At 45.5% G+C, this 61,041-nt stretch overlaps 3 protein-coding genes across 8 annotated transcripts; all 3 read left to right on the plus strand.

Moving 5' to 3' along the window:
- The first annotated feature begins 2,638 nt into the window (after positions 1–2,638).
- Positions 2,639–7,839, plus strand: RPL11 (ribosomal protein L11). 4 transcript variants are annotated; one of them, XM_006094046.3, is made up of 6 exons: positions 2,639–2,778; positions 3,525–3,675; positions 4,449–4,555; positions 6,055–6,186; positions 7,211–7,321; positions 7,761–7,839. In XM_006094046.3, the coding sequence occupies exons 1-6, from the start codon at positions 2,773–2,775 to the stop codon at positions 7,788–7,790; spliced, it is 537 nt and encodes a 178-aa protein (XP_006094108.1). In that variant the 5' UTR covers positions 2,639–2,772; the 3' UTR covers positions 7,791–7,839. The 4 variants fall into 4 exon arrangements, with proteins under 4 accessions (XP_006094108.1, XP_006094109.1, XP_023614085.1 ...); XM_006094047.1 differs by having other exon boundaries at positions 2,733–2,778; positions 3,528–3,675; XM_014460306.1 differs by lacking the exon at positions 2,639–2,778 and adding an exon at positions 2,859–3,047.
- A 20,085-nt stretch (positions 7,840–27,924) lies between these two features.
- Positions 27,925–44,995, plus strand: ELOA (elongin A). 3 transcript variants are annotated; one of them, XR_002830559.1, is made up of 12 exons: positions 27,949–28,116; positions 33,698–33,754; positions 34,833–34,939; positions 35,806–36,991; positions 37,339–37,453; positions 38,451–38,606; positions 38,717–38,814; positions 39,626–39,806; positions 40,119–40,230; positions 41,894–42,075; positions 43,013–43,315; positions 44,139–44,995. XR_002830559.1 is itself a non-coding variant. In XM_006094049.2 (11 exons), exons 1-11 carry the CDS (start codon positions 27,964–27,966, stop codon positions 43,072–43,074), a joined length of 2,409 nt encoding a protein of 802 aa, XP_006094111.1. In that variant the 5' UTR covers positions 27,925–27,963; the 3' UTR covers positions 43,075–43,406. The 3 variants fall into 3 exon arrangements, 2 of the variants coding, with proteins under 2 accessions (XP_006094111.1, XP_023614084.1); XM_006094049.2 differs by lacking the exon at positions 44,139–44,995 and having other exon boundaries at positions 27,925–28,116; positions 43,013–43,406; XM_023758316.1 differs by lacking the exons at positions 33,698–33,754; positions 44,139–44,995 and having other exon boundaries at positions 27,952–28,116; positions 43,013–43,406.
- A 7,941-nt stretch (positions 44,996–52,936) lies between these two features.
- PITHD1 (PITH domain containing 1) lies at positions 52,937–58,827 on the plus strand. The gene is made up of 6 exons (XM_006094048.2): positions 52,937–53,236; positions 53,882–53,925; positions 54,270–54,347; positions 56,302–56,406; positions 57,182–57,290; positions 57,888–58,827. Exons 1-6 carry the CDS (start codon positions 53,039–53,041, stop codon positions 57,987–57,989), a joined length of 636 nt encoding a protein of 211 aa, XP_006094110.1. The 5' UTR covers positions 52,937–53,038; the 3' UTR covers positions 57,990–58,827.
- Positions 58,828–61,041: the final 2,214 nt, after the last annotated feature.

A 61,041-nucleotide genomic window follows, 5' to 3' on the forward strand; every position in this document is an offset into this window, starting at 1 on the left:
GAGAGATTTGCTCAAGGACCTATGGCTGAAAGGAGAAACTCCATCGGGATCCTGATCGTCTGCCCGACCTAAGGCCCAGGTGCTGACCAGTCCTGCTGCTCTGATGGTCTGGCCTCCCACTTGGCCCTTAACTTCAAGCACCTTGATTCTTTCTGTACCTCTTCTGTCCGGTATGTCCAGTGAACTGATGTGTCACCTTTTAGGGTGAAGATGATGTCTCTGATGGGCTTTGGCTGGGGTTTTTAGAGGGATAAATACAATGACTGCTTAAAAAGCATGCATATTCTGCATCGTCATACTAAGTCATTTCCCTAGAACAGCGGTTCTCAACCTGTGGGTCGCGACCCCTTTGGTGGTCGCACGACCCTTTCACAGGGGTCGCCTAAGACCATCTTGCATATCAGATATTTACATGACGATTCATAACAGTAGCAACATTACAGTTATGAAGTAGCAACGAAAATAATTTTATGGTTGGGTCACAACATGAGGAACTGTATTTAAAGGGCCAGGAGGTTGAGAACCACTGCCCTAGAAGGTCTTATACTCAATGATGCCCTTGTTTACAAGTCTGCTTGTCCAAGGGCATATGGCCATTAGCTAGCCAAGCCAGGGCCACCGCTGCCTTGAGGAAGTCTTTAGTAGCCCCCACGGCTCAAGGGGAAGCCTTGGAGTTGCTCTCGTGTTGCCTGAGTGTCCTAAACCTGCCCTTAATAATGCGCTTTTCTTTTTGCTGATGCATTTGTGTCCCGAGAGTAAAGCACAGCAAGTCTTTTTGCCTCTGCCTCTCCTGACCTGGATGTCTCTCAAGCAAGGAAGGAGTGGGAGATGCTGGGCTAATTCCGTCCCCTCTGCTTCCTTTCGGGGACCTGACTGGTTCAAGAACCACAGAGCTGGGCTCCTGGGGAGGAAAAGGTGCAAAGGGGGAACCCTGGGGTGGCTTTTGGCCCTAACCTGGTTCATCCGCTCTTAGAACCAGATTGGACTCTGGCATTGGACTATAGACTTAAATAGCGTCTATAAAACTTAGTAAACTTCTTGTGCCTTGTTTGTTCATCTGTAAAATGGGAAAACAATAGTATCTGACTCCCAGGGATGTTAAAGGTCAAGTGAGTTGGTACCTGCTGGCCATGGTAAATCAGCAATTAATTAGCTATTCTCATCAACACAGTGTGGGTACTGGGTCAAGTGAGAGCTATTTGAGGGAAGTTCAGTGGAAAAAGTTGGGGGGGGCGCAGAGAGAATAAGACTGAACTTTGGAGGATGAACTCTCTTTTATCTTCCTAGGGGACATGTTTCCCTCAAATTATTTTCTTAACTTCACTTTGACAATTTGAGAGTCACAGAGAAGTTGCACCAACTCCCATGTATACTTCGCTTAGATTCCCTAAATCTTAAATCGACCACATTTGCTTTATCCTTTTCTCTGCAAGTACAATATTTTTTTCGGAACCATTTGAGAGTAAGCCACAGTTATGATGCTCCTTTACCCCCAAATGGAATGTGTATTTTTTTAAACCCAAGGACATTCTCCTATGGAACCAAGGTTAAGTAATCAGAACGAGGGCTTTAAATTAACATGGATACATTGTGAAGTCTACAGACGTCATTCAGATTTTGTCAGTTACCCCAAAAATATGCTTCACAGCAAAAGAAAACCAGGATCATGTGTTGTGTTCAGTGGTTGAAGCAGCCCCTCCTTCGGCGCTGCCCTCTCCTGGAGGTCTGGCTGAGGCCCCAGCTCTGGGTGAGCCAGTGGCTGCTTGAAGGAGGAGGCTCAAAGGGAGGCCTTCTCCCTCCGCCCTCAGACCAGCTTCCCAGAGTGCCCTTTTGTCCCAACGGATGGAACAGAGACATCTAGGGGCCTCTATCTCCCCTCTAACGAGGAGAGAAGGGGATTATGGCAGCATAAGAAAGCAGCTTGGCTCCTTTCCCACCGAAGTCCTCTAAGTTCTTCTTTCCCCATTGGTTCCTGTTAAAGGAACTGGCTGACTCAAGGTCAGCTCCTGCCTGGGATATGGATCCTGGTAACCTCTTGGGTCCTCTGCTAAGGATTTAGTGTAAGTCAGGGAGCCCTCTTACAGTCAGGATTGGAGACCTCGTCTGTCAGAGACTGACCTATAAGCAGTCTTGGTGTCTGCAGGTGACCCTCTCTTAATTGTATACCATGTCTAATACTTTTTGGGGGGTTGCTTGGGTACAGTAGGGTTATGTTAATAACAAGAGTAACCACTTATTGTGGACTTACTATATGCTCTACACAGTTACCTCATTTAATGTTCACAATATCATGTGCCCATTTTAAAAATAAGGAAAACTGAGGTTGAAGGAGGTCTAATTAGTCAGCTGTCCAAGAGCATATAGCTATTGGCTAGCCAAGACAGGACCACATCTGCCTGTCTTCACAGCTCAGGACTCAAGCCACTCTGTTCTAACTGTATAAATGTCATTTTTTGCAGAATAAATTATCTACTTTGTAATTTGTGTGATTGATTTAATGCAGTTCTGGCTGTCTCTTCACGCAAGACCCACCAGGTCCTGAGACTGGACCAGGGGAGGAGGAGGGCCGGGAAGCCCAAGTAAAACCCAGTCTGGAAGCTGGTGGTCCGCCAGCGTTGCCTGCAGTTGCTAGCAGTGCCCACGAGGGGGCAGCCGGCGCTACGCCGCGCCTCTCTCTCCCCCTCTTCTCTCTGGTTAGCGTGGGAAAGAGCCCGCCTCCTGTCCCATAAGGCCCTGCGCCGGAAACTTCACTCTCTCTTCCTGTCTCTCATCATGGCGGTGAGTATCCCAGGCCCGGGTTAGCTTCCCTTCATCCGCTTCCATCCACGGCCGGCCGAGCCCCCGAGGGCTGCCTCGCCCGCAGCCCGAGGAGGATGGAGCCGTCGCTGCTGGCCGTCCCGAAACTTCGGAGCCCCGCGGGCCGAGAGCGCGGAGCCGGCCCCCGGCGCCTCCCTCACGTCCTCCTCAGAGCGAGCTGGGGCAGCCGCCCGGAGGCCCCGAAGCACGGGCCGTGGGCTGCAGCGAGAGCGAGCGGCTCGAACGAAGGGGTCCGCACCTGTTTCCGGTCCCGGGGACCTGGGGCTTGGCCAGTGCTGGGGAACCTCGGCCGGGACCTCCGCACGGGAAGGGCCGCCGGCCTTTTGCCGCGGTCTTGGCGCTGCTTCCGAGTGGGATGGGGGACGCGGCACTAGCACGTGCTTCCCGTTTCCTCAGCAGCTAAATTCTGTATTTCCTTTCCCCTCATCGGCCTTAAAATGGGGCGCTCCCCGTCACCCTGCATGTTGAGCCCCTGAGGGTTCCTCCTCGGTGTCTGTAACCTCGGGACCTGCCCGACGTTTCCGTTCCCCTCTTCCGCGCGTGGAGGAATGAACAAGGCCCCGAGCTGTCTGCCCCGACAGTTGCTCAGTCCTTAGGGCTTCCGGTGGGAGGTGGGCTGAGCAGAGAGAAACGTGCAATGTATGGAAAGCGCGCTCGCAGCCGGGGCGGGCCGCGCGTGTGGTGACCGCCGCGCCCGCTGTTCACAGCAGGATCAAGGGGAAAAGGAGAACCCCATGCGGGAGCTGCGCATCCGCAAGCTCTGCCTCAACATCTGCGTCGGGGAGAGCGGGGACCGACTGACGCGGGCAGCCAAGGTCCTGGAGCAGCTCACGGGCCAGACCCCGGTCTTCTCCAAAGGTGAGTGAGTGGCGGCTCGCGGGGGGCTGGAGGCCGGTCTCCGCCAAGCCTTTTGAGCGCCCCATTTTGAAAGTGACGGATGACATCCCTTAAAAGCATTAACTTTTTGGCCTAACCCAAGAAATACCTTCCTTTTAGGGTTGGTTGTGGCGTTTGGACCACAAGGTTTTACTCTGAGCGGAGATTAGGACTGGCCCAAGCAAAGGTTTTCCAAGAAAGGGAGCGGGCGGAGGGGAAGTGCTGGGGAAGCAGTGAATGGCACTAGGCCTGATTAGCAAGTAGGTTATATAGGCGACACTGAACAGGGTCAGGTTGTGTTGCTTTCAGATAGTGGAATATGGCAAGTCCTTGGGTTCACATCCCGCCGCTTATTGCCAACTGCGATCTTAGACAAGTTAGTCTCTCAGAACCTCATCTGTGAAATGGGGATGACAGTCCAATAAGGTTTTGGCAAACATTAGCTATTGTTGCCCTAAAATTTTTTTTTTTTTTTTTTTTTTTTTTTGTAGAACACAATGGTCACCTTCCTTTCTAGGGGCCTTTCTAGGGGCCTGTTCTGGTTGTGAACTTACCTCCCCTAAGTGTGGCTGAGTGACTTGGGGTGGGAAAAGTCTTTCTGTGTTTGAAAAGATGTAGGTGGCACTGGTTAGAAGACCACCACTCAGAGTGTGGATAGATCCTTAGTATCTCTTTGGAGTCGGGGTGGTTATGTTCTGGGGAATAGGCAGTGGGAGTATGACAACCCCTGACTCCCTGTTCCCCCCACCCTGCAGCCAGATACACCGTCAGGTCCTTTGGCATCAGGAGAAATGAAAAGATTGCTGTCCACTGCACAGTCCGTGGGGCCAAGGCAGAAGAAATCTTGGAGAAAGGTCTAAAGGTGAGGCCCATCCTGGCATGGGGTGATGCTAACGAGCACCAGTTTAACACATGTACCTTTTTTTTTTAGTGTCATTAACATATAACTTTATTAGTTTCACGTGTACAGTATGCTATTTATTGAAATTATCACAATAAACCTGATTGTCACTGTACAACATTAAAAAATAATTTTTTCTTGTGATGAGAACTTTTAAGATTTATTGTTAGCAACTTTCAAAAATGCAGCACAGTATTATTAACTATAGTCACCATGCTGTATGTTACATCCCCATGACTTTTTTATAACTGGAAGTTTGTTCCTCTTGACCCTCTTAACACATTTCTCTCTCTCTCTCTCTCTCTCTCTCTCTCTCTCTCACACACACACCAATCTTTTTTTTGGCATCTAGGAGTTTTGTTTTTTAGATCCCATCTGTAAGTGAAATGATGGTGTTTCTTTCTCTGTCTGATTTATTTCATTAGCATAATACCCTCAAAGTCCTTGGCATTATTGCAGATGTCAAGATTTTTTTTTTATGGCTGAGTAGTAGTCCATTGTATGTGTATATATACCACATATTTATCCATTCATCCCCTATTGAGCAACTTAGGTTGTTTTCATGTCTTGGCTATTGTAGATAATGCTATAGTGAACATAGGATTGGGTGTGTCTTAATTTTTTGGGAAACCTCCATACTGATTTTCATAGTGACTGCACCAATTTACATTCCCACCAACAGTGCACAAGAGTTCCCTTTTCTCCACATCCTGACAACACATCTTTTTTTTTTTTTTTTTAATATATTTTATTGATTTTTTACAGAGAGGTAGGGAGAGAGATAGAGAGTTAGAAACATCGATGAGAGAGAAACATCGACCAGCTGCCTCCTGCACATCTCCCACTGGGGATGTGCCCGCAACCCAGGTACATGCCCTTGACCGGAATCGAACCTGGGACCTTTCAGTCCGCAGGCCGATGCTCTATCCACTGAGCCAAACCGGTTTCGGCACATATCTTTTTTTATAATAGCCATTCTGCCTGGTGTGAGATGTTATTCCATTGTGGTTTTGATTTGCTTTTCCCTAAAAAGAGGAAGGGAGAGAGAGAGAAAAAAAAAACACATCAATTTGTTGTTCCACCTATTCACGCACTCATTGATTCTTGTATGTGTCCTTACTGAGGATCGAACCCGCAACCTTTGTGTAAGGGGTTGACACTATGACCAACTGAGGTGCCCAGCCAGAGTCATCTGTATGTCTGAACTTCTAAAGGATTATTCCTGCATTTGGCAGAGTTGAACTATACTCTGATGTTTCCTGGGGGTTTTCCCTGCCCTTGGAAAGTTGGGAAAGTTCTGTGAAATCCATAGTTGGGATGTGATTTGGTGTAGTGGGGAAACCAGATTTTGTTTCTGATCAAATTGTATTTCTGCGGTGCTGAGTGTTACAAGCCAAGTTCGTTATTTTGGGGGGATTTGAGTTGACAAGGAGTGTGATTGGCTACATTTATCTCCTCAGGTGCGAGAGTATGAATTACGAAAAAATAACTTCTCAGATACTGGAAACTTTGGTTTTGGGATCCAGGAACACATCGATCTGGGGATCAAATATGACCCAAGCATTGGTATCTACGGCCTGGACTTCTATGTGGTATGAATATTTGGTCTTTTCCACTCCTTCTCTGGGAGGGAGCATGGAATCAGCTACTCCTTCATTTCATGTGTGCTATTTTGATGTTCAGGTGTTGGATTGAAACTTTGAGTGTTGTCTGCCTTTATCTTCTTTCCTTTTGGAAGATGTGCCTCATCTGTGCCCTGTTTAGGGATGCAGCACTGAAGTAGACAGACAAGGTCATTGCTCTTGTGAAGCTTAAAGTCTAGGATCTAGCAACCACCAATATGGCTGTAAGATGGAGGAAGAGACAGTGTTGTCCAGACACTGAATTGAAAATTTGAGAGCGAGTGTTGGGCGCCTCATTTGGCATTTGGGTTGGCTGCACTGAGGCTGCTCTTTCCAGCTCCTTCCCTTAGCCCCTGCGGGAGGGTGGCTTCCATCCAGAGGGCAGGTTTGGTGATGTGGTTGGTTTGTCTCAGGTGGGGATTTCAATGTAGGAATGACCATTTGTGTTACTGTTATGCTTTGGTCCAACCATCAAACTAAATAGCAAAACCAGAAGTCCTGACTGGCGTGGAACCTGAGTGATGGCAGCACCCTTGTCGGAGTTAGATATCCAAACAGTAATGGGAGTCAGGAAACAGCAAACCTAATTTAAGAAAGACTTTTTGCTCTGAAGTGGAAGGAGAGAAATAAAACTATTTCTTTGTCACTTCTCAGAATTTTAAATTCTCTACAATACATATGTAGTAAGGTTGTTCTTAATATTGCTTTTAAAAATTAAAAGTGCTTTGGAAATTGGGAAGCAGTGGTGGAGAATCCTTAGCTGCCACTGGAAGTGAGGTAGGGAGGAGGGAAGGTGCAGCCAAGTTCCACCCTCCAAAGCAAACCTACAGTGTGTGGTGGTGTGTTGTCCAGGGTGCTGGTACCAGTTCCATCAGTTCCAGGATGACTGGGCCACCAGATGACTCTTGAAGATCGATCTCTCCAATGTGTGAGTCTTGTCTGTCTGCTGTTGACTCTGAGCTGGCGAGGTGACTGTTGGTTATTCCTGGGACAGGTGCTGGGTAGGCCAGGTTTCAGCATCGCAGACAAGAAACGCAGGACAGGCTGCATTGGGGCCAAACACAGAATCAGCAAAGAGGAGGCCATGCGCTGGTTCCAGCAGAAGGTAAAGCTGATTTATCTCAGGTGAAATGGCGGAATGTGGTGAGTGGAGTTGGGATTTGGGGATGCAAAATCTACCACCAATTGGTTGGTAGCTTCTTTGAGATAGAATATTTGAGCAACTTGGTAAGTGGGGGCTTCCAGGGTTAATGGTTTAAAAGAACACCCAGAATTGGGGCTTTTCTCCACCTCCATGAATGCTGATAGCTCGGAGGGTGGGAAAACGGCTCTCCTAAGAGCCCCCTTTTTCTTGGGGGATGTAGTGCAGTTGAGCACAGTGTAGCAGTTGTTAAAACTGGCCCGTTTCTGTTTAGTTCAGAATGGGTATGGGATTCAGAGCCAAATCCATGTATCAGATTTGACTTCTCAAATGAAACATTAGCCATTGCTGCAATCTTTGCTGTTGCCTCCTGTTCTGAAAAAATAAATCTCTTCTCTTTCAGTATGATGGCATCATCCTTCCTGGCAAATAAATTCCCGTTTCTATCCAAAAGGCCAATAAAATGTTTTCAGTGAAATGTACGTTACTGTGTGTGTTCTGTGAAAGGAGCCTGGCCATATTCAAGTCCTTGGACCTCAAGCCATTAAAGCTTCGATGGGAATAGCTGGTAACAACCCTGTCTTCCCGAGTGGATGCCAGTGTTTCCTGGCAGGTCTAAGCCTGAGCTGTACAGCATTGCCTGTGCTCGCCACAGCCTTGTTGATAAGCTGTGGTGCAGTCGTCACAGGAGACTGATTTTAGCGGGGAAGGTACGATTGGGGCTGGGGTTAGAGCCTTGATTAAAGGTAGGGTGCAGTGTTTCCATGTTTCACTCAGTGATTCTGTTCTTCCCTAGAGATTTTACTAACACTGATGCCTGGTGAAGGGATTATAGGCTTCTGTATGATGCTTGGGATTAAATTTTGGTTTAACTGTTCAGACTCAGTTTTCCTTTAAAATGAGAGTCTATAAGGTTGTTAAGAGGCAATATAAGTAGAGAAGAGGGTGGTCTTTGAAGCAAGTTTCCTGGATTGATTCCCACCGTCTTCTAGGTGTGTTAACCTTAAGCAAGTTAATCTCTGCCTCAGTTTTCTCATCTGTATCATGGAGGCAATAATAGTAATGCCCTCAGAGGCTACAAGGGGTTAGTACTTGTAGGGTGTCTAGACTTGTACCAGGCACGTGGTGCTCAAAAAGGGATAATTTTGTGTTAATGTATGAGAAATGTTTCTCATAATCAGTTTGCTCCCCTTTTAGTGTGAAAGTGGAACTTCCTTGCCTGCATATTTCCAGGTCACTGAAGTGACATTCAAAAGCCACCATTTCTAACTTACTCTCTTGTGACTAACAAGTTCAGTTGTCCTTGGACCACCTTTCATTGCTGTTCATGGTGCTGTAATGTTAGCTGTCTTCATAGGTATTTTAAAACCCAGAGATTATTTAGTGTGTCCAGTTTTTTATGAAAATGTGACATTTTGTCTTCCTGATAATAAAGTCTTCTTACCCAATAAGACCAGATCCAGTTGGCTACAGGGAAGAATCATGAAATGTGTTGCCATATACATTTTATTTCATTTAAAATATAAATGTGCAACCACTTTTCAATCTTTTACTGTAGGGCCAGGGCTATCACCTTGTAAACAGAAAGAACTTATGAAGGGGTCTTGATTCTTGGAATTCAGCTTCATTTTTATAGGGGGAGCCTCATTCATTTTAACTTCTGTAATTATAGTAACAACTACTGGAATGAATATTTTTTAGAACAAATTTCTTGGTGAATAGCTACGGTGTTGGGTGCTAGCTGCTATGGGAAGTTGCATGTTGTACAGAGGAGATGGAGAGCATTTGCTAGTTTCATCTAAAAGCACTTCAGAAATATGGACAGTGGAAGTCCCTCTACTGCTGTCCTTGTGCATGTTACTGATAGTACTTTGCTGTTTGCTGTGTATCTATATTTTTATGTTTGTATTACTATTTAATTTTAACAGTATAAACCTGCCTACCCTTCATTTGGTCCTGCTGTATTCTCAGTTGAGTTAATTTCTCTGTTTTAAAATTAAACTTCCTGGGCTCCTGGCTCATTGAAAAAATAACTCTTGGGAGTTCAGAGATCTAACTGGGTTTTAGTGCTAGCTCTAGCTATATTTTAAGTGAGTCATGGAACATCTTGGGGACTGGAGCAAGTGGGGGTACTTCCCTATCCAGTTTAGAGCAGATAGTACCAGGAAAGCTTACCCTGTTTTGGTTAGAAGCTTGGTTCCAAAAGGATATAACACTGGGCTCTAAAGCATTGATATTTTGGGTTGAGCTGCTAGAAGGTGGATGGGATCACCTGGGGAATTGTTGAAACCCTTGGGCCCTGCCTCAGACCTCTACTGCATTAGGAACTGCCTTTAACAAGATCTGCAGGTGACTTGCATGCCCACACTAATGTATAGAAACACTCCCCGCATCCTAATGCCAGAACAAAGGGGGAGGACATAATATCTCAGGAGAGTTCTTAAATAAATTTAGTTTTGTGAAGTTCCTGCTCTGTGGTTATTTTTCTCATTTCTTCAGCTGCTACCCATGAGGACTTGGATCAGTGTTAGGTGATCCTTTGCCCCCATGTCCTATTGTAGTTGTCTTCCGAATAACGTAGTGTCCTTTGTGGGCATCTGCCTGTGTGCTGCACTAGGCCCAGAAATACTGGGTGCTACTTTGGTGATTGAATGTTCTAACTCTGTAGTTACCCTCTAGGGCAGAGTTCTCAAGCTGGGGCAATAATACCTATCCCTGTCCTGGGGGTGGCCTTCTGGTTATCACTGTTAGAGTTGCTATTTGCATTAGTTCCTAGAGGTCAGATACGTCAAACAGCCCGCCACATGGGGATAATATCACAAACACAGAAAGTGCTATAGAAATAGGTACAAGTGATCACTGGTACTTCAGCAGCAGATAGGTGATGCCGCCAGCCTGCTGTGTGAATGCTAGGAGGTCCCAGTCAATTTGATTGAGATAAGGGAGACCACATAACTAGACAGAGCAAGGGTAGAGGAGAGTAGTAGATGATAGCGGCCTAGTGAAGGGCCAGATAACATAACCCACCAACGGAGGCTTCGGTAGGTGCAGCGAGACACTAGAAAGGGGAAATTTGGACACAAATGAGGAAACCACTAAGTTATTGTGCCAGAGTGCTTGGTCTTTTCATCCACATAGAATGGCTAAAGGGGAGAGGTTAAAATCCAGGTGAGAATAGTCTAGGGTTCTTTTTATTTATTTATTTATTTTTTTAAATATATTTTATTGATTTTTTACAGAGAGGAAGGGAGAGGGATAGAGAGTCAGAAACATTGATGAGAGAGAAACATCGATGAGCTGCCTCCTGCACACCCCTCACTGGGGATGTGCCCGCAACCAAGGTACATGCCCTTGACCGGAATCGAACCTGGGACCCTTCAGTCCACTGAGCCAAACCGGTTATGGCCTAGGGTTCTTTTTAATGTCATCAAAACTTGAAAAATTGTGTGACCATGCATATGTTGTTTTGAACTGTTAGGTAGAAAATATCACAAGAACTTTATGCCAGATTACTATTTTAATTTATAGATTTTTCAAGCAAGGGGAAAGGAGAGAGAAAAACATCTATTTTTTGTTTCACTTATTTATGCATTCATTGCTAGATTCTTGTATATGCCCTGACCAAGGATTGAACCCGCAACCTTGGTGTATTGAGATGACACTAACTCACCGAGCTACCTGGCCAGGGTGCCAAATAACTTTAATCGAATGTCATACATGATAGGACTAAGGACAATAGGTTCTCTCCCCCATTGGAAACACTAGTTAGCAAACAGCTAATTTATCTTCTAGGCTTTTTTTTCTTTTACATAATTAAGGAAACTATAATTTTAATTTGCTTTTTTTCCTTTTATGTTATGGTACAGTAGCTTCATAATATGCCATCTAGATGTGTAGGACATAGAGCCTTATCTATGTGACCAGCACTGAAGGTCAGGAATGTCCAATCCATAGAACTGCCCCAGGAGAGACCTGTGTGTGTGTAAAATATATTTTTGAAAAATACATTTTTTTTTTAAAAATATATTTTTTATTGATTTTTCACAGAGAGGAAGGGAGAGAGAGAGAGAGAGAGTTAGAAACATCAATGAGAGAGAAACATCGATCAGCTGCCTCCTGCACATCTCCTACCGGGGATGTGCCTGCAACCCAGGTACATGCCCTTGACCGGAATCGAACCTGGGACCCTTCAGTCCGCAGGCCGACGCTCTATCCACTGCGCCAAACCGGTTTCGGCGAAAAATACATTTTTATTGATTTCATAAAGGGAGCGAGAGATAGGAACATGAGTGACCTGAGCCCCCAACCCAGGCATGTGCCCTTGACTGGAATCGAACCTGGGACCCTTCAGGCTGCAGGCTGATGCTCTATCCATGGAGCCAAACCAGCTAGGGCAAGGCTCTCTTTTTGTCCTGTTGTCCTGGCCCTCTCCAGTATCTGTAAAATCCTTGCATAGTATCTTCAAGCTGTAAGGTGGTGTGGTATAGCTGAAAAAATGCTAAGCTGGAACCGCCACAATTGTTCTCACTTCTGTGCTTCCTCTGTTAGAATGGTGACAAGGAAGTTAACAAAGCCAATTGCAGCTTTCCTGGTCTCCAGAGCAGGCTGGACTGTTGGATTTTGTATATAACCCTTTTTCCTGCAGTTTAACCACCTGCTGGTCCCAATCTGTCAAACTCCACACATGCTGAGGTGCTTCAGCCAACGGTGGGGAAAGACCACAACGTGTAGGCTGCCAGAGAGGTCTGAGTCCTGAAGGGTTAAGGCCTAGGCTTCCTAGGTGAATGGTGAGGTTGGGGCCCAGAAACTACTCACAAATAGTTTAAGCTGCCAGCCACTAGGGACCTAACTGGTGCCTGGGGGTACAGAACCACTTTCAGAGCAGCTTGTTATGGAAACCACAGTTTGTGGTTGTCAAAGGGGAATCCAACCTAAGGCACCTGGGGGCACCGGGAGGACTTGAACTTGACTATGTTCAAGACGCAGGTACGGGAAAGCTTAGGACACAAGTACAGATGGTTCTTTTTCACAGGTCTGAACGAAAAGGAGTTGTGATTGTACCAATTGAGGAACTTAAGTAACTTGCTTTTAAGATGTTGTGTAATTATATTTGTCACTTGATTTTATTTGCTCTGTTATAAATGTCCCTTAACTAGTCTGAAAGTAGCTGGAAAGGCAAAAGCATTCAGCAACTTAAGGAGAAATGATGTTCTAGACTCCCTCAGTGACCTGTGAACATATGCTTTGACAAGTCTTTCAAACCTTTTAACACCATGTTGGCAGTCTAGAAGTATTTTCCTATAGTGTATTTCTGTTTTTTTGCTTTTAAAGATTGGTTCTGCTCAAACATATGGTATATCATAGTGGAAAAGATTGCAGCGTTTGAAATTTAGGCTTCTCAAATCCCTTACAGGTCCCTGGCAGGTAGGATTGGCTTATATTTTATGAAGACTTCCACTAGCGGCCATCTGGCCCTTCTTCCAACTCTGATTTTAGGAAATAGTTGCACAATGGTGGTTACTCCCAGGGGACAAGTATACTCTCCTAGGTGTTGTTTGGAACTCTTTCCTGGCATACAGTTTTTATGGCTATGACGTGTTAAAATGATGACACTGAAAGGCATAGAGAAGGAAATGAATTGCCCAAAGTCACAGTAGTGGTGGTGGAGCCAGTCTTCAAACCGAGCTAGTCAGATTATAGAATCTCCAGACCTGCTGACTTCTTTAGGTTTGTAGCTCTTAAGTAATGAGACTAAACCACACATCTGTTCTTGAAATAAGTTACCAATCTACAAAATGCTGTTCTATCATTTTAACTGATACTCCCCAAGTCCCGAAGGAGGACTGGCAATCATAGAAATGGAGTTGGTCTTGTCAATAATTGAGTCTATACCGCCTGTTCTGGAATGTGACTGTCCCTCTTTAGCAGATGACACCAGGTGTGGGGGTGAAGGAGACACTATTCCACCTATCCCTGACAACCCCCAACCACACCCCATGCCTTCCCTCTTTTGCATCACCATTTCTAAAACCCCATTTCCTTATTTTTGAGAGCTTTTTTTTTTTTAACAAAACAGAAAACATGAAAAAATAATAATTAAGTCTATAGGGACAAACACCCAAGTAGCCCCCAAATTATAATTAAAGACAGTACCTCAAAATGGAGGTGTGTGCATTTTTTTAAAAATATTTTTTTTATTGATTTCGGAGAGGAAGGGAGAGGGAGAGAGAAAAACATCAATGATGACAGCAGATCTGCGCTGCTCCCTGCATGCCCCCTACTTGGGATTGAGCCCACAAGCTGGGCATGTGCCCTTGACTGGAATTGAACCCTGGACCCATCAGTCTGCAGGCCCAGGCTCTGTCCACTGAGCCAAACCAGCTAGGGCAGAGCTGTGTGCATTTTGTAATTGATGTCCTGTAATCTCAGTCACAAGGCTGCCTCTATATGTTCCAGTGGCTGACCCCCCAGACCAGCTTGTTGCTCAGATTGGGCATAGATAGCAAAACTGCCATTTACTACCTGGGTGAGACCTTAGACAAGTCAGCCAATCTCCCTGGACTTGTGTAAAATAGGTCACAAGAATTAATGGTATATATGTAAATCACTTGGCACATAGTAGGACCTCGAGATAGAGATTATCCTGGATTATCTGGGTGTGCCCAACGTAATCACAAGGGTCCTTATAAGTGAAAGAGAGGCAGAAGCATTAGAGCTGTGACTCAATGCGAGGTTGGAGTGATATGATTACTGGCTTTGAAGATGGAGGAAGGGGACCAGGAGCTAAGGAACATGGGTGTCTTCTAGAAACTGGAAAAGGCAAATAATCTCCAAAGCCTCCAGAAAGGAGTGCAGCCCTGTGACATGTGGATTTATAGCCCACTGAGACCCATTCTGGACTTCTGAACCTCAGAAATGTAAAATAAGTTTGTGATACAAATCCAAAGTCATACTCCAACAAACATCTGTCCCTTTGCCACCCCTAGAGGTGCACACAGCAGTGTTCTCAGGAGGGACCAGGGAAGAGGCTCTGCTCTGGAAGAGAGGCTGGCACCATTTGAGCAAGAAAATGTGGGGTTTAGCACTTCCGGTATGGTCTGAAAGGGGATATGGGCTCTGGTTAGCATAATTACTGGGCCAGGTGGCCTCACCCTGGTGGGGAGGGATGCACAGCAACTAGAGGAGGTCCAGGGAAAGGCCTTAAAGTGCAGAGCCCAGGATCCCACATGCAGCACTATCTTGGGTTAAATGGCTTTACAATGGGCGTACCTAGATAAGCTAGGATAACCTCTTTATCAGTGGTTTTAATTCCTGCTTGCCATATGTAAAACATAATCACAGGCTCTAGGGATAAGGCTGTGGACATCTTGGGCGGAAAGGGATATTCTGCCTTCCGCAGGTGGGAAGAAAAGGGGGTTGGTCAGAAGCTAGTTTTCCTTATACCACCCTATATCCAAGAACTCAGAATTCTAAATTCAGTGTGGCCTTCCAGGTCATCACCTATACTAATAAAAGCCTATGATGTCCTCATGCTGTAACAATCATCAGGAGGCTGTGCGCAGCAGGCGCACATGAGTGGGCAGGGCTGTGTGCGCAGTGAGGCGTGGGTGGGGACTTGATGCTGGGTGCGTGGAGGCAGGTCCTGCAGCTCTGCATGGCACGGAGGTGAGACCCCCAGCTCTGGCCTACCTCTTTGGGGCAATCCATCGAGGAGCCCCGGATGGGTGGGCGGGGCCTACCTCTTTGGGAAGATCGATTTCGGAACTTCCGCACTGTGAGGGCACAGGCCAGGCTGGGATACGCACACGCACACGCACACACTGCACGGATTTCATGCACCAGGCCTCTAGTGAAGATATATTTGTCAAGGTAGGAGAATAGGATAGAAACTATACTTAATGGTTTATTTTAATTTATAACATTTATTTTCACCCAGTCACCCAACTGCCCTCTCCTCTGGCAACTATCTGTATCCATGAGTCTGTTTCTGTTTTGTTTGTTCATTTATATTTTTCTTTTAATTTTTAGATATTTAGACACATGGGCCTCCATTTGCATTCCTCCCACCAGCCCTGCAAATATTAGGGGTAAGCCTAACCCAAAGTCACATACCACAAGCCAGTTCCCAACTTAGAACATGGATCCTCTGTTTCCACCACACAAGGCCACGTCTTCAGAGAAGGAAGACAACAGGCTGCTACCACTGACTGTTGTACTCGGGTTTTGATGCTGTATTTATCCATCTGCCTCCCTGGTGGTTACAGTATGAGTTTTTGAACCTCCTATCCAGCACCTGGCTTCATGAAGCTTCTAAAGCTGTGATTCTCCTCTAACTAGTTTCCAATCTGGTCATACCTTGCTAATCTCTATATATGAAAGCCTAAGTGACCGTTCGACTGGTAGCTATGACATGCACTGACCACCAGGGGGCAGACACTTAACACATAGGCATGGAAACATGGAACAGACGGATGAATCTCAGGGGGGAGGGGGGAGGGCGGGAAGAGATTAACCAAAGATCTTATATGCATACTAGAGGCCTGGTGCATGGATTTGTGCATTGGTGGGGTCCCTCGTCCTGGCCTGCAGGGATTGGGCCAAATCCATGCACCTGCACCGGGCCTCCGACATGCCCCAAGGGACCTGGATTGTGAGGGCGCAGGCCAGGCCGAGGGACCCCACCAGTGCACAGGTTCGTGCACCGGCCTCTAGTGCTAAGTATTGTCCTATGTGAATACTTCTTATCCAGACCTTCCTTTGTTTCACTCAAATTCATTCAAGTTCACCCCTGTTGATTGTGTCTTCCTAAATCTCTCAAAATCCACTTGCTTCTCCACTTCCTTAGCTGGGGCTCTCCTCTCACCTGGATCACTAAAACCACCACCCCCTCTGCACCCAGCCCCACCCACTTGTTTCCCATGGAGCTGCCAGTTCAGAGTGCTTCTAGCATGCAGATCTGATTTTGGGTAAAACCCTCCCATGTTTTCCTGTGGCCTGCAGCCCTGGCTGCAAATTAGAATCAGCTAGAAAAAGAAAAAAAAGAATCCGTTAGACCAGCGGTTCTCAACCTTCCTTATGCTGCGATCCTTTAATACAGTTCCTCATGTTGTGGTGACCCCCAACCATAAAATTATTTTCGTTGCTACTTCGTAACTGTAATTTTGCTACTGTTATGAATCGTAATGTAAATATCTGATATGCAGGATGTATTTTCATTGTTACAAATTGAACATAATTAAAGCATAGTGATTAATCACAAAAACAATATGTAATTATATATGTGTTTTCCGATGGTCTTAGGTGACCCCTGTGAAAGGTTTGTTCGACCCCCCAAAGGGAAATATATTTTATTGATTTTTTTACAGAGAGGAAGGGAGAGGGATAGAAAGTTAGAAACATCAATGAGAGAAACATCGATCAGCTGCCTCCTGCACACTCCCTACTGGGGATGTGCCCACAACCAAGGTACATGCCCTTGACCGGAATCGAACCTGGGACCCTTGAGTCCGCAGGCTGACACTCTATTCACTGAGCCAAACCGGTTAGGGCACTGCACTAGGGAGGCTTTTAAAGATGATCCCAAACAACGCCTCCATGGGCATACAGAAATGGTTTAGTCACTGTTCCTGCCCTCAGGAGCTCACAGTCTAGTGGACGTGCCAGACAATGAAGTGGACAGTGATCGCAATAGGTAGAGGGATGGGTATGAGGATAATCTGGGCAGATCCCGGGTTGGGTTAAATAGAGACTTTGCAGAGGAAGTGGTTCTCAAGCTGAGTCTTAACTAGGCCAGGAGGCTGAGGACTAGATTTTTGGGCTGAGAGAGCGGCATATTTATAGACCTTGATGTTATAGCAGTGCATGTTTGGGGGAATCCCAGATGGGTCATAATGACTACAACAGAGTGGGAGGAGGCAGAAGTAAGGCTTAAAGTACTATGACCCTATTATTCCATACACTTCATGAGGGGCCTAAATGTTATTTATTCTTCACTCAGCCTCCATGCCAGCAAGGTGTCTGGTACATAGCAGGTGTTCAGTAAATATTTGCTGGAAGATTGAATGATATGGAGTTCCTGAATACCATACAGAAGAACCTGCACTCTATATCCTGGAGACCAGTGGTTCTCAACTCTGGCTGCACATTAGAATCACTTGGGGGAACCTTAAAAACTAGAAATCTGGGCCATACCCCAAACCAGTTTCTTCTGAATCTCACAGGCTGTGGGGACTTGGTGCATTGGGATCATTTTTTTAAAAAATATATTTTATTGATTTTTTACCGAGAGGAAGGGAAAGAGATAGTTAGAAACATTGATGAGAGAGAAACAACAATCAGTTGCCTCCTACACACCTCCCACTGGGGATGTGCCCGCAACCAAGGTACATGCCCTTGACTGGAATTGAACCTGGGACCCTCCAGTCTGCAGGCTGCTGCTCTATCCACTGAGCCAAGCCGGTCAAGGCTGGGGTCATCTTTAAAAACTCCCAGGTTGATTCTAATTTGTAGCCAGGGCTGCAGGCCACAGGAGAACATGGGAGGATTTTACCCAAAATCAGATCTGCATGCTAGAAGCACTCTGAACTGGCAGCTCCATGGGAAACAAGTGGGGCTGGGTGCAGAGGGGGTGGTGGTTTTAGTGATCCAGGGGAGAGAAGGAGAGCCCCAGCTAAGGAAGTGGAGAAGTAAGTGGATTTTGAGAGATTTAGGAAAACATTATCTGAAATGAATTAAAAAATACTTTAAAACTGTACAAATTTAGGTGAACGAAGATGTTTGATCCATCAATTTTTTAATAAAACAAAGACAAACTGGAGACAATTTTTAAAAAAATATATTTTATTGATTTTTTACAGAGAGGAAGGGAGAGGGATAGAGAGTCAGAAACATCGATGAGAGAGAAACATCATCAGCTGCCTCCTGCACACCCCCTACTGGGGATGTGCCCGCAACCAAGGTACATGCCCTTGACTGGAATCGAACCTGGGACTCTTCAGTCCCCAGGCCGACGCTCTATCCAGTGAGCCAAACCGGCTAGGGCTGGAGACAAATGTTTTTAAGGAGATAACTAAATTACAGTATGTCATAGAACGAGAGTACCATGCTGATATGGAAAGTGCTCCATGGTGTGTTGTTAAATGGGGTGGAAGACACACTGCAAGGTGGTATGTGGTATCCCACTTTGGTGTTACAGGCAAACAAAATGTTCATGACTTGTAAGAGTGGCACTGAATTGTGAACTGGTGACGACAGAATTATTGAGTCCAGGAGTTGGGGACATGCTCTGCAGAAGCTCCAGAGGCCTGCCAACGTTGCACTGAGATTGAGGCTCGACAATGAACTACAGGGTTCAAATCCCAGTTCTGCTTTTTACTAGCTGTGTGACCTTTGACAAGCCATGAACTTCTGTGCCTTCATTTTTTCACAAGTAAAATGGAAATAATTGTTCTTTATCTCATAGGTTGAAGTGAGAAATTATTTAGTTTATGTACAGCACCAGTGCTTAAGCTTATGAATGTGCTTAATATTAGCTAAATCCAAGATTTGTGAGTTGCATTCCAACCTTGCCACTCATTGGGCAAATTTCTTAACTTCTCTGAGCCTCGGTCTCCTGCAGGGTTGTAAGGATTGGGAGAGTAGTATGTAAATATCTTGCTGAAGAAATTGTGTCTGGCTGTAGTTCCTGGCCTCATACCAGTCTCTGGATTTTATCCCTGAGAGTAGATCCCATTAATCTCCAATTGGGGGAGGGGCGGGGGAAGGAGGGGAAGCACACTTCAGTGCTCCCAGCCTACAGAGAGAATGGAAGTCCCAGCACGGAGGGTGGGCCAGTGGTGCGGATATGGTAAAAGGCTGGGTTCAACTGCCACTGCCACTCAGCTCCAGCCACGTGTTGCCCCATGGAGACTGGGTCAAGAACTGCCAGATTTTACTGTTTTCCAAGTTGTGAAATCTCTTGATTTTAAACTTTTGGCAATTAGTTCAATTTTGTAAACACTGAGGGCAAACAAAATGTGGCAGCAGGCCATATGTAGCCCCTGAGCTGCCAGTTTGCTATCTCTGCTCTAGCCTTTCTATGCTTGGGTTAGCAAAATATTTACTAAGTGCATGTTGCACCTGTCTGTACTCCTTCCGTGCTTGGTCAGGTTTATTGTTCGGCAACTTTGGGCCTGCTGGCCCAGTATTCCTGTCAGGTACTAATTCAGTCTGGTGGGCTTGAAATGCTATTTCATTGCGGTTTTAATTTTCACTTCCCTGATTACTACTGAGATTGAATGTCTTTTTATGTATCTATAGAAGTTTCCTCTTCCTCAGTAAAATTTTTGTTCCAAGTCATCCTCTAATTGCTGATAGATTTTGGGCTTTTCTAATGGAATTTTTCTTTTGAATAACATCACACTCACTGGACTAGACTTCTTGCCTGCACATCTTAGGAGGCTCAGCAACAAGCACAGTGCCTGGCACAGAGTAGGGGCTTGATAAATATTTTGAATCAAGTGCTGTTTCAAGAGCATGATATTTATTTAGGCAGTTCTTGGCACAAGTATTATTGGTTTAGCTATGAACTTACTTAACAAGCACAACTCCCCTACTTTGACGAGAAAACAGACTAAGAGAGATTTGTCTGTGTCTTGCCCATTGAAACCAGGAAGTAAAAAGAGGAACTGGCTGGCTGTAAGGAACAGTGATTCTTTTAGGTGATTAGGGGAGTATCTACGGAAAGGGCTATTGGAGCTTGAGAGAGGGCAAGATTGGAATTCTGATAACCAAATACACAGAGATTATCCTAACAGGAGGCTGAAGAGGATAAGGCCAAGCTGTGAGTGCCCTCTTGCTAGTTTGTGCATTTCATATTAATATTGGAATTGAACGTGCCTCTTTTCCCATGACAGAGTCATCCCTCCTTCAGTAATCAGTCACAAAATGAAGCCTCTCTTGTGGTGAAGTGGGAAGAGGCATTGTTTTTACAGCCAGAGACCTGGGGTCCAGTCCCAGTGGTTCCATTACATCAGCAAATCTGTTTCTTTTTCTGTAGTGTGAGGACAATAATACCCACCTCATAAGGCTCTCCTTTAAATGAGAAAATGTTTACAGCGCCTACTTCAGCTAACAGTACTGAGTATCCCATTTTATGTTTGTTGTTGTTGCTACCATAACTACCCTACCTTCATACTGGGTTAGAGGAGCCTCTTACCTCGTGGGGAGGGATCTAACACATATTAGTCCATGAGTCAATCTGCCTGTCTTAGGCAGTTGTGCTCCCATGAGTGGTCTTCCTGTGGGTTTGCTGATCAAGCCTGGTCTTTATCAGTGATTGACAGTTTCTCTGATTCTTGGTTACACAGCAACTTCTCTAGAGAGTAAGTTCCTTGAGGGAGGTCACGGTGCTTAACCATGGTGGTTCTGTGCAGGTGAAGGTCACGCTGGTTTGCACACAGTGGTATGGCTGGTTTTGCATCTGTGTTCAGATAGAGTACCTGCTTTTTGTCTTCAAAATAGAAGACTATGCCATCTTCACAACTTACTGAAATATTTGTGGATGTGTTTATGTTTCAGGGTGCCTTGAACATGATTGGGGAGGGGGTACACTGTGAGCATTGCCTTTTCCCTCAGCTCACCTTCATCTACCCTGCACTCAAGCCATGCTTCCATGTCCTCCAGTACTGCAGACTCAGACCTCCACTCCTTTACACCTCCTGCTGCCTCATCTGGAGTGTCTTTCCACTCACTTCTCACCTGGAAAATTCTAATTCCTTCCTTTTCACCCTTCAAGATCTCTAGGACAAATGATCATTTTCCGAAGCTGCCTCTGACCCTCGCATCTGAATTAGGCCTTCCTTCTTTGTAGATCTTCATTCTCGCTCACTTGGTTAGGTAAGCTTGAGCGTTCTACTCTGTGCCAGGCAGAGGCTACTGACATTTATTTTTTTTTAAGTGGTCCTGCCTTGCCCGGTGTGGCTCAATTGGCTGAGCATAGTCCCATACACCAAAAGGTCACCAGTTTGGTTCCTGGTCAGGCCTCATCCTGGCTTGCAGGCTCTATCCCCAGTAGGGGATGTGCAGGAGGCAGCCAATCAATGTTTCTCTCTGACATTGCTATTTCTCTCTCTCCCTCTCCCTTCCTCTCTCTCTCTCTCATAGGCGTGTAGAAGGGACAGACCCAAGCGTGCAGACAGACATGCTGACTATGTAGGGAAGCTGTGAGGAGGAGCACCTCACTTGTTTTGGGAGGTAGATGACGAGGAAGGTTCTTGAAGGTGGTGACACTTACATTCTAAGAATGTGTGGGTATCCAAGTAGAGGGATTGGCTTTGGCAAAGGCACAGAGGAGAGAAATAATGTGGTATGTGCAGGACAAAGGCAAGCAGTTGGTTTTGCTAGAACGTAGGCAGGGGCCAGAAAATGTAGGACTTTCTAGTAGGTTGAACCATATGAAATTGTCATTTTTGTATGTTAAAGCAAAAATGATCAGGTATCATCCATTTCTTTTGGTTCAAGCTAATGTGTTACTCTAAGGTTCTTGGATCATAGTGTTTCCCAAACTTCTGTCATTCCTGAACCACTTTTATGATTTTTACCTCATATGAGTTTCTACCTACTAAGCATCCACTTATTTTTATTTAAAAAGACTCACTTGCCCTACCCAGTTTGGCTCAGTAGTTAGAGTGTCGGCGTGTGGACTGAAGCGTCTTAGGTTTGATTCTGATCAAGGGCAGGTACCTCTGTTGCCGGTTTGATTCCCCGCCTGGGGTAGGGCGTATGCCGGAGGCAGCTGATTGTTTTGTCTCTCTCACATCGATGTTTCTTTTTCTGTCTGTCTCTCATCCTTCCACTCTCTCTAAAAATCAATGGGGAAAAAAAATATCCTCAGGATTAACAACAACAAAAGAAAGACTCACTTTTTTTACTGAAGTAAATTTATTTTAAAAGGAAACTTTATGTCATTGTTATTATTGTTACTTTGACTCATCAATCCTCCAGTTAACAAGTGAGGTACCGGATGCCTCTTTTTTTTTTTTTAAATCCTCACCTGAAAAGAGTTTCTCATTGATTTTTAGGGAGAGTGGAAGAGAGAGGGAAAGACAGAGAGAAACATTGATGTGAGAGAAACACATTGATTGTTTGCTTCCTGCATGCGCCCTGACCAGGACCCAGGTCGGGGAGGAGCCTGCAACGAAGGTACATGCCCTTGACAGGAATCAAACCCGGGGACCCTTTGGTTCACAGGCTGACGCTCTATCCACTGAGCCAAACCGGCTAGGGCAGGTTCCTCATTTTTGGTTTGTCATTTACCATATTTGAGCTAGTAGCTCAATCTCCCTGAGCCGTGGGCTCTCATTCTTAAAAGGCCCCACAACGTTGTTGGGAGGTGACCTACAGAAGCTGAGCATTCTAGAAGGCACTGGGCAAGTGGCTGTCACTCTCACCCCCCTGTGGTACTTTCTTATTCTCTTAATCTTCTCTACTTAACCCAGTGGTTTTTAATCTTTTTTTTTTCCCAATGAGAGGAGAGAGATGTGTTAATTATGTTCAATTTGTTACAATGAAATTGGGGGTCACCACAACACGAAGAACTGTATTAAAGGCTCGCGGCATTAGGAAGGTTGAGAACCACTGTCTTAGAGGTTCATAGACCTCTTTAGAATGAGAACTCTAAAGAGGTTCATAGACCTCTTTAAGAATGAGAACCCAAGACTCAGAGAAGCTGAGCTACTAACTCAAATGTGGTAAATGAGCATCGACCCATGAAAACTTATTCCAGGATTAATTGAATCAGTCCTTCTCTCCTCCCTACCCCTCCTCCTCTTACCGTCTAGCCCCATCACCTCCCAGCTAGCTGCCTTTAGTTTACTGCTTCCTTCCAAGGGCACTCTCAGCAAAGACCACACTACATGGTAGGTTTCTGGAGCTGAGGACATGCTATCACTTAGGCTTCCTAAGCATCAACTTCCTCTCTATAAAATGGATAGTGAGGATTAAGTTAACATCATTGGTTGATAGCACTTTGCTGTCAACACACATAATCTCATTTAATCCACACAATAATGCTGTGAGGTAGATCTTTCATTCAACTCAGTATTTGTTGAGCGCCTACTATGTTGTAGGCAGTTTTAGCCACAGTGATGCCTCATGGAGCTTACATAATGAAAAGAGAAGTTTAAAAACATGAGCACTAAATAAGGTCATTTCAAATTGTGATAGATGGTATAATAAAAATAAAATAGCCTTGGCTGGGTAGTTCAGTTGGTTGGAGTGTCATCCCAATACACCAAGGTTGTGGATTCAATCCCTGGTGAGGGCACATACAAGAATCAACCAGCCCTAGCCGGTATGGCTCAGCCTGCTGACTGAAGAGTCCTGGGTTCGATTCTGGTCAAGGCACATGCCTGGGTTGAGGGCTCAATCCACACTAAGGGGCATGCAGGAGGCAGCCAATCTATGATTCTCTCTCATCATTGATGTTTCTATCTCGCTCTCCCTTTTCCTTCTCTCTGAAATCAATAAAGATATATAAAAAAAAAAATCAACCAGTGAATGCATAAATACGTGGAACAACAAATTGATGTTTCTCCCTCTCTCAAAAAAACAAAAATAAAGAGCTAAGGAAAATCGGTTAGGTCAGCGATTTTCAAACTTTTTCATCTCCTGTTTCACATAAATTCATTACTAAAGTTCTGCAGTGTCCGGCCAGTGTGACTCTGATTGAGCATTGACCCATGCACCAGGAGGTTGCAGGTTCAATTCCAGGTCAGGGCATATGCCTGGGTTGAAGGCTCACTTCCCAGCAGGGGGTGTGCAGGAGGCAGCCAATGGATAGTGATGTTTTTCATCCATGTTTCTCCCTCTCCCTTCCTCTGTCTCTAACATTTAATAAAAACATATTTTAAAAAAATTAAATTATGTGGCACACCAAAAAATACATTTTTTGCTAATCTGACAAAAAAATAGGTATAATTTTGATTCATTCACACTGGATGGCTATTGTCATGATTTTATTTGACAATCTAAGACAGTGGTTCTCAACCTTCCTAATGCCGCGAGCCTTTAATACAGTTCTTCGTGTTGTGGTGACCCCCAATTTCATTGTAACAAATTGAACATAATTAAAGCATAGTGATTAATCACAAAAACAATATGTAATTATATATGTGTTTTCCGATGTTCTTAGGCAGGGGTCCTCAAAGTTTTTAAACGGGGCCAGTTCACTGTCCCTCGGGCCATAGTTTGAGGACCCCTGGTCTTAGGTGACCCCTGTGAAAGGGTCGTTCGATTGGGGGTCGAGCGACCCACAGGTTGAGAACTGCTGATCTAAGAGAAAAAAGGTTAGTGCCCCTGACTAAATTGCATGTTTAAAAAGTATTGCATGTTTAAAAAGTCTTGCTTGCGGCATACCAGCATGCCACTGCTGATTTAGGTTATTACCTGGATACAGTTTATATAAATTCACGATATAAAAGTATCAAAGTATTACTATTCTCTGATTTTTATGATAGCATTTTTCCTGGTAAGAGATTCTTCAGGGGCTGCTTCTCCATGGGCATTGTAGAATGCTGCTATCTGCCCTCTTTAGATAAAGGACCTCAGAGGATTTCTAGGCCTGATAGATATCCTTAAATTGTTAGTGGGGATTTCATCCAACTTCGAGGCAGTCTGTGAAAGATGTGGATTTTGAACCTCAGACCATTTCCCTGGAGCTGGCAGTCTCCACTTGTATAACTATATTTAAGGAAGGCAGACCCAGAAAGATGCCATCCCTGAGTAAATAACCACTGCACATGTTTGAAGGATGTGAAACAAAGATGAGTACAGTCAATTCAGAAAAATGAGCCCATTGAGCGAACAGTGGCTACAGCTGTGCAGAACAAACTGCTCAGATGGAGGTTCCATAGTCTCCTCACAGCAGAACACAAGATTCCCTTTACCAAGGCAATGAATCTTCCCTGATAACTGCTACTTAAAAACACACACAAGCACCTACTGAATGCTAGTAAATTAATATGACATGAATAAGCCTCGCAAGAAGTCTGTAAAGTAGGAGGAAACAATGTCAGCGAATTTAACGACCTGGAGCCACGGTTAGCACTGGTAGAAGTGGGTGTTGGAGCTCAGGTTGTTACTGATTCCCCAACCCTGTGTCCTTTATACCCATCATCCAACCAATCTCCGATGCAGCCTACTTGGTAAGATAGAGGAGTGGCAGAGCCAGACCAGGCGAGGCCCACAGGGAAGCCCTCCACCCACCAGTATTCCTCACTCAACATGGTGTCCAGCCCACAGAATCTCACCTGATAGTGTTGTGAAAGGTGAGGGCTCCGTTTTCTGTTGAGGACAAGGTGGTTGGTGGCTTTGTTTTTCTCAATTATCTCAGTTTTTTAAATGACGCTAGCACCAGCCAACCTGGGATTGCTCTTCTCCAACATTAAAATAAGTAGCCCATATTTGTTGCAGACACTCAGAAGTGTGTATAGCGGAAGGTAAGAGCTTCCTGCCCATCTTCCCCCTCTAGTGTAGCCTCGAACATGCCTTCCCAGCTGAATGAGATGGGTCTTTTAATTCCTCTCGCAGGGGCCCTATATAGTGCTGGCAAAAGAGCTAGGGAGTCCTCAGGTTTTCAGATAATACTCTGGGCTAGCCTGAAATGTAATAATTAGTTCAGTTTTCAACAAACCATCACAGAATGTCATCTATGTGCTAGGTGTTGATCCAAGATGGACAAAACAGCCTCTGACCTAGGCATTGAACACCCTTGTGTAAACTAAGGATTATAGGGGTAATCCCCTAATGAACACATACAAAGTACCATTTTAAGAAGTGGTTAAAATTGTCTTTTTAATCAGAAAGACAGACATATTAACTGATCAGAGAAGTTGGAGTTCTTTGCAGTTAAGCCTAACTCAGGCTGACAGATACAGTGGACCCTCTCCAGAAGCCCCTAGCAGCATGAATTGTTTCTTTTCATTTTGGTGGTTGAGATCTCCCTGGGTACCATGCGCAAAATGTTCCACAGCTTCCCAAGTATATGCCCAGTCAGTTAGTCAGCAATTCTGCTTCAAGAATCTGCTCATTTTCCATTGCATAAATGCTACATTCTCAACATGGGGGGGGGATTTAAAATGTAAAAGTATTTTTTGTGTGAAGGAGCAAGACTCTAGGGACTACAATCTGCTCCCTCACACCCAATTTGATGCCTTTTCCATTACACCCCATGATTGAGTCTTACAGCACCAGTGAGCGGTCATTAATCTTGGATGGACGTATCCAAGACTGATGATCTCAACTGAATTGTGCCAGCAGCAGAGATTTAATGTTAGGTCAGTCACTGCATTTGATAAGCAAATAGCCCAGTGATAAGACAGAAAAATAAATTGATAATTTATCTACACCTTGCAAAGGGTCAATTTCAGAGTCAGAAGCACTAAGCAGAGGGCGAGAGCACAGATGGGAGGGCTTCTCAGCATAGTGAGTGTATGAAAGTGCATTTGATGAAACATACTAAGTTTCCTTTTCCAGATTAAGGAACTAGAAGTCTGCTTTCCCGCATTGAGTGAGAGGCCAGGTACATTCCCAAGTTACAGCTGGAGATCTGACTAGGATCTGACCTTATCTAATCAAATAAGATGTGATCATTGCTGGTATTTTTTTAGTTGAATTTATTGGGGTGACATTGGTTAACAAAACCCTACAGGTTTCAATAAAACATCTGCACACTGCACTGTGCCCAGAGTAGGCTTTTCTGTCCCCATGTAGCCCCCTTTGCCCTCTTCCACATCCCCCCACCCCTCAATGTTGGTATTTCAAGTCTGTTTTCAACTGTTTAGTTCTTTTTAGTATTAATAACAGTAACAATAAAATTTAGTGTTAGGATAAGAGTAAGTGCCCTCAAGGATGGTGTCTTGGGTTGGTCTGATTCACAACCCCATTCATTCATTCATTCATTCATTCATTATTTGGTGCCTATGTACCAGACAGGGTTTGGGAGGAAATGGAGACACAGGCTATTACCTCAGGTAACTAAGCTGTTTGACTTTTCACAAATCCCTTTCTCTCTGGGCCTCAATTCCTCGACCTATTCAGAGATGTGTGTTCACAGTGGACCTAGACTATTTAGATTCAAATCCCAGCTTCACCTCTTTCCTGTTAGGTCTCCGTGTCCTCATTGGAAAAGTGGGGATGATATAACTCAAGTTTCATCGTGTTGTATTGAAGGTGAAATTAAGGTAGCACTCAGCCTAGGGTGGTCGCAATCGTTAATCCCCGCGCGGCGGGGCGTGGCTCACAGCCCCCCACCCCGGATTAGGATTAGGATTAATAAAACCAGAGTCTGGGGCTGTGGACTCATTCCGCCGTAACCAGGCACCAGGCACGCCTGCCAGGCCGTGGCTCTGTGCACCGCGAGCTGGAGCGGGGTGCCCGAACCGCCGACATGGAGACGGCGCGCCGGCCCCAGCTGCCCAGCTCTCGGTGCGCGCGGCCGTGGAGCGCGCACTGGGGACCGGCCCGCGGGGCCTGGGGCGGGGCCTGCGGCCGCCCAGCTCCCCGCGCCCCGCGCCTCCCCCGCTCGCCGAGGCCCGGAAGGGGCAGTAGCGCTTCCGTCTCCGCCGGGGATGCACGGAGGGCGGAGCTGCGGCCCGAGGACGCGACGCGAGCCCAGTTCCGGCGAGGAGGCCGCGCCAGTGACAGCGATGGCGGCGGAGTCGGCGCTCCAAGTTGTGGAGAAGCTGCAGGCGCGGCTGGCCGCGAACCCGGACCCGAAGAAGGTGAGCGAGTGGGTGGCGTGGAGCGGGCGGGCGTTGAGCGGACGCGGCCCCGTAACGGTCGTGGGCCCGAGCGCGGCCCCTCCAGGTCAGCCGGGGCCGTGGGGCTCGGACCCGGAGCCAGGCCCCGCCGCGCTCGCAGCCCGGAGTCGGGAAGTTCCGGCCCTTGGCCGCGGCCCACGCGGAGACACCCGCACGTCAGGCGGCGGGTCTCGGCGGCCGGGCCTCCCTACCTCCGGGCCGGGCCGGGGCGCCGGCGGCGGCGGAGGCGCGCACCGTGCGGGCACCGCGTGTCCGCGGGCTCCCGAGCCTCCGGGCGTCCCGGGCCAGCTGTTTCCTGTCGGGAGCGCTCGCCCGGAGTTCACTCCTGCCCGCCCGGTCCCGTCCCGTCCCTCCCTGCGAAGGTTTCTCGTCTCTGATGTTTGTTGGGAGGAGGAGGTGAGTCTGCCTGCGAACGAGGAGTCTAGGCTTGGCGTGTGGTCCTGCGTCTCCAAGAGACGTTTTGATACCAGAACTTGGACCTTTTCACTTTCCGAGTAAATCCCTTAAAAAACGAAGCAAAATAAACCTCACGTCTCCTATCTGTACAGAGCCTAAAAACTTAGGTTGTGATTGGAAAAAGAAAAAGGTTAGAAGTTGAGGGTAGATTTCCTGCTGGCCTCACTTCATAGAAAGGTAAGAGCTAACGTTTCTCGTTTTGCAGCGAGTGATGGGCAACCATTTTTAATTGTATTCAGCTAATTTTGTTTTATTTTTTAAGCTTTTCTAAGTTAAATGCATTCATCTCCCTCTCCGACTTTCTGTTATCCATCTTATCCGTGTCTGGGAGAGGTGGGTGTTAGAATTTTTTAAATTTAAACACACGGATGAAAAGACCTCGGTTTGACATTCTCTGTCGGCATTCTAGCGAGTGTGCAGTTCTGAGAGTTGGGTCTCAGCCCCAGAGTGCCTGTTGAGAAGGCGGGGGAGATGAAGGGGTGGTGAGATTCTGGTTCTAGCCCGTTTACCAGCCACGGACGGTGGGAACATCCTTTGCTCAGCCTGCTTCCTCACCTGCTGCTTCCTAAGATAGACTAAAAGGCAGAAGTGCCAGGTTCATGGGAAGTGCCCAGTAGATACTAATCACCACCCTTCACCATTTTTTTGAAGGGGCCCTTTCTCTTCACCTTGCTCCCAGCTTGTCATAGACGAGGGGTTTTTCTCCATTTGTAAAGGCTGCATACAGCATCTCACCATCAGGCCACTTTTTAACTCTTCGAATTCATACCTAGCTCAAAGATCCACTTATTTAGGAAGCCATTTTAGTTTTAAATCTGTGAAAATGTAAATGCTTATTATTGTGTTATTTTCTATTGTGGCTTCAGTACTTAGTGGCCAGGCATCTTTACAAGTTTCTTTTTATAATAACCCTTTTTGGACTTCTAATGTTCATTATTTTTTAGTACCAGTTTGTTTTCCTAAACTCTGTAGGTTTGTGACTGATCTTTAAAACCTAAAGCAATATTATGTAAATCCATCTCCCAACCCTAATTTTGATCTATCAGGTTAAAAATATGCACCAGGTAGTGTCTATAGTCATTCTTCCACTAGAATTTAAATTTTGAAGTAGCTTTTCTAGTAGTAGATGTGAACGAAATTCCAAATTAGGGAAAGGTTTGACTTCTCATCCTATTTGAACTATTAGAGATTATTGCCAGTATTTGGGCTTTCTCTTCCCAGATAGGAAATCACCCTGAACTTCTGGCTTTGTGTTCTGAAGTGAACATTAAGAAGACGAGAAAAGCCCTGGCCAGTTTGGCTCAGTTGGTTGTCCTATACACCAGAAGGTGACAGGTTCAATTCCTGATCAGGGCACATACTTAGGTTGCTGTTTGATCCCTAGTTGGGTTGTATGTGGGAGGCAACCTGTGGATATGAGGTTGTTTCTCTCACATGGATGTTTCTCTCTGTGTGTCTCCTTCTCCCTCTCTTCCCCTTTCCCCCTCCATCTCTCTAAGATCAATTTTTAAAAATTAAAAGAAGATGAGAAAATGTTGGGAGATCATTTTTGCAAAGGGCACATTAGCTAGCGTTCAGAAGTGAGCTAACTGCAGGGGGGAAACTGCAAGCTGGCACAATGGCCTTTTCCTCAACCTTCTGTTAACCCAACAAGCTCCCACAGGTTGTTCTTGAAATTGCAAGATGATTATATAGCAGTACCGAATTGCAACTAAATCCTGATTTCAAACCATTATTAGCCAAAGGGTGGATTCCATGCATATGTTTGTGGATTTTCTGGTATTAATATTGGTGTTTAACTATTTTCACTTTTAAGTCCATCTATGGTCAAGGTTTACTTGGTGCAAAGGTGTCAGGCAGAGACCAGGATCACTTGATCGCTACTATGTTACGGGAAATAATTTTTATGGCTGGTAAAGTTACCTGTCCATTGTTACATTTTGAATGTGAAACTACCCAGAACACAGTTTGATGGCAAGTGGAGACTAAGGAGTCAACCTTATGAACATCTTCTGCTCTTTGGATTCGAAGGCGTGTGCAGAGGACAGCTGAATTCCTAAGCATGTACAGTGGGGCCTTGACTTACGAGTGTCCCGACTAACAGTTTTTTGAGATCCCAGCTGTCTCTCCGCGATTTTTTGCATTGAGTTGACAGAGTAATTTGAGTTAACGAGCTCCTTAACGAGCTCGGTCTCCGAACGAATTAAACTTGTAAGTCAAGGCCCCACTGTACTGTGCAAATGTTTGACATTTCTCAGTGACCTGTTATCAGTTCTTGCAAACTCTACAATGGTCTTTTGGCTTAATAACAAGTTTCCATCTACCTGAGGATGCCCAAAGTGCTTTTACCTTGTTACTGCTTTGTGTGTTTTTTCTCGAACCTCATTGAAAATAGAGGGCTCTGAAGTCCCTTTCCTCTCACTTATGGGGCTAAATCGTTTTGAAAATCTCCAGGGCTTTACCTTTGTCTCCTCTTAAGTCGCCCTTACGAACCCAAAGCAAACCAGGAAGGTAGCATCTGCTCCTCCAGTTAGTGCTAGGCTTTGAGACGGAACACCTCTCAGTGACTTCTGACCCATCCTTAACATTGGCTTCCTAGAGCTCCTGAGGATCCTTTGTCCCCAGGGCGACCTTTACGCTGTGGACTCTAAACTGTCTGACAATATGATACTATAAGGAGGAGCTTTTTGCTTTGGGGTAAACTACAGCTCTGTTTCCTAAGGACAGTATTGTTTTGGATGTTTCTTCTGGCTTTGTAGCACATACTGTGGTAGGTATACTTGATTACTAGCTCATTAGGTAAGTTACCTAGCCTCACTGAGCTCAGTCTCCATATCTATAAAATGGGGAGAATAATATCCACTTTATAGAGGTGGTTAATGAAGATGAAATAAATGAGGTGACACATGTAAGAACTTAACATAGTCATCGACACACAGAAGTTAGCATATAAATACCTTCCCGGGAATGGTATTAGGGGAGACAACCTATTTCTAACCTTTTCAGTGATTCTCAGTGTTCCTTTAAGGAGAGGAATTGTCATTAATCTTTGTACCCATAGCTTTGATGGCAAGAAATACACATAAACTTTTTCCTAAGTTGGATATTGGAAGTTTTTCATCTTCTTAATGTTCACTTCAGAACACAAAGCCAGATTTGAAGTGGAGTATAATTTTACTCAACTATGAAGGTGAAACTCCCTAGATCCACCACTTGCTTCTCATTTGTTCCTGGTCACACAGTGTTATTACTTGTGATCCAGTTGCTCTGCCTAGTGACCATATTCAGTAATTATTGAAGTAGAGTGACCAGAAAAACATACTTGCTACTCCACCTATAGCTTGTGACATACTTATATGTCCTGGGCTACACATGGAAAAAGAACAGATCGTGTTCTCTAATATGTAAATGTAAAGGTTAGTCACAATTCTCTCTTTTGAACTAGTTGTAACTTGCAACTTCTTGAATGGTAGTGTGTTTACATGTACATACATGACTTCTGGTGGAAATGGAGCAAGTAGAACTTTGAATTGGCTGGGGACTATCTGGTTGAGGATCAAGGGTAGGCATGTAAAGGTCTGTTTGAGCCCTGGCCGGTTTGCTCAGTGGTTAGAGCAGGGGTGGGCAAACTGGACCGGAGGGCCGGAACAAAAGCATGGATGGAGTGTTTGTGTGAACTAATATAAATTCAAAGTAAACATCATTACATAAAAGGGTACGGTCTTTTTTTTTTTAGTTTTATTCATTTCAAACAGGCCGGATCCGGCCCAAGGGCCGTAATTTGCCCACGGCTGGGTTAGAGTGTTGGCCCTCAGACTGTAGGGTTATAGGTTCGATTCTACTCAAGGATATGTACCTCGGTTGCAGCCCTCAGTTGATGTATGTCTCTCACATTGATGTTTCTCTGTCTCTACCCCTCTCTAGAAATGAATGGAAAAAATATCCTTGGGTGAGGATTAACAAAACAAAAAAATAAATAAAGATCTGTTCCTTGATGAATGAAATGATTAATTATAAACATTTATTGAGCTTTATAGGACTCGATGGCTAAGGACTACTCATGGTTGTTTCTGTGAATCCTCACACTTGTGAGGTAGAAACAGGATCCAGTTCCTATTTTGCAGATGGAGTAAATGAGGTGCAGAGAGGTTACTGACTTGTACAAGATCGCCTGGCAAGGAGGTGTCAGGGAAAAACAAGCCTGTCTCTGACTCTGGAACTGTCTTAACAGCAGTGCTGTCCTGATTTTGACCTAGCTTTAGGGACAGGAAATGTGACCAAACCCAGATCACTTTTCTAATATACCCAGACATTGTGTGTTTACCGTTAATGGCAATGCTCTAATTCTGGCAACTTGAAATTGGTCTTGCCTTCCCATTGTTTCCAAAAAACAGTTCTGTTAAACACTGCTGACTCTGCCTGGAAACATGATACCCTTTTCTTATGGAGACTTCTCCTTTTTCTTTTCCTCTGTGCCAAGTCCATGGGTAATTTCCCTAAGATCAGTACCTTTCTTAGAAATTCTCTCAAAATGATAGTTGATAACTTTTCTTAGAGTTGGTAGGTTTGATTCTCTTTAAGTCTCATTTCCTGTTGGTGTAGCACAGTGGTTAAAAGCCGGGAATCTAGCCCTAACCGGTTTGGCTCAGTGGACAGAGCATCGGCCTGCAGACTGAAGGGTCCTGGGTTCGATTCCGGCCAAGGGCATGTACCTTGGTTGTGGGCACATCCCCAGTAGGGGGTGTGCAGGAGGCAGCTGATCCATGTTTCTCTCTCATCGATGTTTCTAACTCTATTGCTCTTCCTTCCTCTCTGTAAAAAAAATCAATAAAATGTATTTAAAAAAAAAAAAAAGCCGGGAATCTAAGCCACAGACCTGAATGAATCTCGCCCTACTTGCATCCTAGGGCAAGTAACTTACCTTTTCTGAGCCTGTTTTCACACTTGTAAAATTGGGATAATAACCATACTTGTTACTGTATAATACTTAGACTGAGTAAGTATTTAACTGTCAGATATTATTCTTATTTGTTCCAGTGAATGTTTATGTTTATAGGAATTAATGTTTATTTTATTCTCTCTATAGCTATTAAAATATTTGAAGAAGCTCTCCGCCTTGCCTATAACAGTAGACATTCTTGTGGTAAGAACTGTATAACTTCAGATATATAAAACTATATCCACCCTAAAAATAAAACAAAACTATATCCTATCCCCTTCCTAATGGGAGAGATTGTACCGTAAGACAGAGAGCATGGGCTTTGGAAGTGAAGGAAAGGAAACACAAGGTCATGTATTGTATGATTCCATGTATATGAAATGTCCAGAATAGGCAGGTCATAGGCCAGTGATGGCGAACCTATGACACCTCACAAGTTCATGTGTCAGAGGTGACACGCGAACTCATTTTTTTGGTTGATTTTTCTTTGTTAAATGGCATTTAAATATATAAAATAAATATCAAAAATATAAGTCTTTGTTTTACTATGGCTGCAAATAACAAAAAATTTCTATATGTGACATGGCACCAGAGTTAAGTTAGGGTTTTTCAAAATGCTGACACACCGAGCTCAAAAGGTTCGCCATCACTGTCATAGGCAGAAAGTAGGTTAGTGGTTGCCAGGGGGTGGGGGCGATGGGGAGCAGCAGGGTTTCTTTCTAGGGTGACAAATGTTCTAGAATTAGACAGTGGTGGTGGCTGCAAAGTATTGTAAATATTCTGTAAACCACTGAGCTATACACTTTAAAATGGTTAAAATGGTGGATTTTATGTTACATGAATTTTATCTCAAAAATATTTTTCTAAAAATTGAAAGAATGTTGGCTTTGTCATCAACTAGTCCTGGGTTCAAATCCAAGTTCTGTGACTTTAGCCTGTTCTATGTAAAATTGGGTAGATTCCTGTCTCACAGAGTTGTTACTGTGAGGATTGACTGGGATACTGTATGCAAAGCTGTTAGCTCAGTGTCTGGCACCTGCCAGAATCACTGGTTATTGTATAAGTGTTTTAATTCAGTATCTCCTCTTCTGATCTGATATGCCTTGTTTGCTACTGTGTGTCAGAGGTTTGGGGTATAGAAACAAACTAATTTTGTACTGAGGCTTGCTAGATACATTTTAAGAAGGAAGTTATTAGTTTGTTAAAAAGCAAGAGGCCTGATTTCTTTGAAAATCGTGAGCCTATTTCCACAACTCTAAAAATTCATGTGTTCAATTTGCAGGAGACAGGTGTTGGGAAGACGGTAAATAGCTTACGAAAACACGAGCACGTGGGAAGCTTTGCCAGGGACCTCGTGGCCCAGTGGAAGAAGCTGGTTCCTGTGGAGCGGTAAGAACATTACGCTAGGTCTGTTCAGTTTCATGGTTAAAGCTGGCATTTGGCATGTTTACAGACAGAAATGATTGTCTATTATTCCTCTCTGCCTTCTTATTTAAAATATTTTGCCTCAAATATTAAAATAATCCACGATTATAGTATTAAAGAGTATTTAAAAATAGAAATAAAAATCGAAATTTCTTAAGTCTACCATCCAAAGATAAATATTATTAACATTTTGATGTTTCTAATGTTTTCTTAAAAGGCTTTTTATGTAGTTGTGAACAAACTATATATAACAGCCCCTTTGTTTTTATGTAACAAATATTTCCCTGTATTAAGCATTTTCATGCCTATAAGATATTTGGTCTTTGTGTCCTATAGTTAAACTCATCATTTTCCATTTATTAAATATTTGAGTTCCCAGGTTTTGTGTTTTTAGTTTGTTTGTTAATCCTCACAGAAGGATATTTTTCCCATTGCTTTTTTTTTTTTAGAGGGTGGGGCAGGGGAGAGAGAGGCAGAGACATTGGTGTGGGAGAGATCGATTGGTTGCCTCCCACATGAGCCCCGACTATGGTCGGGGATCAAACCGGCAACCCAGGTACATGCCCTTGACCAAGAATCGAACCCAAGACTCTTCAGTGCATGGGCCAATGTTCTAACCACTGAGCATGCCGCCCAGGGCATAAGTTCCCAGTTTTAAAACTTTGTTAAGTGTCTTTGAGCAGAACACATTTACTTTCTTCCCAAGACCTTCTTTCTAACGCTTGCCTTCTCTGTGGCTCTTTTGTGAGTTCAGGGTCCGTGACTGTGTCCTCTGAACAAGGATAACACTGAGATTTATAACTGCTTTATCTGTATATTCTTCTATTTAGAAACACTGACCCTGATGAACAGGACTTTGAGAAGAATGATTCCCGAAAGCGCCCCAGGGATGTTCTTCAGAAGGAGGAGGAGGAGATAGAGGGGGACTATCAAGAAAACTGGAAAGCCTCCAGTAGCCAACCATATAGTCCTGATCACAGACAGAAAAAACACAGAAAACTCTCAGAGTTCGAAAGACCTCACAAAGTGTCTCACAGTCAGGAGAGACGAGATGAGCGAAAGAGGGGCCACAGGGTTTCACCAGTTTACTCTTCAGATCATGAATCTTCCGATTACGGCCATGTGCAGTCCCCTCCGTCATCCAGCAGTCCTCATCAGATGTCCGTGGACCATTACAGGTCCCCAGATGAGGACCATGAGCCCTTTGTTCCACACCAGAAGCCTGGAAAGGGCCACAGTAATGCCTTTCAGGACAGACTCGGGGCCAGCCAGGAAAGACACCTGGGTGAGCCCCGGGGGAAAGGGGTTGTGAGTCAGAACAAGGAGCACAAATCATCCCATAAAGAAAAACGTCCAGTGGATGCCAGGGGAGATGAGAAGTCGCCTTTGAGCAGAGAGAAATCCCACAAGGCCATCGCCAAAGAGGAAAACCGGAGGCCCCTCTCAGGGGATGGCACAAAGGAGAAAGCGCCCTCTAGTGGTATCAAGAAAGAGAAGGACAGAGAGGGCAACTCCAAGAAGTTTTCATCCCCCTTGGAGACTGCTTCAGACAACCATCGTAAAAAGCAAAAGCACAAAGACTCAGAGAAAACTAAATCAGACAAAAACAAGCAAAGTCTAGACAGCTTAGACAGAGGAAAGGGGGCCGGAGACCTGCTGCCCAAAGCAAAAGAGAAGGTTTCTAACAACCTAAAGACTCAAGAAGGGAAAGTGAAAACTCATTCAGATAGAAAGTCAGCGGGCTCCCTCCCTAGAGTTGAGGAGACGGATATGGATGATGAATTTGAGCAGCCCACCATGTCTTTTGAGTCATATCTCAGCTATGACCAGCCCCGGAAGAAAAAGAAAAAGATTGTGAAAACCTCAACTGCGACCGCTGGAGAAAAAGCACTTAAAAAAAATGATTCGAAAAGCACTAGTAAAAGCTCGGACACAGTTCAGAAATCGCCTAAGGTGAACGAAAACAAGTCAGAGAAGCATCAGGCAGCTGGAGCCGATGCAGCCAAGCCGAGAAAGGTAACCCCTTCAGCCCCTTGGTGCTTCCCGTTCAGAGCATCTGGCTCTGCAGAGCTCCCAGGACCCACCCTGCTGCTCTTTGCGTGGCTGGCTTTTGTATGGCTGGTTGAATTTCAGTTTCCTCCAGGCCTCTACCTGCCAGGGTGGAGAATACCCAAGAAAAGTGTTTGCTGAGGTGCCCTGGGTGCTGGGCCCATCTGTCTGTATTTCCTGACGTAGGTGTCAGACATGCCTGTTGCCCTCCTCCAGCCTGGTACTGCCTGGCCCACTCTGTTGGGTATGGACAGGAGGAAGGGAAGCTGTGCCTGTAGAAAAGGGCACTCCAGTCACTGGTCTCTGCTCTGCAGGTCCCCATCGATGTCCTGCCAGTGTTGCCAGACATCCCATTACCTGTGATACAGGCCAATTACCGGCCACTTCCTTCCCTCGAATTGATATCCTCCTTCCAACCAAAGCGAAAAGGTAATTTTCTGTATCTTTTTTTAAATGGAAGAAAGATTTTAAAAATCATGATCTGTCATCAGATTTTGGTGAGTTTCTTAATTGAACAGGCTCTGGAGTTTGATGTCTTGAGTTTGAATCCATCTCTGCCTTCTACAAGTTACATGAACTTGTGTAGTAACTTAATTTCCTTGGACTTCAGTTTCATATTCTATAGATGAGAATAATAATGGTTTCTGTTTCTTAGGGCTGTGTAGTGGATTAAAAGCTGATAAAGCTCTTAGCTACCATGTTTTTTTCTTTTTCTTTTTTTTATTGATTTCAGAGAGGAAGGGAGAGGGAGATAGAAACATCAATGATGAGAGAGAATCATTGATCAGCTGTCTCCTGCACCCCCCCTTCTGGGGATTGAGCCCACAATCCAGGCATGTGTCCTTGACGGGAATCGAACCTGGGACCCTTCAGTCCACAGGCCGACGCTGTGTCCACTGAGTCAAACTGCCAATTTAAAAATCTTTTTAAAAATGTGGAAAGTCTATGTACTGACATGGAATGATTTCTAAAATGTGGTAAATGAGAAAAACGATGATAGTAGTGAGCATGTTACTAATCGGTTAAAAAGGAACACAATTCATATTTGCTTACTTTTGCATAGACTCTGGAAGGACACAAGAATCTGGTGACATTGGTTGCCTCTGAGAAAGGGAAGGGAGGCTGAGGAATGGGGTGGGAAGGAGGGTTTTCACTCGATAGCTTAAAGCAGGGGTGGGCATACTTTTTGACTCGAGGGCCACAATGGGTTCTTAAACTGGACCAGAGGGCCGGAACAAAAGCATGGATGGAGTGTTTGTGTGAACTAATATAAATTCAAAGTAAACATCATTACATAAAAGGGTACGGTCTTTTTTTTTTAAGTTTTATTCATTTCAAACGGGCCGGATCTGGCCCGAGGGCCGTAGTTTGCCCATGGCTGGCTTAGAGCCTTTGTAACTTATGTTCTGTGTTTCTTGTGTTACAGCACACTCTTCTTCCCAGGAGGAGGAGGAAGTTGGATTCACTGGACGGAGAATGAATTCTAAGATGCAGGTGTACTCTGGTTCCAAGTGTGCCTATCTCCCCAAAATGATGACCTTGCACCAGCAGTGCATCCGGGTACTTAAAAACAACATTGATTGTAAGTCACATGCTTCTCTCTAGCTCTCAAGCACGTTGTGGCGCTCGCTAGGGCAGTATCACTGGGTGGCTTGGCTACTACTCAGCGCTTTCACCTTTGATTCTCTGCAGCAATCTTTGAAGTGGGAGGCGTCCCGTATTCTGTTCTTGAACCCGTTTTGGAGAGGTGCACGCCTGATCAGCTGTATCGCATAGAGGAATACAATCATGTGAGTATCCTGTTTGGGTGGGAAGAGGGCAGTTTTCTGGCTTGTGTGTCCAAAAATAGCATTGTCTCTGAATTGGCTGCAGCTGAAGGGTAGCCCACAGGTTGGATCACTGTTCTGGGCGTGTTTGTTTTGCCAGTGGACCTTTAAACAAAAATATTTTTAGCATCTGTCTCTGGCATCTTAAGTGGGCCTCTTGGGCTAGAATCTTAGGTGGGATTCAAAGGGAGCAGGAAAGCACTTCCCACACCTCCTTTGAGCTTACCTGGTTACAGAGGCAAAGGGAGAATTCTGGCAGCACCACCCCTGCGATCCAGGCCGGGGATAGAGCTTTGTGTTGACACTCAGGTGTCTGGTGAATTTTTTAAAGAGCACAAGGGGCTGGGTGTGTCCTAGGCACATTGAGATCGATCCAGATATCCTTTTCCTAATGCTGGGAAACACTTATCTGATTGAATCCTGACATATCCTCCTTAGATGGCCCCTCGCCAATACAGTTCAGTATAGCACTTGGAAAATGCCTGGATTTGACTTCATTCTGGTTGACCCTTCATTGATGTTTATAAAGGAAAAGAATGATCTTAAACCAATGTTGTGTTGTCTTATTTCCTAGCCACACAATCCCCCCAAAAGCAGCTAGTATGGTGCATCACATTTAACTTTAATTTCGTGATTTGATTTTTTTCTAGAACCATGGTATTTTAATATATTTCTATGTAGACCAAAAAATCATTAGGAAACCTAGGTGATTAAAGGTGGAAAAGAGATACATAAGAGTGCTTGCATATAAATGACGTCCTGGTTCTGGTTTTAGGTATTAATTGAAGAAACAGATCAATTATGGAAAGTTCATTGTCACCGAGACTTTAAGGAAGAAAGGCCAGAAGAGTATGAGTCATGGCGGGAGATGTACTTGAGGCTTCAGGATGCCCGAGAGCAGCGGCTACAATTATTGACAAAGAATATCCGATCTGCACATGCCAATAAGCCCAAAGGTAGGCAGGGAAGGACCGGCAGGACGGGGCCTGGCAAAATAGTGAGCCCTGTGCTCTGGTCTGCAGCAGGGTCTTGGTAGGCCCCGCTGATGTAGGGCCTCTGGCCCCTAAATCTCTTGTATTTGCACAAGTGGGGCAGAGGGGGCTTTTCTACCACTGCTTATGCTACCCTACAAAGCGTTTTTCAGGCTTGGTGAACCCTCAGCTTTGGGGGCACTTGATAAGCTTTTATCTGGCAATAGTGTAGATCATTGAAATAACAGTAGCATCTCTGTTCCAGAGGCAGGTATTAATCTTCGTATTTCTCCACAGGCCGACAGGCAAAGATGGCCTTTGTCCACTCTGTAGCCAAACCACCTCGTGATGTTCGAAGGAGGCAGGAGAAGTTTGGAACAGGAGGAGCAGCTGTGCCCGAGAAAATCAGGTACCATCTCTACTGCTCTGGTTTCTGCAAGCTCAGGGAAGAGGGTCCATGAGCTTTCACTCACCCTGAGAAGGCAGCCCAGGCAATTCATTTTGGAGGGAAAGCATGGCAGTGCAGAGTGGGTTCTGGAGCCCCAGCTTCCTTGACTGCAGTGCAGGCTGGATAATTATTGCTGACTCTCAGAGAGGTCAAGGTTAAGTAGAGAACGGGGCCTGGCTTCTGGAAACACTTATGCTTTCCCTTCCCCCATTTAAGCAAAAATGGTGTTTAATGTATGACTAACTTATTTAATACTAGTGCTTGCATATAAATGATGTCCTGGTTCTGGTTTTAGGTATTAATTGAAGAAACAGATCAATTATGGAAAGTTCATTCCAGAAAACCTGGGGGTAATATAAGTACGGATTCGTGCACATTAAAAGGAAATTAATTAGCCGGTGGCCGGCGGGGTGGGACTCGGCTAGACAGCCGGATATGCCCTAGAGCCAATCTTCTGCGGTCCTTCCCTGGATGCCCAAGGTGCAGTGGCTCGAAGGGTGTCTGTGGTCACTGGTCAGCTCGGCAGTAAACCAGATTTGGGGCCAACAGTGCCCCAGCAACAACATAACCCACAGCCAAAGGTGGAATCGCACGGCCCCATGAGGAATCGGGCTCCCCCCTCTCTGGTTCTGGGGTGCGTCACCCAAGAACCGCTACTGCCAAGTCACCGCAGCTCAGCAGCTCCTGCATTGAGCGTCTGCCCCCTGGTGGTCAGTGCGCATCATAGCTACCGGTCAGATGGTCGAACAGCCGGCCGGTTGCTTAGGCTTTTATATATATAGATTTTAGAGAGGAGGGGAGAGGGAGAGATAGAAACATCAATGATGAGAGAGAATCATTGGCTACCTCCTGCACGCCCTCCACTGGGGATCGAGCCCACAACCCGGGCATGTGCCCTGACTGGGAATTGAACCATGACTTGGTTCATAGGTCAATGCTCAACCACTGAGCCACACTGGCCTGGCTGAACTTTTAATTTTTACCTCTAAACCTGATCCTCTCTTGGTTTTCCCATCTGGGCAAATGGCAACTCCATCCTTCCTGTTTCTCACACCACTACTCAGATTGTCCTTGACTTCTCTTACGCCCATATCTGATCCAGCACAAATACCACCAGCCCTGCCTTCTAAAGATGCCCATAATCTGACCCTCACCACCTCCATGGCTGTTAGCTGTGTCTGGGACCATCAGTTCTTGCCTGGATTTGTGTAACAGCCTCCCCACAGAGCACCCTGCTTCTGCCCTTGCCCTGCAGATTTACACCTAAACAGTGAAAAGTTAGTTGAGGCTATCATTCCTTCTGAAGGGCTGACGCTGTCATCTCAGAGCTACTTCTAGAAAACCCTGGGGGTAATATAAGTACAATCTGGGGCCATATTTATTAATTAAAACTATCTTACAGTTTACAAAGAAGCTAAATAACAACAAAAGTATAATTGACCTTAAAATGCTCAGTGAAACTGAGGCTTCACATCTTCAGAGTTCTGAAGTGTTCTCAGGCAGGAGGCAGTGGTCAAAGCCAGGAAACTGAGTCTTCCTCAGAAAGGCCAGCCAGCTTCAAGGTGTTGGTGCTGAGGGTGGATTTCTCATGCTCATGACTAACCAGCTTTGTTCTGTGTTGCAGGATTAAGCCAGCCCCCTACCCCATAGGAAGCAGCCAAGCTCCCTCCAACAGTGGCAACAGCAATAGCTTTACCGCCAGCCCGGAAGAGCCCGCCTACGACGGCCCCAGCACCAGCAGTGCCCACTTGGCGCCTGTGGTCAGCAGCACTGTTTGCTATGATCCTAGGAAACCGACTGTGAAGAGTGAGTGACTTGGGGTTTCTGCTCAGATATTTCAAAACTAGTGTTTGAACCCCTTTAATGTCATTACCCTGCATCATTTTTTGTGCTGGATGTAGCATATGTATGATGCCTTGCACATAGCTGGTCTACATGTCAGGGCCTCTTTTCCCCCGCTTTGTTCATAATGCACGTGTATCTTTCAAATAATGATCATAATGAATGTTCATTTTCACACTCTGCCCTTTTTTTTAAAATCTAAATGTAAAACGTTCTCCAGGCAATAACAGGTTCATAACCATTATTGACAGCTACATGACAGTTCATCTTATTGAGGTTTTTACAACCTTAAAACCCCAGCTTCCAAGTATTTATTTTTTATATCTAGTTGGGTCTGTTTGTATTTTATTAACTTGATTACCATAGACAATGCCCAGTATTCTAAGGAGGTGTCCTAACTTAAAAGCATTATTCTGTCTTCAGAGCCCATGGGAGAGTAGGAATCCTGGCTTAAGCTTTGACTGAGCGCAGATTTATCAGTCCTGAGGCGGTATTTGCATTTAGCTCGTGTTAGGCCTGTTGCTACACTGGGCAGACGGGTGGGAAGGGAGTGCTTTTTGCTGGTTTCGGTGTTATGAGACAAAGTTAAATTATGGCTCACCATGGCCTTTACAGTCCGGATAGAATTAGTTCTGCCACTTACGGGGGCAGGTTAGCCAGTGTCTGAGTCTTGGTGAGGTTGTTAGAAATAGTGATTGTTTCAGGTCTGGCAGGTGCTCAGCAGGTGGTAGCTCTGTGCTGCTGCTTCTGTTGTGATGTTAGCCAACAGCTACTACTCGCATCCATTTTCCTGGTGGTGCAGAACCAAGAGTGGCGAGACTTTGGCTGATGGTAAACCGCTGGTGTTGTATGTCTAAACTGCCACGGATCTGAAACAATGGCCTTATTTCTCTTTCCACAGAAATTGCCCCCATGATGGCTAAGACAATTAAAGCTTTCAAGAACAGATTCTCCCGACGATAAACTGAGGACTTGCCTTGGAGATGGAATTTGGGGGTGAGGAAGACAAGGACAGTGGGGGTTGGGGAATGGAACTTCCAAAGGAGACCCGAGTCTTCTGCTTTGTGGCAGCGTTGGTCTCCGAGTCCTGCACAGTCCGCCGGTGTCGCATCTGTGAGCCTGTGCCGCGCCACTGCCTCCTGCCTGAGAACACTTCAGAACTCTGAAGAAGATGTGAAGCCTCAGTCTCACTGAGCATTTTAAGGTCAATTATACTTCTGTTGTTATTTAGCTTCTTTGTAAACTATAAGATAGTTTTAATTAATAAATATTGCCCCAGATTGTATTTATATTACCCCCAGGTTTTCTTTGGTTTTTGTCCTCTACCACATACTTAGCCTTTATGTTCAGGTCCTTTATTAAAGTTAAAGGCCTAATGAAAGCCATTCCCCTGTCCCAGTTCAGCTCTCCTGAATGGACTCTGGTACAGAGGGCGGACTGGGCATCCCCAGAGCCTGTGGTGCCCGCTCCACGTAGGGTGAGGGGTGGGTCCTGGCTGCCTGTCCTAGAGGCGTCTCAGCAAGCAGACAGGAGCATCCAGGTTAGACCCCTCACCTCAGACCCTGCTCAGTGTTGCTTTGAGTTCCTCTGCAGGTACAACTCTTTATTATTCATTAAATAGTATTTATTAAGGGAGGCTATTTGTAAAGGTCTAGAGTCTTTTCCCCCATCCTATTTTGCAGTTCCAGATTATTTTTATTTTTCATTTTTGAGGCTCACTAGATGACACAGACCCTTGGGAGAGCGATTTGCACAGAATCCCAGCATTTTTACAATTTCCAGTGTCTGATTCAAAACTTTAGGGGTTTTTTTTTCCTTCCCTGTTTTTCCTTCTCCCACTAGCATGGGAGAAAAACACAAATACATGGCAGGGCTTTCGGTAGGGCCCCCCACCCCCAGATACAGCGTCAGAATTTTAAGAGCCAGCACTTTAATCTCAATCTCTATGAATTACTATTAGAAGTGAATGGTTTTAAAAGTTGTAATGCTATGTTGGAAATTGATTTTGTTTTCGCTTTCTTTAAAAGGTAAGATCATGTGACTGAAAGAGCACAACAATTTGCTGTTTTGTAGAGAACTTTGCAGCTGAAGCTCTCTCTACTTTCCGAGTGTGTAAGCCAGAATTTGGAGCGAAGGGCCAACTTAGCAAAAGTGTCCAAGCTATAGCATCAGGATGGGAGAGAACCACAGGGGCATCCAGCTGGTTTGGGAAGGGAGGGCCTCCCTTTTGAGTTTACTTAGGAGCAAGATCAGTGCATTGCTGTGCAGGTGCCTGTTGTGATGTGACATAAGTATTGCTCTGTTTTAATTTGCTGTTTTTTAACTGGGTAAAACATTATTTCTCTGAATGGATTTTATTTCTCTTGATTGATTGTATTACCATTCCATCCCTATCCCCAAATCTTAGGAAGCCTCTTACCTAAAACCAAATGAACATCTGGGTCAGGTGCCTAGAATAGCTTCCTCGAGGTGTCCACCTTAAATCTCTTAGCTGTGTGTTCAAGTCTTTGTCATTGAGACCAGTTTTTCACATTTCAGATTCAGTTGTGTATGATTTAATTTCCTTTATTAGGAGTCTTTAGACAGGGAGGGAAAAAAACACACACATTTTCATCCCAACATCACTACCATAAAGATTTTTGATCACCCCTGTTTGCATAGAGCAGGACTTTCCTCCTCCCCTTCCAAGCATGTTTGCATCAGGAATGTGACTTGGTGAAACCAGGAATGAAGGAAGAGGAGAAACCCAATTTCTAAATGACCTCCTCACCTGGGTGCTTGAAATGGCTGCTAAACAGACATAGGATGACGTCAAACTTTTGGTCTCATTTGTGAAAACGTGTGCAATTTTTTTTTTCTGTGCTACACTACATACAAATCAGCAAATTACAAATTAACCCTTTGTGATCGTTGATCTAATGAGCAGTTTCTTTAGGGCTTTCTCTTTCTTTCTGGGAGGCGGGCGGGGAAGGAGCAAGGTGTCATCCTGCTCTTCATTTGTATTTTGGTCCCAAAATGTAAATATAATTTTCTATGTTACTTTTTTGTGGTAACTACCAAGATGAATATTTTAATTAGATAAGTTATATGAAATGAAAGAAAAATTCCATGTCTAAATAAAAAAACGAACAAAAAATCCCATATACTGTTGGTCTTTCTCCCTTATTGTGTCAAAGAATGGAAGTTGGTCACAAAAGGTCTGGTTCCTGGGCTGTGAGGCAGAGATCTTAATCCCTGGGCTGGATAAAGGGGGGTTGGATTTTTGTAGCATAGCAGACTGGGAAAGGGGGGAGAGCCCTGTAAGCAAAGGGAGGGACTCAGATAAAAAGGAACACCTGGTGGGGACCAGGCACTGTCCTTTGTTACACTTGGAGCCCTAGACTAAGCTATTAATCCCATTATAGTTGAAGCTGAGGTTCAGACCATGAAATAGCACAGTTAAAGCCGCATAGCTAGGAAGTAGCAAAGGAAAGGATTTTAAATTCAGATTCTCTGACTGCAAAGAATGCCCCTCCACCTTTCAGTCATTTCTTGTGGGTGTGAAAGACACAGGTAGGTCTCAGTCCTACACTGGCTTCCTAATGAGAACATAACACTAAAGTGGACAGATCATGCCAACAAGGAATTAATGAGAACCTGCCATTCGCATGAGAATGGGCCGAGCTGCTGGAGTTTCAGCAGTTGCTAATGGAGTCAAGGGCTTGGTTTCAGCCCCTGCATACATCCAGTGGGTTGGATCTTACCTTAAACCTACATCTCACAACAACACAGTTTTACTACCGCTTCTTTCCTAAAGAAGGCATTTTGGGTGTATATGTAGTCTAGACTTACTTTCTCCAATTCTTTGTTGGATCTAATTCTCACTATTAGAAATTAATATGCATTGAAGTTAATTGTGGAACATGGTATCTGATGGATGACTTTATCCAGAGTTTGTAAGTTAGCCCTTAGTCCCTTATTAATTCATCATTTGCTGAGATGTTGGACCTGTATTAGACCCTGGACTAGACTGACACAATCAAGTCTGGCACTCAGGTAAGAGTAACTGGCCTGCTGGTTATGCACCTACTATGTGCCAAGCAGCTCTCTGTCTCGTATACATTGTCTCCGTTATCACAATGATCCCACAAGGTAAGTGGTCATGGCCCCATTTTGAAAATGAGAAAACTGAAGCACAGAGAAATTAGGAACGTGCCCAGGGTCACACAATCAGGGAGCAGTGATGCTGTGTGTTGGCCTGATCCCCAAGCACACATTCTCAGTCACATTTAACTATCTCATAATCAGACAAACATACCCAATGTAAGGCTTCTGCAGCAAGGCTGACTCCAATGCAAAAGATGCCCAGGCCAGGCCTTGATCATTTCTAAGAATGGTTTTTTTTGTCTGCTGCACGTAACTGATGCCCAGAAGAATCCTTGTTAGCATCTGGCTAATCACCTTGACAGATGCTCCCTTCACAGGGCTTCTCCACTAGCGTTCCACATCCACTTGAGTCTCTCCCTGGTTATTGGCTAAATGGTGACATAGACAGTTTGTCTTCATAGGTCCACAGACTTCTCTTTCTGTGATGCCTACTGTATTATTTTTAAAAACTTTGAGTATGAGGAAAGTTCAGGTCATCAAAATTGTATATAGCTATCTATACCTGTGTTTCTCAAACAGTTTCAGGTTGGCCCCTAAGCTATGTCCAGAAGTGACCCATCATTTCCATCCTATATCATTCATTGGCTGCAGCTAAATTCAAGGGGACAGGAAAGTACAGTTCATCCATGTGCCTGGACACAGAACTGATTTGCTAAGAGCACCAAAGACTCCAAAGGCAACCACAGTGTGCTGGATAATCCACAAGGCTACCCAATCTTGAATCCCACAATTCCTAGATGTGAGCCCTTGAGCAAGTCACTTAACCTCTCTGTGGATGAACCTTGCAGAGCTATCATACAATGATCTAATGAGTAAAACACGAAAAGTGCTTAGAAACGTGCCTGGCACATAAAAAGAGCTCAGGACATGCTAGCCACGATGTTGGTGATGAATTAGGTGAAGTAGCCAACATGGAATGGGCATTTATTAAAGGATTAGAAGCCCGGTGCATGAAATTCATGCACTGGGAGGTGGAGTCCCTCAGCCCAGCCTGCGCCCTCTCGCAGTCTGGGAGCCCTTGGGGGATGTCCCTGCGGGGAGCGGGCCTAAGCTGTCAGTTGGACATCCTTAGTGCTGCCGCGGAGATAGGAGAGGCTCCTGCCACCACAGCTGCGCTCACCAGCTGTGAGCCCGGCTTCTGGCTGAGTGGTGCTCCCCCTGTGGACTGCATTGAGTGTCTGCCCCTTAGTGGCCAGTGTGCGTCATAGCCACCCGTCGTTCCACTGTTTGGTCGATTTGCATATTAGCCTTTTATTATATAGGATCGTTATAACTGAAGTTCTGAGGAAAAAGACTTGTCCAAGGTAACCCAAATACAACATGGTGGTTAAGAGCCTGAGTTCCAGAGTCTCAATTTGGCACACAGTAAGTACTCAATTAATATATTTTTTAAATTTGTTTTTATTGATTTCAGGGAGAGGGAGAGAAAGAAACATCAATGATGAGAGAGAATCACTGATCAGCTGCCTCCTGCACACCACTTACTGGGGACCAAGCCTGAAACCCAGACACGTGCCCTGATTGGGAATTCAACAGTGACCTGATTCATGGGCCGATGCTCAACCACTGAGCCACACTGGGCTGGGCCTCAATATTAATAAATATTTAGAGAAGGCTCAGTGTGGTAAGAACACAGACTCTGGAGGCCTACTGCCTGTGTTCAAATCCTAGTTCCACTATTAACCAGCTGTGTAACCTCTGGCAAGTTACTTAGCCTTCCTGGGCCCTGGTTTTCTCATCTATAAAATGGAGATAATATGACACTTGTAGTTGTAAAGATTAAAAAATACACGTATAGCCGAAACCGGTTTGGCTCAGTGGATAGAGCGTCGGCCTGCGGACTGAAAGGTCCCGGGTTTGATTCCGGTCAAGGGCATGTACGTTGGTTGCGGGCACATCCCCAGTAGGAGATGTGCAGGAGGCACCTCTGGCAAGTTACTTAGCCTTCCTGGGCCCTGGTTTTCTCATCTATAAAATGGAGATAAAAATATATTAAAAAAAAAATACACGTATACATAAAGCCCTTTGGACAGTGCTTGACACATTATCAGTACCATTTGCATACTAGCTATTATCATTACTATATTCTTCAGTTTGCCTCAAAAGTGTTTTAGCCTCATCGAGATAAGCAATATGGCAAAATGGATACAAATTCAGTTTTTTGGTGTTTTTATTAAAGAAATCATTTATTTTTTGTTAATCCTCATCTGAGGATATTTTTCCCATTGGTTTTTAGGGAGTGTAGAAGAGAGGGAAAGAGAAACATCAATGTGAGAGAAACACATCAATTGGTTGCCTCCTGCATGAGCCCTGACCAGGGCCCGAGCCTGGGAGGAGCCTGCAACCAAGGTATGTGCCCTTGACCAAAATTAAACCTGGGACCCTTTGGTCCACAGGCCAACGCTCTATCCACTGAGCCAAACTGTCTAGGGCCATATTAAGTTCTTTAAAAATAAAAAAGTTTTTATTGATTTTAGAGAGAGAGAGGAAGAGAGAGAAACATTGATCAGCTGCCTCCTGCACATCCCCTCCCTCCCCCAACAAGTTGAGCCACACCTGCCAGGGCCAAATTCAGTTCCTGAGTAAGGAAATGTTTGCAGATGGAGCCTGGAAGTAGGAGAAAGAAAAAAAAATGGAAGCTCTTCCCACCTGCCCCAGACTAGTCCCAGAAGTCAGTGAGATTCCCATTTGTTTTCAGACAAATATAGGAGTGCAAACGAAGCAGCAGGCCGAACAACAGAGGCTAAGGCTGATTCCCAAATCAGCTACGTGCAGTTTTTTCCAAATTCAGCCTTCTAAGTAATTGCTGTTTCCCATCCAACCAGACGGGGGCGCTGAGTTGGAAGGCTTGCTCGGCAATAGCGATAGACAACTATTTAACCTTTTCCCATCAACCCAAACATTTTTCATGCATTATCTCATGTTACCCTCATAATAAAACCCTTCAAAGTAGGTAATTTTATTCCCATTTATGTACAACAAATCTGAAGTTTAGAGAAGCTAAGCAACTTGCCCAGCAGGCCATTCCTAATATTTGTGGGACTGGGTCGAGAGTACAAAAGGAAGCATACTTAACAATTATAAATGGAGCTAATAAAATGCGAAATAAAATACTGCCTATTCTGCTACCTTGACAAATAAACCTTCACAATGAGCTGGAAGGCCACATTCAAATTTCTGAGTCTCATGGAACTCTGTACTAGAAGACAGTGGAGAACGGGGGAGAGCAGGACCCTAGCCCCGCCCCCTTCTCGTCATATCCCTAAATATTTCCCTGCAAGGGGCCTCGTGCACATGCAAGCAGATGTCCTAACCTGTATGCCCACGTTCTGTCACTAGAGTTTCTAAACTGGAAGGGTCCATTAGGTATCTGCCACAAAATGACAGTTGAGCCACAAACATCCTCACATGTCAGAATACGAGGTTACCAAGAGAAGGTCTTAAAAGCTTCTAGAAAGGAACTGAGGGGAAACCCAGACAAAGAACCAGGAATCAGAATAACATCATACTTCTCAAAGCTAGAAGAAAACAGAGAAATCTCTTCAAAATTCGTAGAGAATTGAATCCTCAGTCAAATTACCAAATAAACATGAGAAGGAAGGCATTTTTAGTAGTCACTTAACATGTATGGTAGAGTGGTAGCCACCTCTAAGGTGGCCTCTGGTGAGTTCTACCTCCTGGTGTCCACACCCTTCGGTGGTTCCCTCACACCTTGAATATGGCTGACCTGTGGGACCATGGGATACTGCAGAATCGCCAGGACGTGACTTCTAAGGCTAGGCCATAAAAGACATTGTGGCTTCTACCTTGCTCTCTCTTGTGTCCCTTGCTCTGCTGAAAGCCAGCCGCCATGTCCTGAGGACACGCAAGCAGTCCCAAGGAGAGGTTCATTTAGCAAGGAACTGAGGTCTCTTGCCAAGAGCCTGCTCCAACGCCAGCCATGTGGGTGCACATCCTGGAAGTGGATTCTCCAGCCCCGGTCAAAGTCTCAGAAGACTTCAGGCTCATGAGAGAGCAGAGCCAGAACCACCCAACTAAGCCAGAAATTGTGAGAGAGATGTTTTAAGCCATTAAATTTGGAAGTAATTTGTTACAGCCAGCATGGTTCAGTGGTTGAGCGTCAATCTATGAACCAGGGTACATACCTGGTTGTGGGCTCGATCCCCAGTGTGGACGTGCAAGAGGTAGCTGATCAATGATTCTTTCTCATCATTGATGCTTCTATCTCTCTCTCCCTCTCCCTTCCTGTCTGGAAAAAAAATATATATATATATTAAAATATATATATTAAAAAAAATATATATATATATTAAAGAGAACTCAGGTATGCTGGGGTGGGGAAGCCACAGTGTTTTGCAGTTCTTCCACTCAAAAGGTGAAGTCTATCCACCCTTCAATTTGGATTTCGCCAATGAAACTGGTTTTGTCTGAAGGGACATTAGCAAAAATTACAGAAGCCGAGCTTGTGCAATTGGATCTTCCCTCTCTTGCTCCTGGAACTCTACAACTGCTGCCATATGACTAAGCTCGGGTAGCCTGCTGGAGACATGTGGCCCATCACCTCGGGTGACAGCCAATATCAACTGGCTATGCGAGTGAGGCCATTCCAAACTACCTAGCCCAAGCCAACTGGCTCAGAAAAGAACTTCCCAGGCAATCTACAGAATCATGAGAAAGAAGAAATGCTTGTTGTTTAAAGCTTTTAAGTTTTGGGGTGATTTGTTACACAGCATAAACTAATTGCTACAACATATTTACTTCCTGGGAATCTTTCGTTTCGGGGAAACTATAGGAGGTGCTCAAAGCCTGGTTAGTTCCTCAACTTATCTGGTTTTGAGCAAGTTAATTCACCTGTTTCAGCCTCAGTTTTCCTCATCTTCAAGTGGGAGATGACAGTGGGTAACACTACCTATTTCTTAGAGTTAGCATTCATCTCCAGGACTTATGTGACAGATAACTGAGATGAACTACAGAATGTGCTTAGCTCAAGGCCTGGCCCATCACGCTCAATAAATCGGTAAAGGATGACAATGATGCAAATGACAAAGAAGCCAAAGGGAGAAGTCCTCAGTAAGGCCTGTGTTAGTCCTGCAGGGGGCCACAATATTTCCAAAGAAAGGCCATGGAGTGTATCATTCAATTAGACATTTACTAAGCTGCTACCATATGCCAACCCCCTTGCCTGAAACTGTGATGTGAAAGCAGGGATAATTCATGACACTGAGCTAAGCTGAACCAGAGCCAAGTTTGCCTGTTTCACAAGGAACTGAACTGGGGCATCAAAGTATTTCTGAATGGAACTCTGTCTGTATGCTCCAACCTCATCTTGTCTGTACGCTCCAGACCCAGAAGGGAAGAGCAGGGGGAATCCAGACCATCCCATCACTCTCTCCATCCTGTCCTTTCACCCCCGCCAAGGGGTGAGAACACATTCTATCCTGAAACCCAAATCATTTCAACTCTAAACGGTGGCTTTCAATTATTTTGACTTCAGTCCACAATATGAGACACATGTTTAGGCTGCACCTGGTGCACAAACCCAGAACTGAAACAAAGTTCCATGAACTGGGACTTCAAAACGTGTGATACGTTCTGCCTTTCTTATTATATTCTGGTCATATTCCGCTAAACCAGCGGTTCTCAACCTGTGGGTCGCGACCCCTTTGGGGGTCGAACGACCCTTTCACAGGGGCCACCTAAGACCATTGGAAAACACATATATAATTACATATTGTTTTTGTGATTAATCACTATGCTTTAATTATGTTCAATTTGTAACAATGAAATTGGGGGTCACCACAACATGGGGAACTGTATGAAAGGGTCGCGGCATTGGGAAGGTTGAGAACCACTGCAACGGACTTGAAACCTTCACATGGGCGGCAGGCAGCCCTGTGAGGAGCTGCTCTGAACTGTCACCGGGGAGGGGCTGCAGGCTCCTCTAGTCCAGTCGGGGGGCTCACTGGGTGAGGCGGGACCCTGAACCCGAGGCCTCCCCGCTGGTGAGCGGCCGCGCGGGGATGTGAAGGAAGACCCGACTCCGCTCCCGAATGCCTCCCGCGTGCCCGCCCCCGGGCCGGGTTCTTCTAAGGGCGCTGTTTCGCTGAGTACTCACTGCGATCCTCGGAACGGAGATCCTCATCCCCCTGACAGCCGAGGACCGAGTCTCAGTTCGGGGAAAACGACCTGCTCCGGGGAGTGTCACGCCGTCAGGAGCCGGCTCCGGCCTGGTCTTCAGGTCCGGCCGCCCGTCCGGCGCAGGCTCGCGCCCGCCCAGCCCGCTGTGAAGAAAGCGGCGGCGAGTGGGTCTGTCACGTCCACGCGCCCCAACGTGCACCTGCGAGGCGGCGATAGCGGCGTCTCCCGCTCGGGGCCTTATCTCCGCGCACGCGCCCGCCGCCGCTCCCGGACGCGGGCGGTAAAGCCGAGCGCAGACTTAGCCTACGCGGGGGGAGGACTCGGCACCCGGCGCCGCCCTGCACTCGGAACGCCGGCCTCGCGCCTCTGCCCTTCCGTTTCACGTCTGGGGAACGGGACTCGCAACAGCATTCGTCTCCGGGATTTAAAAAAAAAAAAAAGCAACAGGGATTCCCGGGCACCTGGAAGCGCGGCTCAAACGTCAGTCCTCCCCGAGCCCGCCCCCTGCCGCCTGGACGCATGCGCCGCACAGGGGCGCCTTTTACGACGCGGCGGCCGCGGTGCGCTTGGCGGCCGGTGCGGAGGGAGCGCGGTGCGACCGGCGGCGGCGGGGCTGAGGGGACGCGCGGGCGGCGGCGTCGCCATGTCGCACGGCCACAGCCACGGCGGGGGCGGCTGCCGCTGCGCCGCGGAGCGCGAGGAGCCGCCGGAGCAGCGCGGCCTGGCCTACGGCTTGTACCTGCGCATCGACCTGGAGCGGCTGCAGTGCCTCAACGAGAGCCGCGAGGGCAGCGGCCGCGGCGTCTTCAAGCCGTGGGAGGAGCGGACCGACCGCTCCAAGGTGGGCCTCCCGGGGCCGCGGGCCGCCCGTCTGCGCCGCCAGCCGCCTTCCCGGAGTTAGAAACAGCGACGGCCCGATTGCGAGGCGCGTTCCCGTGCCCATCTTTGCTAGCCCCGCGGGAGCCCAACGGGGTCGAGTCTCCCCATTTTGCAGATAGAGAAACTGAGGCCCAGAGAGGGAGAGGGGCGCAGCCGACGTTCTGTCCCGGGGTTTCGGTGGGTCGTGAGGTAGCGTGGCCAGGAGGGCTTCTTTCCCTACCATTTGGCCACTGGTCCCAGTGGCCGCCGGATGATATCACCTGGAGGCCAGCCTGGGGGAGAGGAAGCTTGCTACCCGTTCCGGAGCGTTTCCCATTGTGGGGCCATGGAGCCATTGGGCAGTCGAGGGCCGCATCTGCTCAGATCTTTGCACACAATTTCGGGGGCTAGTCGGCCCTGGAGGTTCATTCCTGGGCTCCCCATTAAGAAGCCTGTGATTGGATGGTCTGTGGCTATCAAGTTATTAATATTAAGTTAAGTGCGGAAAAACCGAAGGAGGTTAGCTATTTGCATTGCACTCTGGTTGTAGAACAGGGTTAGACACCTGAAATTGTAGGCTCTCAGCAAATGTTTGTTGCTTTCTCCTCCCCCTCCCTGCCCCCTCCAGTTTGTTGAAAGTGATGCAGACGAAGAGCTTCTGTTTAATATTCCGTAAGTATCTCCGCGGAATACCCGGTTGCCTTCTCAGGACTCGTGCGTTGGTTGTGTCGAGAACCAGCCGTGTCTAGAAATGGGGTAAATGGCCGTGGTGGGTTTGAGGAGGAAAAGCATCACAGATTTCTTGGTGCCGGCGAAAAAGATGTATTTGTGGAAAGATAACTGAAAAGTCAAGGCAAATTTCTTAGCGCTGCACAATGCCGGAGGCAGACAGGATCCTAGAAATGACCCAGCACAAGTTGACCCTTGAACCGAAGCCCAGAAAGGGGAAGGGTCTTGCCTGGCGTCAGCCCAGATTCAAACCCAGGATGACAGCCTTCTCTTTTGCGTTCTGGCAGATTTACAGGCAACGTCAAGCTCAAAGGCATCATTATAATGGGAGAGGATGATGACTCACACCCCTCCGAGATGAGACTGTAAGTGTTAAGGCCTTGTGCCCCCAAGAAGCTGCTAGCTTTCTCTCTTTTCTCTGGTATTACTTTATTCCAGAATAATATAATTCTTTCTTTTTACTGGCTAAAATATCCCCCCCCCCCCTTGAAATAATGTTAGTCTTGTTCTGCATCAGAATATACTTATCTCTTCCTGAATTAACGACTGTTTTAGTTAAGCATCTTTAAGACCGACAGCTTGTCTCTTTTTCAAAGTGCTTCCGTGGCACCACTCATTCAGAGAGATCCTATTAAACGCCAGTTGTTGATGACTTTGCAGTTTTCTTAATGACCCAGCTGCAGATCTCAAATGATTCTACGCTTGGCGTTTAGCTTCAAAATTTCCCCTTGCTATTTCATACAGTTATATATAATCTTTCCGTGTGTTTCGCTGACATGGAGTTAGTCCATTTGAGTTTGTGTGGCCTTTCGTTAGTAAAATTATATATACCTCTTGGAACACTGTATCTGTTGCCACCAGAGCTGGTAATACCGCCCCCTCCGTTTTTGTTTTGTGTTTTTGTGTGTGTTCCCCCCCTTTTTTTAAACATGTTTTCATTGATTTTTAGAAAGAGAGAGAGAGAAAGAAAAACGTCAGTGTGAGAGCGTAACATCAAGATAAGCCACACACATCCCAACAGGGGATTGGACCCTGACAGGGAATCAAACCCTGACTGGGAATCCAACCGGCGACCTTTTTGGTTCACAGGACAACACTCAACCAACTGAGCTACACCGGCCAGGACTAGTACTCCCTTTTTAACAACTTGCCTAAAATATGAGAAAATTGCTTTTAGAATACTGAAGAAACAAATATCAGAAGAATTTTACAAAAAATTTCTTCTTGTGGTTGAGCATTGACCCATGAACCACGGGTCAGGGCACTTGCCTGGGTTGTAGGCTCAATCCCCATTAGGGGGCGACAGAGGCAGCCTATTGATGTTTCTCTCTCATTGATATTTATATTTCTCTATCCATCTCCCTTCCTCTGAAATTCAATAAAAACATTTTTTAAAGAGAAATATATTTTTAAAAATAAAATTGATCAATATAAAACATTTAAGAAATTAACACTATTTTTTAATGTTAGGAACATGAATTTGAAAGCAACTTCACATATTTAATCATTTTAGGAAAACAGTATGAGTTAATGCTTTTGGAGACCTATTTATGTGGGAGATGGATTGGATTGAGAAGACTAGACATGTACTGTGGTTACGAGTGGGCTCTGGAATAAATGCTTGGGTTCAAATTCTGTCTGTAACACTTGCTAGCTGCATGCATGACTTTGGTATTTGTCTTCTCTAAACTTCAATTTTCTCATATGTTAAATGGCAGTAGTAATAGTATAAATCTCATAAGATTGTGGAGAGAATTAAATGGTATAAAACATGTAGAGCTTAGAATGAGTTGTGTGCCTCATGCACCCTGACCAGGAATCGAACCTGCAACTTAGGTGTGTGCCAGGTTGGTGTGTGGGACAATGCTCCAATCAACTGAGCCCTATAGTGGAATTTGGACACAAAAAATGCTTGAGCAGTGGGTTGCCTGATCTTATCTTTTAACCATTTAATATGTTTCTGCCAAAGTATCCCCCCCCCTCCCCCCCCATGAGTGAGCTGTTTTATTAAACATCCTGGGCATGGTCTGAATGTGCTGAGTCGCTTATTTTCTCCATGCTTTTGAGGCATGTGACCTAGTTTGAGCTATCTCTTTGTGTATTGCTTCTCATGTGATTCTAACCCACTCAAAGATGCCATTGGCTTATGTTGCAATTTTCAGCTCTTGTTGAATTAAAGATATTTTTGAAAAAATGCCATTTCCAAAATTTGATCTCTTTTTGGTAGTAGAACTGAAGGCAGTTGTCAGTAGTAAGTTTTGAAAAACTTAAAAATATGGTGATACACATTTCTTTATTTTCCTTCCTTTCCTTTCTCAGGTATAAGAACATTCCACAGATGTCCTTTGATGACACGGACAGGGAGCCAGATCAGACCTTTAGTTTGAACCGGGATCTTACAGGGGAGTTAGAGTATGCTACAAAGTAAGCACTGGGTCTATCTTCCATTCTCTGTAGCTTCTTTTCTTTTTGAATTTTAAGATTTATTTATTTTTAAAATTGAACTTATTAGAGTGACATTGGTTAATAAAATTATATAGGTTTCAGGTGTTCTGTGGCTTCTGAGGATCAGCAAGCACTTCCTCATCTACAACGAGCATATGTGCATTAGTGCTTGCTGGGCTTGCAATTTATTCTTGGCCCATCTGCCCGCTTAGCATCAGAAACAGGTTAAAACAGTGGAGGAAATTTGATCCTTGGCTTGGCCAATTTTTGGCAGAGATTCGATGCAAGCCACAGATTTGTTAACTTGTAAGGAATTGGCAGATCTGAATGCACTCCTAGCATGGCCTTAGGAAAGATGTTTTCAGAATTCCTCTGTGCATGGTTGGCTTAAAACAGGTCAAGTTACATGTGACCACCTTACTTCTCATTTCCTAAGGTGAGGTCAACGCTGCTTGAGTTATAATCTCTGCTTGGTCATACAGCATTTCTTAATCCTGCCCTTTGAGGACAGGGGCAGTGTTGATTCACTTTTCCACCCCTATTGCCTTGGACAGGATCTGGCAAACGCTAGGTAAATGTTCACAGAATTAATTGCTTTTCCAAAGGAGAAGAATGAGACACAAGACCCCAAGAATGTTCTGTGACATTTGCCTAGGTTTTACCACAAGTTGGAACTGGAATTGTTTTAACATTATAGTGAGATGCTAATTGAACTCTAACCTATGTCTTCTCTCCCCACTCCTTCATCCTCTAGAATATCTCGTTTTTCAAGTGTCTATCATCTCTCAATTCATATTTCAAAAAACTTTGGAGCAGATACCACAAAGGTCTTGTATATTGGCCTGAGAGGAGAATGGACTGAGGTAAGATGGGATTGGAAACGTTGCCCTCTCCAGTATATGTATGTATATATATCTTCATGATGTGGTAGTGAGAGCTTTAAGAAAAGGAAAAAGAGAAATTGAGACATCGATTGCTCTCGGTCTGTTTATAATTTTTCTTGGTTCATCGCTTTAAACTGCCCTTGTCATTTGAGAGGCTATATAGATAGGTATTTTTAAGAGGGTTGAAATAATACAGTTGATATCAATTCAGTTTTTCAGTTTAAAATTGTTTCCTTCAATATTTTTTTTGTTCCACATTTTTGGTATGTTATGTGCTGCTGAAGCAAGCACTCATTCAGCATTTCTGAGAGTCTTTCTTGTTCCAGGCATCAGAGATAAGATGATAAACAAGATAGAGAAGGTCCTTTTCTCATGGTGCCTCCAATATAGTGGGGGAATGATTCTTCTTAGTTATGGGGTGAATTATTGATAATGATCTTTGCAACCTTCTCAAGATAAAAAGTATCAGAACGGGGAAGAGATTAGATGATTTCTAGAAATGGACCTGAATAAGGACCACTGCAGTGTGTCATCTGGAAAGTAGCCAGCTGACCTAGCATCTCAATTTTCTTGCAGTTTCGCCGACATGAGGTAACCATCTGCAATTATGAAGCATCGGCCAACCCAGCAGACCACAAGGTCCATCAGGTTACCCCACAGACACACTTCATTTCCTAGGGGCTGGCCAAGGCTCCCACAGAGGCCCTGTGTCAGTGAAGGTGTGTGACAGCCTATTGGGAAGGACAAAGATGGGGCTCCAGAGAGAGTTGACTGCCACAGCCTCTGCCAAGCTTTGTCCTTGGGGCTTCCTGCAGAAACCTGGCCTGTGGAAGACACCACACCACCGGGAGGGTTGTGTGGGTGCCAGGGGACAATCATGGTTCTCTAGGGCCCCGTAGAAATGGGGTCTTGGTTTGGTCAGTATCTGGCAGTCATGGATAATGCCTGCCTTTCCAGTCAGTGTGGCCATGGGATTTCAAGTGTCTTACTTTGTGGCAGGATTTTTTGTGTGGCTTTTTTTTTTTTTTAATGGCAACTATTCCTGGGTTGCAGTAAACTTTCTGAAGCCTCAGCATTGTGTTCGTATTAGCCATCAGGAAGGTCTCCAACTAGAAATACCTGTCCCTGCTTGCTCCTTCTCCCTGTCATCATTTAGCATTCTTGTCAAGTTGCTCAGCTTGGAGTTGTCTGTCATGCACTAGTGTGCCATGGTTATAGCTGGAAGAGCAGGCCTCTCCTGAGGATGCTTAATTAATAGCTTGAGGAGAAGGTCTTCTTTCCTACTGCCGAGGTAAGCAGTCTGGGGAGAGCATGGGCATCGCATTTCTATGTTTGTGGGTATCTGGTCCAGGTAAGAGTGGGCCTTAGGTAAGATTCCCTTTGGGACATCCTCATTGTTTATTAGCTTCTAGCTAGTGTTGTAAGGCAAGTGCCAGAATTTGGAGATCTCAGTTCTTGTCATGGCTTTTTATTCACTGTGACTAATAAGCTTCCTAATAAATCCGTGCCAAACTTGTTTGTGTATTCTTCTGAGTTCTTGGTAGTACTGATGAAACGTTTACTTTATTGGGAACTGTATATAACTTTGAAGTTTGTTGTTTTGGACCAAGTAGATATAAATGCTAGTTATATTAAGACTAGATCAGTTTTTCCAGGAAAGGTCGAGCTTAATTTTGTACAGTAAACTAAAAACACTCCTGTACCCACCGACCCACTCAACATTTTGTAAAGAGGGAGGTGAGGTTAAAAACCTATATTCCATTTCTCGTGAAAGAAAGAAAATAGTGTAAATGAGGGAGAACAGCTTCTGGAGTTCAGAATGAGGGCGAGGAAAGTAAGTGAGCAGCACCTGCAGTCCAAGGCGGACCCAAGACTGTGGACTTAAATTTTGACTCAGGAGAGACTTGCAATTGGAGAGAATTGAAGTTATCGACAAAGAGGATTTCAAATGGTCAGTATTCTCTCCCTTGCAGAAAACAGAAACAATTGACCATGGGAATTAGTATTGAATCTGATCCTCCTAGAGAATTCCTCTATGGCAGGGTTAGAGAACCTTTTTTCTGCCAAGGGCTATTTGGATATTGATAACATCATTGTGGGCCAAAGTTATCAACTTAAAAATTAGCCTGCTATATTGGGTCAAACAACTCACCCCTAATGCCTTGGAAGGGCCAGACCAAATGATTGCTCAGGCCTTATATGGCCCGGAGGCCAGACATTCCCCACCCCTGCTCTAGGGCTTTGGCCCACAGGATTAGGAGGATATACCCACTGTTTACCCAGGCTATCCTATGTAAAGCCTGCCACCACTAAGCTTTGTCGAGCCTCATTTCTAAAATACCGTCTGAAACCAACCAGAAGCAAATGCAATTATTGATGCACTAAGGGTCCTACTCAGTTGTATCATTTTGGAGATAAAGGACCGTTTTAATTTGGAGTTGGGAGAAACATGCGAAGTCTTAGAATAGCCCTTCATTAATTCCACTAATTAAAGCACTAATCACAGGTAGCCTCTGGGACTTGGCCTCTGAATTTGAGACTTGACTCTGAAGAGTTTGCTCAAAGTGCCACAGTGTCTGATTGGGAGTGCGGAAGGAATTGTTCGTTCTTTCATAACATCCAGTAGGGGTTCTGTTGAGAGGGAGTAGCTGTGTAGTCTTCATCCACTCACCCCCTTTCTGGTCCTGGGTCCTTGGCTTGCTGTGGTCCTCTGGACCTGAAGCTTCCCTGCTCGGGGGAATCATGGTATTTTAGGTTGTCTCTGCGACCTGTTGAGCACTTAAGACCAAACTGCCTCGTACCCTGGGAGAAAATGCTTGGTTGAGCTTCCAAGTTGACTTTCGTTTTTTTCAGTTCAAAGAAAAAACAGTGTAGGTTTTGCTGAAGGAATGAGTCCTAAGCTGCTGAAGGAGGAGCACCACTCATTTCTTGTTTACAGGTGGCCACATGTTCTCTCAGGGACACGGCCCTTCAACTCAGTCCGCGTCCCTTCCGGCTTTTCTGTGGACCCTGATCCCCATTTCCACTTTACCAGCGTGGCAAGGAGCAAAGGGTGACTCGCTGGTACCCACACGAAGCCCTTTCTGTTCTTAACTGGAGCTCAGTGATGGTGGTATTCTGTGCACTCTGCAGGGCATCGCTTTCCCCGGGCAGAGCTAAGGCAACACTGCCGAGGCCTGCCCAGCCGTCCTGCTATGACCTGTGTTATTTTCCCAGGGTCGTTTGTAGAGTCATTAAGGCCTCCCACGGACTATAATGTATTAAGCATTTCTCATTTGAGCCTACCAGCGAAGCTGTGAAGTAGGCAGGGTGGTTATTATCACCATTTTATAGCCAGAAAGCAAGTGCAGAGTGTCATCCTGAGATTGCTGTTTACTTCCCCTCCCTGGGCCTCAGCTTCCTCATTTTAAAAACAAGACTGGAGGACCAGAAGGCCTCTGAGGATCTTTAAGGATGCCGCCCCTGATCCTGGGCTGGGGCATGAAAGCTTGTGGTGGATACGCAAGACCCTCCTGACCCTCCTGACGGTGGGCCGGGCGCGGGGCGGGGAACGCCTCCCCTTCCTCCGGGGGCGCCCGGGTGGCGGCAGCCACGGTGCCTCGATGCACGGTCTGCATTCTTCGGGTGTCGGCGGGCTGAGTGACGGGGCGTGGCCCCAGGTACCCAGAGGGGCGCCCCCTTTGTGGGAGAGCCCCCGCCGCCCTTTTTCGGGTTTCCGACACCCCTGGGC

The sequence above is a fragment of the Myotis lucifugus genome, unplaced genomic scaffold (genome assembly GCF_000147115.1).
Source record: "Myotis lucifugus unplaced genomic scaffold, Myoluc2.0 scaffold_128, whole genome shotgun sequence".
NCBI lineage: Eukaryota > Metazoa > Chordata > Mammalia > Chiroptera > Vespertilionidae > Myotis > Myotis lucifugus.

Coding starts and splice junctions, on each gene's coding strand:
- RPL11 (XM_014460306.1), top strand. CDS start 2,874: ATGGAGCCGTCGCTGCTGGCCGTCCCGAAACTTCGGAGCCCCGCGGGC. Junction 3,048..3,524: donor CGAGCGGCTCGAACGAAGGG/GTCCGCACCTGT, acceptor CGCTGTTCACAG/CAGGATCAAGGGGAAAAGGA. Junction 3,676..4,448: donor GACCCCGGTCTTCTCCAAAG/GTGAGTGAGTGG, acceptor CCCACCCTGCAG/CCAGATACACCGTCAGGTCC.
- ELOA (XM_006094049.2), top strand. CDS start 27,964: ATGCACGGAGGGCGGAGCTGCGGCCCGAGGACGCGACGCGAGCCCAGT. Junction 36,992..37,338: donor ATGCAGCCAAGCCGAGAAAG/GTAACCCCTTCA, acceptor TCTGCTCTGCAG/GTCCCCATCGATGTCCTGCC. Junction 40,231..41,893: donor GCTGTGCCCGAGAAAATCAG/GTACCATCTCTA, acceptor TCTGTGTTGCAG/GATTAAGCCAGCCCCCTACC.
- PITHD1 (XM_006094048.2), top strand. CDS start 53,039: ATGTCGCACGGCCACAGCCACGGCGGGGGCGGCTGCCGCTGCGCCGCG. Junction 53,926..54,269: donor GAGCTTCTGTTTAATATTCC/GTAAGTATCTCC, acceptor GCGTTCTGGCAG/ATTTACAGGCAACGTCAAGC. Junction 56,407..57,181: donor GAGTTAGAGTATGCTACAAA/GTAAGCACTGGG, acceptor TTCATCCTCTAG/AATATCTCGTTTTTCAAGTG.